This window comes from Tasmannia lanceolata, unplaced genomic scaffold (assembly GCF_043159265.1).
Source record: "Tasmannia lanceolata isolate RefF3 unplaced genomic scaffold, GAP_Taslan_0.1 ptg000012l, whole genome shotgun sequence".
NCBI lineage: Eukaryota > Viridiplantae > Streptophyta > Magnoliopsida > Canellales > Winteraceae > Tasmannia > Tasmannia lanceolata.
This window is the reverse complement of record NW_027518689.1, coordinates 15,621,297-15,693,385: the sequence shown is the minus strand read 5'-3', so window position 1 is coordinate 15,693,385 and position 72,089 is coordinate 15,621,297. Positions and strand designations below refer to the sequence as shown.

General features: G+C 39.1%; 2 long non-coding RNA genes and 1 pseudogene across 2 annotated transcripts; 1 reads left to right on the top strand and 2 right to left on the bottom strand.

Moving 5' to 3' along the window:
- The first annotated feature begins 5,083 nt into the window (after positions 1-5,083).
- Positions 5,084-11,662, top strand: LOC143887648 (uncharacterized). Its single transcript, XR_013254323.1, has 2 exons — positions 5,084-5,495; positions 8,342-11,662. It is a non-coding gene; the product is annotated as an uncharacterized LOC143887648 (long non-coding RNA).
- Positions 11,663-19,819: 8,157 nt separating this feature from the next.
- On the bottom strand, positions 19,820-26,606 carry LOC143887647 (uncharacterized). The gene is made up of 2 exons (XR_013254322.1): positions 25,988-26,606; positions 19,820-23,141 (listed from the first exon to the last, which is right to left on the bottom strand). It is a non-coding gene; the product is annotated as an uncharacterized LOC143887647 (long non-coding RNA).
- Positions 26,607-46,557: 19,951 nt separating this feature from the next.
- Positions 46,558-46,866, bottom strand: LOC143888573 (secreted RxLR effector protein 161 pseudogene; annotated as a pseudogene).
- Between the last annotated feature and the right edge of the window lie 25,223 nt (positions 46,867-72,089).

The following is a 72,089-nucleotide window of genomic DNA, read 5'->3' as shown; positions in this document are numbered from 1 at the left end:
GGCCGGCCAACCTTATCTTCTACGATTACTCTTCGCCTAGCCACCATCTTCTCCGGTGGGTTTGCCGGAATTCTTGCGAGAGACCTCCATTGCCGACTAAACTCATCTTCTTCTACCCCATCTCTGCAATCTTATCCCATCTCCACTATCCATATCTTCTTATCATCTCCACCACACCCTCACCTTTATTTCTAACATCAAAACCCATTCTCTCCGGCCCAACTCCATCCTCCGACCAACCTCCAACTGGAATCCGGCCACCCCTCTATTCATCCCAAATCCGACCTCCTCTAACCCAAATCCGAGCCACCATTGCCATCCACTACCGTCTCCCCTTCTAATTTCCTCCACAACCACTATCTCCTTCTCTGCCCTAACCCATCTTCAAGCTTACCATCCATACCCTATTAAATCAGACCCAACAATCTCCTCCAGTGGCTCCGGCAATAGCAGAGAGAAGGGAAGTGAGACTTGCAGAGAGAGAGAAGGAGAGGGAGTTGTCATCTCCCCGACCATTTCTCATCTCCGATAAGCCACCGGAATCCGAGCTCCACCATCATCTCCCATGCGCAGCCATTAAACATTTTTTTTTCTCCATCAATTTATTCAAAACCCATCTTCTCAAACCTACCATCTAAATCTACTAACCTCCACTCAAGCCCATCTCAGCCATCATTCCAGCCTCTTAAACCCATTTCCATTTCTTATTCTTCCTAAACCCACTTCTCATTTCCCCTAGACCCACATCGACCATCACCACCACTCCGGCTAGCCACCTCCACCTCCATCTACCACGATTTCCACCTAAGTCATATCCACCTCCATCTACCGAAACCCCATTTGCCTCTTCACTACCCACCTCTATTCGCCCATCTTCCCTCCGTCATCTCACCTACAGAGCCTATTTCTACCCATTTTTTCCTCATTTTCCAACACATCCTCCAATCACCTCATCATCTTCTCTGACCAGGTACTTTTGCTCTGGCAAATCCAAGCCTTGAAAAATCTCTGTAAAGGAGGAGTTGAATCAAAAGGATTTGAGAAGGGAAGACGGTAGTAAGAAGTAATTGGAAGATTGTGATGCAACCTAAAGAAGGTGCTCTTCCTCTTTCTTTTTAATTTTCCATTGATTGATGTCCTAAGTGCATTTCCAATCATCATGTTCATATGCGGATTTTCTTTTGAGGTTTCAGACCTTGATATCTTGGATGGGATTTACTATATTTTCCTTTGCTTATTGGCTTGCTATAGTGGATACTAGTTTTTAGTAGTCACTAGATCATCTGGGATAGAGAGTTACTTATAAATGTGTTGATTCTAGAATTTGCTTTCTCTTGAACAGAGAAATGACTATGCTAAGGGTGAATTTAAGAAAACTGTTATGTGAAATTCAACAGAGGTTCCATGTCTTAGATACTTGGTTATAAACTAAAGGAGGTCTTCCCTTTGTATCCATGCCATGAGACTCACCTTTTGTTCCCATGACTCTTAAGTTCACATGATCGTTTGACTACTTTGTTGCTAGGAGATCTACGATCTTTGGCATTTGTTTCCTGTGCTCTATAACATGAAATCAAGGATGTAAAATGAGGTCACTCACTATGTATCAATTAGGAGCTGTATGGATTTCTTGTTTTTTTTACAGATTAAATGCTTTAGTGAGAATAATCAAAGCATGGAAGGGAGTTAATATCATTGAATGATTTTATTTGACCAAATTGAATTTTGTTCTCTTCGTATGAGCCCTTGTTTGTAGTTGAACAATGTGAGATGTCGAATGGAATATGTTCTTGCAGCTGAAATCCCTTCAAGTCATAAAATTGAGCAGGATTCTCTTATTTTTCTAGAAATGTTTCTCAAGAATCATGGCAAGAAAATATTTCTTTTGTTTTGATTGTGAAGGGTATGTTGGGTTCTATTAAGGGCATTATGTTCATAACCATTTTCTTTTTCCATTTGTTTGGATAACATTTTAAGTTATGGAAAGTCATGTTCATATATATGTTCAGCTCATTCGTCTGCAATCCAATCCCATGTTTTGCGCTAAGTCCATCCCACAATTCAGCCATGTTCTGCATCATTTCATTCCATGTTTTGCATTAATTCAGTCCATAGCAACCCTCAGCATTGGAATCCATTCTACTGTTCATGTTTATAAATCCCATTGGTGGCTGCTATCTCGGACTTTATCTTTTGCTGAATTTACATCTCATCACATTTCCCATTGGAATATGATTCTTTTCCAGCATTCTATTTTAGCCATGGTCTAAGCACTCTGTGAGTTTAGCATTCATTACCCCTCTAGTTCATCATTCACACTTGCAATGTAGATCAGGTATATCTGAATAGTGCATAGACATGGCTGCAGTGATATAGATTTCGAAGAGAAAATTTGCATAGTTTATTCTCTGTGCCAAATTGCTTAGGCTCCATGTTCAGAATTTTGTACAAATTTAGAACCTTTAAAAGTATTTCATTCCTTGGGTTGTTGTGATCCATCACTTGATTAGTTCATTCCTTTCTTTTGATGATCCAAATGTTATATGAAAATCGATAGAGGACAGATATGTTGCTGCCCCAGTTTTGCACATGGATTCAGTCCATGTTTCACCCCTGTTTTGTACATAGATTCAGTCCATGTTGCTGCCCTGTTTAGCACATAGATTCAGTCCATGTTGCTGCCCTGTTTTGCACGTAGATTCAGTCATGTTGCTGCCCCTGTTTTGGCACAATTCTGTGAGTGGTTATGCTCCCTGTTTTCGACATAATTCAGCCCTTACTAGCACAATCAAGTCTCTGTTTTAGTCCCTGTTTCAGCCCAGCTTCTGCATAATATTAGTCTCTAGTTCAGTCCTTGTCTCAGCCATGTTATTGCGCAGGTTCAGCTCTGTTTTAGTACAGCTCAGAGTAGTTTAGTCCTTCATTTATAGATTCTATATTTTGGTGTTTGTTTGGTTCAGTCATGCTTAGTGCTATGATGGGGAGAAAAATCTGAATCTGTTCGTTTGTATGGTGTAAGGTTGATCTTAGAATGATTTGTATAAAATGTTTTCTCTTTAAAATGGCATGGCTTATGAAGTTGTACATAAACTGTTGGATTGTGGATATGTCGAAATAGGTGTAGAGCTGATGGTGAAAGATTATTTATAGGATCTAAGAGGCAATGAGGTAGGTTAGTATCATGGAATAGAGAGACTGGTTTAAGGGCTGAATCCAAGGGATTAGTTCAGATGGGTGAATGAGGGGTGCAAGAGATGGGGGATAGATTCTAAGATGGTCGTTTAAACATGCGTGGCGTTTGGAAAATATAGATTGGTTTCTAGAAAGAGTTTTGATAATAAGCGTGGGCTGTAAAACAGGGTGTGAGAGGGGTGATTATAAACAGTTTGGGAGATCTGTTTTAAAAAAGGGTTGAAAGGTAATGAAAGGTGGGCTAATGGAAAGGAAAATGGCAGGCTAATTAAGGGGAGGTTAAATTGCAATAGTGCTGAGTTTTGGCTATCGTAGTATCACCAGTTAGATTGGAATGTAAGAGTAGCTAGCAACCTTCTTAGAAAAATCCCCTCTATTTAAGGCGGCTCAATGAGCAAGTTGTGTTATAGTTTACATGAGGAGTATTATTATTTGTCTGACACTTCTTAGCTTCTAAAAGAAATTTTTGTATACGATTGTGTGTTACCTTTACTGTCAGTTTTAGTGTTGATGGTGATTTAATTGCTAGCGGGGATAGGAAGGTTATCTCTAATAAAGTTGAAGGGTATTTCCTTTGAAAATGGGCAGTAGGTGGCCAAAAGAAATGTCGTGATGAAATGCATGCTTGACAAAGTTATTTTGATTTTAGATGAATGCACAAGACTTGATTTAAAAGTAGCAACAGACTTAGTTTATGCTTATCTCTTTACTTTTTTCATGCTTTCAGATTGAATAGAATCGCATTAATTGGTCAATGTTCTATAATGTAGATAATTGGATAAAGTACTGAGTCTGTTGGTTTTTATCCGCATTGATGATTAGTATGAGGAGCTTTAACTATTGATGTGAAGCAACAGGATAGTTTCGCCTTGTTTCAGTTCAGAGAGGTAATGCGGATGACAATGTTTCTTCATGATGTCTGATAGTTAATAGTCATTACTGGGTTATGTGTAGTTGAAATACTTGTCAAGATAGGCGATGAAGGCACTAGCCCAAGCCCATCCTTAGGGGATTTGCTCAGTCCAAGTAGCGTACCCCTCCTTTGTATAGCAGACTTACCTAGTCTTCTATACGCTTTTTAGATATTAGAACCCTTCTCATTGCAAGGGCAATGAAAGAGTCATCTAGAGCCCACATCAGGAGACACACTCTGTCTCGATAGGCAGTTCTCTTTAGGAGACAAGCCTCATTTAGACCGTACCCTTAGGAAGGTTGTCTTAGTTTGGTAGAGAGTTTACTCACAGGAGGCATGCCTTGCCTCATTTATAGAGCCCCTATTCGGAAACAAGTCTTGTCTCATGCAGAGAGTTTCCCCTTCAGGAGGCTTACTCAGCCTCCTGTTAGAGTACCCCCTTCTTTTAGAGCGAGTCTTTGACTTATTTGCCCCCATTCTTGGTAGCGTTAATAGCCGGTCTTTGACTTATTTGCCCTCGCATTTTTGGTAGCGTTGTTAGAGAGTCTCTGACTCATTTGTACTCCCTCTCTAGTGTTATTAGCTAGGAGTTTTTCCATTAGAGACCAACCCAGTCTTATTGGAGCTTACCTACTTGGGATCTTAGATCTTTTTTATTGTTCTTGAGATACTTGTTTACTTGTTTGTGGATTGTTGCATCTTATTTTTGGGATACTAGTTTGTTGGTTTGGGGTTTCCCCTTTACCCTAAGGGTTTTACCCTAGGGTATTGCTGTAGACACCCACATTTTGCTTTACTTTAACCAACAATAACCTAATATATGTTTTAGGTCATTAATATCTTGATCTGACTTTACGGATCATCAATCGGGACAAAATAAGATAGGGTCACTTCATAGCCCGAACCCTGATTCCATTCCGAGACCCGATTTCCGTAAATCGTTAGATCAATGGCAGATCTTGACCTGGGTCTAACCATCCAAAACCACCTAACCTCTCCTCTCATCCTAACCATCCAAACCTCACCTAACCTCACCTAACCTCTCCTCTCATCCTAACCATCCAAACCTCACCTAACCTCACCTAACCTCACCTAACCACCTAACCTCACCTAACCTTACCTAACCTCACCTAACCTCACCTAACCTCCTATCCCATTCTCCTATAAATACCCTCTCATCCCACCATCCAACAAGGAGAAGAAAAAGAACCCCTCTCTTAGAAAATTCATCCCTCTCCCTCATCTCTTAAAGGGTTCGGCCATCCTTGCCGGATCGGGTGATTTTATACGTTGGGTGATATATATCAAAAGCAGTCATTATCAAGCAAGGAATCATCTTCAAGGAATTAACATCAAAGAAAAATCAAACACAAAGTGGGTTTCCAAAGAGGTAGGCATTTATTTCAATTCTATGTAGGGTCTGTTTTCATGCATATCTTTTACTTTAAAAGAAAAACCATGTTAGGAAGCATGTAGGGTCTGTTTTCCCCCTGGTTAGCCTCTGGTTAGACCCTGGTTGCACCCAGGTTCGCTGCTGGTTGCACCCAGGTTCGATGCTGGTTGCACCCTGGTTCCCTACTGGTTCGCACCCTGGTTCGATATTGGTTCGCACCCTGGTTCCCTGCTGGTTCGCACTCTGGTTAGACCCTGGTTGCACCCAGGTTCGCTGCTGGTTGCACCCAGGTTCCCTGCTGGTTGCACCCTGGTTCCCCTGCTGGTTCGCACCCTGGTTCCCTGCTGGTTCGCACCCTGGTTCCCTGCTGGTTCGCACCCTGGTGCACCCTGGTCCGCACCCTGGTTTGTACCCTGCTTCCTCCTAGTTAGACCATGGCTAGTCTCGGGTTTGCTCCTAACTTAGACCCGACTCACTTGACCCTAACCATTAACCCAATCCAACCAAGTCATATCCCAACACAATCCGAGTCGCATGTCTGAATCCATTTGGCCGAATCTCATAAGCCCGCCCACTTTGAATTCCGAAAATTCAAACCCTTGATGATTCCAATATGCTCAATTCTTTGATGCAAATTCCCAATTCCAAAATCCCATTGCTATATCAATGTTTTTGAATCTCAAGTCCAATGCTCAAATACAAACCCGATTCCTGATCCAAATACCAAACCTGTTTTCCAAAATCCAAGCAACCTCCCCGGCGGAACTACGTGTGGCTTGATCCCCATCGCGGGGTACGTAGGCAATTTGGCACTCCCAAGTTCAGTCGCACCTTTCTCTATCTTTCTCATTCCCTCACACTATTTCATCATCTCTTCCATTTTTTTTTTTCACTAACCTCGAGAATTTAAATCGATTTGTCTTGTGTCTTTCGGAACCGTTGGATCACGGTTTCCGTCGTAAGGACCCTTAGAGCCCAATTTAGGAACACCGGTGTCGTGTCGTATCCTAAGTTTTAGAGAGTCCTAGAGTTAGGAGTCCAGCCTCATCACGGACGTTTGCTATGTATAGCAACCGTGCCATAGGTCTAGTTACACTAGTCACCCAATCTTTCCCTAGGACAAGCCTAGTAAACTAGGATGTAGGCAAACCTGCATTAGTCTAAGGGACCATTTGCATTTAGATGAGAATCATATAGCATCTTAGATGAAATCCTAAGATAATAAAATCCTCAACTTGAATTAAATAACTTCTCCTAAAACTGTTGAAACAGTCAATCCCGTCTAGGTCGGTGTCCTAGTTGAGTTAGGCATAAGTAGCTTAGCTTAGGTGCACCGAACTACGTCGACTCTGATCCCAGTAAGGCTTGGGTACGTAGGCAGCTTGGATGTCTGATGGCATACCACCCGCGAGTCGGCACCACAAACAAATTGTGGTGTTTTGTATATTAATTTTCTCGTAAATACTTAATCAAATCACTTAGGACTTTCCATGAAATTAGAATTCTAGGAGAACTTTCACTTAGATTGAATCCAGACAAATTAATAAATCAAGATACACATTTAGGATTCTCATTGAAATTAGATCATAGGATGCATGTCACTTAGTTCGCACATTAACATAGAGTTGAATGAGCCATTTAAAATAAATTTAAAAGAGTTAGCTTTTGGAATCGAAGACCGATTATCGGGCAGGAATGGTGCATGTGGCGGATAACTCCCCATACCTTCCATTCTCGTAACCAGGTAGCGAGTCTAGATTTCTGGTTAATTACGGGTCCTAGATCTCACATCTAGGTGGCGACTCTGTCAGTCTCTTTCGTGTGGAATTCGGATTGCCTTAGTGATCCCAAGTTCACAGGAAAGATTAATTCAAATCAATAATAAAATGCACACGCCAATCGCGTGGACACGAGAGACCAAGAGAGAGAGAGCGGCGGCTCGCGCCCCACCCCCCTCTCGCGGGATCAGGGTACCACAGTCTGGCGACTCTGCTGGGGATCACCTAACTTCATTAAAACTTCAAAAGATAATTCATTTGAATTTAATTTTAAATGGCTCATAAAAACTCTATACTTGTTAGATTAGTTTGTCTTGTTTTATTTTCTCATCACATTTTACTCAAACTTAATTTAACAAAACCTGAAGGCATCATAGATTGCGCAAACATATTGCACACACTTACATCACTTGCATCTAAACTCTTGCATCTCACGTGCACACACGTCCTATTTTAGGAACCCGGAGTGTTATCTAGCATGGTTGACTGGGATTTCATCACCTGGTGCCTCTGTGCTAGAGAAGCATTCCACCCTTAGCCTAGTACCTTTATGGTACGTAAACGGATCTCTTGTTCACGTACTGATACGCCGGACACTGGTACAGTATATCGAACAGGGATTCGCGCTAAGGGAACTCTTGGCCTTACCCCTAGATTAACCCACACATGCATGTAGTATACGAACACATGTGCATCACGTGTGTGAGCCTAGTTTAGGATATCCTACCCATTGGTGTCTAGATTAGGCCGTGGTCCATCTTCCAATGGTCACGATCGGTCCTTATATACACGAACAAAGTCATGAGTCGAGATTCTCTCTCCACTCCGATAGATTAGGATTAAGGTTGATGCCTTCAGGTAACACTGATAAAATGTGGAAAAAAAAAATTCCCTTTGGGTTAGGATATAAATCCCATCATTTCCAAAGATCTCATAGGATTAGTCATTCATGATCTATCCGTTGAAAGCAATCTTATGCTATCTCATCTAATCTTTTGATCGTGCGCCTTTCGTTCTTCTGTCATACGATTCGATCGTATCTTCATGCCATCCCCTAACTGGCAGATGCAGAATCTCACAATCTTTCGATTATGCGTTCTCATGATCTGATCATGCCTGGTCCAGATAATCCAATCTTGCTTGTACCCCTGGTCTGTTCCTCCTCTAGGGGCTACCTTTTTCAAGATTATTTTGCTAAGTCCTTCAGAGTTCACTCTCAGAATCCTTGAGCTAGGGGCATTTCCCTATGCGAATCAGTCATCATTGTCCAAAATTGAAAGTATCAGCCATGATGATGTTCAGAACGAACCAGCCTTCGACGAGCCTTCAACGCCAAACAGTTGCAGCAGTTAAAGTTTTAGTCACTTACTATTTTATATTGAGTCAGTCATCATGGTCAGTATAATTGTTGAGTCCGGTCTTACAGTTAAAGGTCAATGCCTAGTCCAGGCAAGTTATCTTCTGTTTCCCTTTCTTATTTAGAGTTGTGAATCCTGAGCATGTTCAGGATAGGTCGTCTGATGTAATAGCTTTTCTTTAAATAAAATTTCAGTCAGTTCCAAAAAGTTCACTTGTGTCTGTTCTTAAGTGTGCTTCTGATCTTAAAATAAGACTCCCTCTTCAAATGAGGACAAAATTGACGAAACTCCACTTGAGTCACAGCAATTACTTGAACGAGAGGAGGAGCGCCAATCCCAACCTTTCAAAGATGAAATTGAAATGATAAACACTGGCACTGAAACTTTGATTCAGTGAATGCCGATTGAAAATACATTACCCTCTAAAGAGTGTGAAGAATTGATAAAATTATTTCAAGAATAAGAAGATTGTCTAGAAAAGCTACAACCGATACCAGGGGCAAGACATAGATGGAAAGCTCAAAGAAAATGAAGAAAGTGAGAAGATATATGCTATACAAGGGGCATAGAGTGGAAACAACTTTCATATTTCCAATCAATGACCTTGGTTCTCAAATTCATAACATAAAGCCAACAAATTCAAGATGAAAAGTTCAAGAGCAAACAATGAAAAGTGATCATCAGATATCGAGAGTACGAATCCATAGATGGAGGATGTCAAAGAACAAGTTTCACTCTATGAAAATCAAAAGCACGTATTAGAATCTTGGAAGAAGAAGATCCATTATCTCTTACCTGGAAATGCCGTCAAATTTTGTGAAAAAAAAGAAAAGAAAAAATAAATAAATAATCAGTACCAGAGGGACCCTAGTAACCTAGATCGATTCCCAATTTGAACATCGGAAGGCCTCCTTTGGCCGAATAAATCCCAAAATCAGAACCCAACGTCAAAAGAATACCGGTTTGCAAACCCTTCGAGCCTGAATCAAATTTTCTTGAAAACCCATCAAACTAGGGGCATCCGCCCCGAACTACGCGAGACCTGATCCCTACACTGGGGTACGTAGGCAGCTCGGTTAAACCGAGTTCGGTCGATTCAAAAAAAAAGAAAAAGAAAAATCAATCGTTCCAGAAAAAAAAAGAGGGACAAGTTCCAAAAGAAGAGAAGTTAATTGTTCCAGAAAGAAAAGAAAAAAGGAAAAAAATCAATTAACCTTCAAACAATTGATCTTCAAACTAGGGGCATTCGCCTTGACCTACACACGACCTGATTCCTACCTTGGGATATGTAGGCAACCTGTTCACAGGTTCGGTCGAAATCTTTGTTGAACCTTAAGCCATTCTTTGAAAAGCCCTATCCTACCTATAAAGTCCTTCTGGTGTTCAGAACTAATGAGCTAGGTCCCGAGACACAATAAAAAAAAATGATGAATAAGAAAACGAACGGAGTTTGAAGATCTGCTAGACTGAAAACCTGAAAGGGCGGTCTAGGCAAAATTTAAGATCATTCCCCTGCTAAGTTGAAAACCCGAAAGGGCGGCTTAGGCAAAAGCTAAGGGGATAGCCTGCTGGATCGAAAACCTAGAATGGTGGTTCAGGCAAAAGTTAAGGCTAGCGCGGTCCGCCAAGTTAAAAACCCCGAAGAGGTGACTTGGTCACGGTAAGAGAATCATTATAAGAAGGCTACAGCTGGTATCAAGACTGAAGATCAACTGAAGTTCAAGCAAATTCAAGTGATATCCTCAAAACTGGGGGCATTGAAGCTAAGCAATCTTAGGGGGCGTAATTAAATCCTTGAGGCATTACTGTTTTAAGGAAAAAGTCCAGTATTTACCAATTGAAAAACTATTCCTCGAAAGGATAGACTTACCAAACAAAATATTAACTAAGTCAGAAGCATCACTGTGTTTGTCAGTATAGTCAGTCAATCTTTGTTATTCTAAGTTCACTCCTTCAGGGCTGCTCAATCCTTTGAGTAGTGCCTTTCATCTAAGTTTTCTCTTTAGAAAGAGTCAATCGTCGTTCCTATGTCCAAATGATGTAACTGTCTTGGTGAAGGAGGCCCGGCCTAGGCAGCTCCCTGCAATTATACCTGAAAGGGTTCGAGAATCTAGTCAAACAGCTACATTTCAAAGAAGATCAACTCAGAAGAGTTCAGAAGTAGAAACATCAGAAAGCCCAGCTTCCGTAAAAAGATCATACCCCAGGAAGGCACCTTAAGCTTGGAAGAGCCCCAGATGCAATGGTGGTTGAGCCAATTTCTCAGAAAGATGAACCATTAAAATTCAGAATTTCCTTCCGGTTAGTTAAATACTATCCTGGTCAAGAAATGTTCATCTAAGCACCTGTCAAAAAACAGATCCCGCTTTTCCATGTTAGAGAGCCGTTGTTCTAAATTACCAATTTCAAGTATCTTGTTCAAGGTTTCAGTTATCAAAATCCCCAGAAGACAAGACCAACAGTCTCATTGAGAAAAATCTTGTTGAAGTTTCATAAAAGTGTTCCTAATCCATTCTTGTTAGTAATGGTTCTTCGTTCATAAGGTTGGTCGTCTCATCATTCGTCAAAGTCTTGGTTTCCAATATCTTTACTGGGCACGATCTATAATGTCCCCGATTTCATTGAGTTCAAAAAAAAAAAATAAAAAAAAAAATCCAAAATTCATCAAATCCAATCCCCGATTCAAACAAATCCAATCTTACGTCAAATTCAAGTTCATGAAAAATCTCATGTCCTCTTTGAGCCCTTTTGTGAAAGGTGCCTCATTTCTCGAGTCCATTTGTGAATGGTCTCGTCTTCTCCTTGAACCCGTTTGTGAACAGGTTTCTCATTCTCTGAGTCCATTTGTGAATGCTCTAATGTCCTCTTTGAGCCCGTTTGTGAACGGTGCCTCTGTTCTCGAGGCCATTTGTGAATGGTCTCATCTTCTCCTTGAGCCCGTTTGCGGACGGTACCTCATTTTCCAAAAATAAAAAAATTTATCAAATCCAAATCCTTAATTAAAAAAAAAAAATAAAAAAAAATACAATCCTACGTCAAATTCAAGTTCATAAAAAATCTCTAAATTCTTCGAGCCCGTTTGTGAACGGGGCCTCATTTCTCAAGTCCATTTGTGAATGGTCTCGTCTTCTCCTTGAACCCGTTTGTGAACGGTGTCTCATTCTCTGAGTCCATTTGTGAATGGTCTCATCTTCTCCTTGAGCCCGTTTGTGAACGGTGCCTCATTTTCTGAGTCCATTTGTGAATGGTCTCGTGTCCTCTTTGAGCCCGTTTGTGAACGGTGCCTCATTTCTCGAGTCCATTTGTGAATGGTCTTGTCTTCTCCTTGAGCCCGTTTGTGAACGGTGCCTCATTTCTCGAATCCATTTGTGAATGGTATCGTCCTCCTTGAGCCCGTTTGTGAATGGTGCCTCATTTCTCGAGTCCATTTGTGAATGGTCTTGTCTTCTCCTTGAGCCCGTTTGTGAACGGTGCCTCTTTTCTTCGAGTCCATACAACTATGGTCTCTTATCCTCTTTGAACATCATACATCTATGATGTCTCATTTCCTTGGAATCCGTACAAATACGGTATTTCATTCTCTTCGAGTCCATACAACTATGGTCTCTTATCCCCTTTGAACATCATACAACTATGATGTCTCATTTCCTTGGAATCCTTACAAATACGGTATTTCATTCTCTTCGAGTCCATACAACTATGATCTCTTATACCCTTTGAACATCATACAACTATGATGTCTCATTTCCTTGGAATCCGTACAAATACGGTATTTCATTCTCTTCGAGTCCATACAACTATGGTCTCTTATCCCCTTTGAACATCATACAACTATGATGTCTCATTTCCTTGGAATCCGTACAAATACGGTATTTCATTCTCTTCAAGTCCATACAACTATGGTCTCTTATCCTCTTTGAACATCATACAACTATGATGTCTCATTTCCTTGGAATCCGTACAAATACGGTATTTCATTCTCTTCGAGTCCATACAACTTTGATCTCTTATCCCCTTTGAACATCATACAACTATGATGTCTCATTTCCTTGGAATCCGTACAAATACGGTATTTCATTCTCTTCAAGTCCATACAACAATGATCTCTTATACCCTTTGAACATCATACAACTATGATGTCTCATTTCCTTGGAATCCGTATAAATACGGTATTTTATCTTGCCCAAGCCCATTCAAAAATGATGCTGCATTTTCATTAAGAATCTTTCAAAAGTCATCCATTATTCTCTCTGAGACCATTTGAAAATGACGTCTCATTTCCTCTGAAGCTGTTCAAAAGCGATATTCCTTTCCCTCCGAAAATCCATTTGAAAATGGTATCCCATTTCTCTCGTTGCCAGCGGCACCGCAGCGGGTTTGTTTTATTGCATTCCAATTCTAGGATTTCATCTAAGGTCTTGCATTATATTAGGTTGCATTGTGTTTAGGGGGTTCCTTTGTCGATTAAAGTTACGCAAAATGGTTCTGTCATTTTAACTTTGGTATTCGATGACTACGTCGTCTCTACCAAAGAGGGGCATCTGTAGACACCCACATTTTGCTTTACTTTAACCAACAATAACCTAATATATGTTTTAGGTCATTAATATCTTGATCTGACTTTACGGATCATCAATCGGGACAAAATAAGATAGGGTCACTTCATAGCCCGAACCCTGATTCCATTCCGAGACCCGATTTCCGTAAATCGTTAGATCAATGGCAGATCTTGACCTGGGTCTAACCATCCAAAACCACCTAACCTCTCCTCTCATCCTAACCATCCAAACCTCACCTAACCTCACCTAACCTCTCCTCTCATCCTAACCATCCAAACCTCACCTAACCTCACCTAACCTCACCTAACCACCTAACCTCACCTAACCTTACCTAACCTCACCTAACCTCACCTAACCTCCTATCCCATTCTCCTATAAATACCCTCTCATCCCACCATCCAACAAGGAGAAGAAAAAGAACCCCTCTCTTAGAAAATTCATCCCTCTCCCTCATCTCTTCAAGGGTTCGGCCATCCTTGCCGGATCGGGTGATTTTATACGTTGGGTGATATATATCAAAAGCAGTCATTATCAAGCAAGGAATCATCTTCAAGGAATTAACATCAAAGAAAAATCAAACACAAAGTGGGTTTCCAAAGAGGTAGGCATTTATTTCAATTCTATGTAGGGTCTGTTTTCATGCATATCTTTTACTTTAAAAGAAAAACCATGTTAGGAAGCATGTAGGGTCTGTTTTCCCCCTGGTTAGCCTCTGGTTAGACCCTGGTTGCACCCAGGTTCGCTGCTGGTTGCACCCAGGTTCGATGCTGGTTGCACCCTGGTTCCCTACTGGTTCGCACCCTGGTTCGATATTGGTTCGCACCCTGGTTCCCTGCTGGTTCGCACTCTGGTTAGACCCTGGTTGCACCCAGGTTCGCTGCTGGTTGCACCCAGGTTCCCTGCTGGTTGCACCCTGGTTCCCCTGCTGGTTCGCACCCTGGTTCCCTGCTGGTTCGCACCCTGGTTCCCTGCTGGTTCGCACCCTGGTGCACCCTGGTCCGCACCCTGGTTTGTACCCTGCTTCCTCCTAGTTAGACCATGGCTAGTCTCGGGTTTGCTCCTAACTTAGACCCGACTCACTTGACCCTAACCATTAACCCAATCCAACCAAGTCATATCCCAACACAATCCGAGTCGCATGTCTGAATCCATTTGGCCGAATCTCATAAGCCCGCCCACTTTGAATTCCGAAAATTCAAACCCTTGATGATTCCAATATGCTCAATTCTTTGATGCAAATTCCCAATTCCAAAATCCCATTGCTATATCAATGTTTTTGAATCTCAAGTCCAATGCTCAAATACAAACCCGATTCCTGATCCAAATACCAAACCTGTTTTCCAAAATCCAAGCAACCTCCCCGGTGGAACTACGTGTGGCTTGATCCCCATCACGGGGTACGTAGGCAATTTGGCACTCCCAAGTTCAGTCGCACCTTTCTCTATCTTTCCCATTCCCTCACACTATTCATCATCTCGATTCATCTCGTGTCTCTCGGAACCATTGGATTATGGTTTCCGTCGTAAGGACCCTTAGAGCCCAATTTAGGAACACCGGTGTCGTGTCGTGTCCTAAGTTTTAGGGAGTCTTAGGTTTTAGGGAGTCCTAGAGTTAGGAGTCCAGCCTCATCACGGACGTTTGCTATGTATAGCAACCGTGCCATAGGTCTAGTTACACTAGTCACCCAATCTTTCCCTAGGACAAGCCTAGTAAACTAGGATGTAGGCAAACCTGCATTAGTCTAAGGGACCATTTGCATTTAGATGAGAATCATATAGCATCTTAGATGAAATCCTAAGATAATAAAATCCTCAACTTGAATTAAATAACTTCTCCTAAAACTGTTGAAACAGTCAATCCCGTCTAGGTCGGTGTCCTAGTTGAGTTAGGCATAAGTAGCTTAGCTTAGGTGCACCGAACTACGTCGACTCTGATCCCAGTAAGGCTTGGGTACGTAGGCAGCTTGGATGTCTGATGGCATACCACCCGCGAGTCGGCACCACAAACAAATTGTGGTGTTTTGTATATTAATTTTCTCGTAAATACTTAATCAAATCACTTAGGACTTTCCATGAAATTAGAATTCTAGGAGAACTTTCACTTAGATTGAATCCAGACAAATTAATAAATCAAGATACACATTTAGGATTCTCATTGAAATTAGATCATAGGATGCATGTCACTTAGTTCGCACATTAACATAGAGTTGAATGAGCCATTTAAAATAAATTTAAAAGAGTTAGCTTTTGGAATCGAAGACCGATTATCGGGCAGGAATGGTGCATGTGGCGGATAACTCCCCATACCTTCCATTCTCGTAACCAGGTAGCGAGTCTAGATTTCTGGTTAATTACGGGTCCTAGATCTCACATCTAGGTGGCGACTCTGTCAGTCTCTTTCGTGTGGAATTCGGATTGCCTTAGTGATCCCAAGTTCACAGGAAAGATTAATTCAAATCAATAATAAAATGCACACGCCAATCGCGTGGACACGAGAGACCAAGAGAGAGAGAGCGGCGGCTCGCGCCCCACCCCCCTCTCGCGGGATCAGGGTAAGACTGTGGTACCCCTGATCCCGCGAGAGGGGGGTGGGGCGCGAGCCGCCGCTCTCTCTCTCTTGGTCTCTCGTGTCCACGCGATTGGCGTGTGCATTTTATTATTGATTTGAATTAATCTTTCCTGTGAACTTGGGATCACTAAGGCAATCCGAATTCCACACGAAAGAGACTGACAGAGTCGCCACCTAGATGTGAGATCTAGGACCCGTAATTAACCAGAAATCTAGACTCGCTACCTGGTTACGAGAATGGAAGGTATGGGGAGTTATCCGCCACATGCACCATTCCTGCCCGATAATCGGTCTTCGATTCCAAAAGCTAACTCTTTTAAATTTATTTTAAATGGCTCATTCAACTCTATGTTAATGTGCGAACTAAGTGACATGCATCCTATGATCTAATTTCAATGAGAATCCTAAATGTGTATCTTGATTTATTAATTTGTCTGGATTCAATCTAAGTGAAAGTTCTCCTAGAATTCTAATTTCATGGAAAGTCCTAAGTGATTTGATTAAGTATTTACGAGAAAATTAATATACAAAACACCACAATTTGTTTGTGGTGCCGACTCGCGGGTGGTATGCCATCAGACATCCAAGCTGCCTACGTACCCAAGCCTTACTGGGATCAGAGTCGACGTAGTTCGGTGCACCTAAGCTAAGCTACTTATGCCTAACTCAACTAGGACACCGACCTAGACGGGATTGACTGTTTCAACAGTTTTAGGAGAAGTTATTTAATTCAAGTTGAGGATTTTATTATCTTAGGATTTCATCTAAGATGCTATATGATTCTCATCTAAATGCAAATGGTCCCTTAGACTAATGCAGGTTTGCCTACATCCTAGTTTACTAGGCTTGTCCTAGGGAAAGATTGGGTGACTAGTGTAACTAGACCTATGGCACGGTTGCTATACATAGCAAACGTCCGTGATGAGGCTGGACTCCTAACTCTAGGACTCCCTAAAACCTAAGACTCCCTAAAACTTAGGACACGACACGACACCGGTGTTCCTAAATTGGGCTCTAAGGGTCCTTACGACGGAAACCATAATCCAATGGTTCCGAGAGACACGAGATGAATCGAGATGATGAATAGTGTGAGGGAATGGGAAAGATAGAGAAAGGTGCGACTGAACTTGGGAGTGCCAAATTGCCTACGTACCCCGTGATGGGGATCAAGCCACACGTAGTTCCACCGGGGAGGTTGCTTGGATTTTGGAAAACAGGTTTGGTATTTGGATCAGGAATCGGGTTTGTATTTGAGCATTGGACTTGAGATTCAAAAACATTGATATAGCAATGGGATTTTGGAATTGGGAATTTGCATCAAAGAATTGAGCATATTGGAATCATCAAGGGTTTGAATTTTCGGAATTCAAAGTGGGCGGGCTTATGAGATTCGGCCAAATGGATTCAGACATGCGACTCGGATTGTGTTGGGATATGACTTGGTTGGATTGGGTTAATGGTTAGGGTCAAGTGAGTCGGGTCTAAGTTAGGAGCAAACCCGAGACTAGCCATGGTCTAACTAGGAGGAAGCAGGGTACAAACCAGGGTGCGGACCAGGGTGCACCAGGGTGCGAACCAGCAGGGAACCAGGGTGCGAACCAGCAGGGGAACCAGGGTGCAACCAGCAGGGAACCTGGGTGCAACCAGCAGCGAACCTGGGTGCAACCAGGGTCTAACCAGAGTGCGAACCAGCAGGGAACCAGGGTGCGAACCAATATCGAACCAGGGTGCGAACCAGTAGGGAACCAGGGTGCAACCAGCATCGAACCTGGGTGCAACCAGCAGCGAACCTGGGTGCAACCAGGGTCTAACCAGAGGCTAACCAGGGGGAAAACAGACCCTACATGCTTCCTAACATGGTTTTTCTTTTAAAGTAAAAGATATGCATGAAAACAGACCCTACATAGAATTGAAATAAATGCCTACCTCTTTGGAAACCCACTTTGTGTTTGATTTTTCTTTGATGTTAATTCCTTGAAGATGATTCCTTGCTTGATAATGACTGCTTTTGATATATATCACCCAACGTATAAAATCACCCGATCCGGCAAGGATGGCCGAACCCTTGAAGAGATGAGGGAGAGGGATGAATTTTCTAAGAGAGGGGTTCTTTTTCTTCTCCTTGTTGGATGGTGGGATGAGAGGGTATTTATAGGAGAATGGGATAGGAGGTTAGGTGAGGTTAGGTGAGGTTAGGTAAGGTTAGGTGAGGTTAGGTGGTTAGGTGAGGTTAGGTGAGGTTAGGTGAGGTTTGGATGGTTAGGATGAGAGGAGAGGTTAGGTGAGGTTAGGTGAGGTTTGGATGGTTAGGATGAGAGGAGAGGTTAGGTGGTTTTGGATGGTTAGACCCAGGTCAAGATCTGCCATTGATCTAACGATTTACGGAAATCGGGTCTCGGAATGGAATCAGGGTTCGGGCTATGAAGTGACCCTATCTTATTTTGTCCCGATTGATGATCCGTAAAGTCAGATCAAGATATTAATGACCTAAAACATATATTAGGTTATTGTTGGTTAAAGTAAAGCAAAATGTGGGTGTCTACAGATGCCCCTCTTTGGTAGAGACGACGTAGTCATCGAATACCAAAGTTAAAATGACAGAACCATTTTGCGTAACTTTAATCGACAAAGGAACCCCCTAAACACAATGCAACCTAATATAATGCAAGACCTTAGATGAAATCCTAGAATTGGAATGCAATAAAACAAACCCGCTGCGGTGCCGCTGGCAACGAGAGAAATGGGATACCATTTTCAAATGGATTTTCGGAGGGAAAGGAATATCGCTTTTGAACAGCTTCAGAGGAAATGAGACGTCATTTTCAAATGGTCTCAGAGAGAATAATGGATGACTTTTGAAAGATTCTTAATGAAAATGCAGCATCATTTTTGAATGGGCTTGGGCAAGATAAAATACCGTATTTATACGGATTCCAAGGAAATGAGACATCATAGTTGTATGATGTTCAAAGGGTATAAGAGATCATTGTTGTATGGACTTGAAGAGAATGAAATACCGTATTTGTACGGATTCCAAGGAAATGAGACATCATAGTTGTATGATGTTCAAAGGGGATAAGAGATCAAAGTTGTATGGACTCGAAGAGAATGAAATACCGTATTTGTACGGATTCCAAGGAAATGAGACATCATAGTTGTATGATGTTCAAAGAGGATAAGAGACCATAGTTGTATGGACTTGAAGAGAATGAAATACCGTATTTGTACGGATTCCAAGGAAATGAGACATCATAGTTGTATGATGTTCAAAGGGGATAAGAGACCATAGTTGTATGGACTCGAAGAGAATGAAATACCGTATTTGTACGGATTCCAAGGAAATGAGACATCATAGTTGTATGATGTTCAAAGGGTATAAGAGACCATAGTTGTATGGACTCGAAGAGAATGAAATACCGTATTTGTAAGGATTCCAAGGAAATGAGACATCATAGTTGTATGATGTTCAAAGGGGATAAGAGACCATAGTTGTATGGACTCGAAGAGAATGAAATACCGTATTTGTACGGATTCCAAGGAAATGAGACATCATAGATGTATGATGTTCAAAGAGGATAAGAGACCATAGTTGTATGGACTCGAAGAAAAGAGGCACCGTTCACAAACGGGCTCAAGGAGAAGACAAGACCATTCACAAATGGACTCGAGAAATGAGGCACCATTCACAAACGGGCTCAAGGAGGACGATACCATTCACAAATGGATTCGAGAAATGAGGCACCGTTCACAAACGGGCTCAAGGAGAAGACAAGACCATTCACAAATGGACTCGAGAAATGAGGCACCGTTCACAAACGGGCTCAAAGAGGACACGAGACCATTCACAAATGGACTCAGAAAATGAGGCACCGTTCACAAACGGGCTCAAGGAGAAGATGAGACCATTCACAAATGGACTCAGAGAATGAGACACCGTTCACAAACGGGTTCAAGGAGAAGACGAGACCATTCACAAATGGACTTGAGAAATGAGGCCCCGTTCACAAACGGGCTCGAAGAATTTAGAGATTTTTTATGAACTTGAATTTGACGTAGGATTGTATTTTTTTTTATTTTTTTTTTTTAATTAAGGATTTGGATTTGATAAATTTTTTTATTTTTGGAAAATGAGGTACCGTCCGCAAACGGGCTCAAGGAGAAGATGAGACCATTCACAAATGGCCTCGAGAACAGAGGCACCGTTCACAAACGGGCTCAAAGAGGACATTAGAGCATTCACAAATGGACTCAGAGAATGAGAAACCTGTTCACAAACGGGTTCAAGGAGAAGACGAGACCATTCACAAATGGACTCGAGAAATGAGGCACCTTTCACAAAAGGGCTCAAAGAGGACATGAGATTTTTCATGAACTTGAATTTGACGTAAGATTGGATTTGTTTGAATCGGGGATTGGATTTGATGAATTTTGGATTTTTTTTTTTTATTTTTTTTTTTTGAACTCAATGAAATCGGGGACATTATAGATCGTGCCCAGTAAAGATATTGGAAACCAAGACTTTGACGAATGATGAGACGACCAACCTTATGAACGAAGAACCATTACTAACAAGAATGGATTAGGAACACTTTTATGAAACTTCAACAAGATTTTTCTCAATGAGACTGTTGGTCTTGTCTTCTGGGGATTTTGATAACTGAAACCTTGAACAAGATACTTGAAATTGGTAATTTAGAACAACGGCTCTCTAACATGGAAAAGCGGGATCTGTTTTTTGACAGGTGCTTAGATGAACATTTCTTGACCAGGATAGTATTTAACTAACCGGAAGGAAATTCTGAATTTTAATGGTTCATCTTTCTGAGAAATTGGCTCAACCACCATTGCATCTGGGGCTCTTCCAAGCTTAAGGTGCCTTCCTGGGGTATGATCTTTTTACGGAAGCTGGGCTTTCTGATGTTTCTACTTCTGAACTCTTCTGAGTTGATCTTCTTTGAAATGTAGCTGTTTGACTAGATTCTCGAACCCTTTCAGGTATAATTGCAGGGAGCTGCCTAGGCCGGGCCTCCTTCACCAAGACAGTTACATCATTTGGACATAGGAACGACGATTGACTCTTTCTAAAGAGAAAACTTAGATGAAAGGCACTACTCAAAGGATTGAGCAGCCCTGAAGGAGTGAACTTAGAATAACAAAGATTGACTGACTATACTGACAAACACAGTGATGCTTCTGACTTAGTTAATATTTTGTTTGGTAAGTCTATCCTTTCGAGGAATAGTTTTTCAATTGGTAAATACTGGACTTTTTCCTTAAAACAGTAATGCCTCAAGGATTTAATTACGCCCCCTAAGATTGCTTAGCTTCAATGCCCCCAGTTTTGAGGATATCACTTGAATTTGCTTGAACTTCAGTTGATCTTCAGTCTTGATACCAGCTGTAGCCTTCTTATAATGATTCTCTTACCGTGACCAAGTCACCTCTTCGGGGTTTTTAACTTGGCGGACCGCGCTAGCCTTAACTTTTGCCTGAACCACCATTCTAGGTTTTCGATCCAGCAGGCTATCCCCTTAGCTTTTGCCTAAGCCGCCCTTTCGGGTTTTCAACTTAGCAGGGGAATGATCTTAAATTTTGCCTAGACCGCCCTTTCAGGTTTTCAGTCTAGCAGATCTTCAAACTCCGTTCGTTTTCTTATTCATCATTTTTTTTTATTGTGTCTCGGGACCTAGCTCATTAGTTCTGAACACCAGAAGGACTTTATAGGTAGGATAGGGCTTTTCAAAGAATGGCTTAAGGTTCAACAAAGATTTCGACCGAACCTGTGAACAGGTTGCCTACATATCCCAAGGTAGGAATCAGGTCGTGTGTAGGTCAAGGCGAATGCCCCTAGTTTGAAGATCAATTGTTTGAAGGTTAATTGATTTTTTTCCTTTTTTCTTTTCTTTCTGGAACAATTAACTTCTCTTCTTTTGGAACTTGTCCCTCTTTTTTTTTCTGGAACGATTGATTTTTCTTTTTCTTTTTTTTTGAATCGACCGAACTCGGTTTAACCGAGCTGCCTACGTACCCCAGTGTAGGGATCAGGTCTCGCGTAGTTCGGGGCGGATGCCCCTAGTTTGATGGGTTTTCAAGAAAATTTGATTCAGGCTCGAAGGGTTTGCAAACCGGTATTCTTTTGACGTTGGGTTCTGATTTTGGGATTTATTCGGCCAAAGGAGGCCTTCCGATGTTCAAATTGGGAATCGATCTAGGTTACTAGGGTCCCTCTGGTACTGATTATTTATTTATTTTTTCTTTTCTTTTTTTTCACAAAATTTGACGGCATTTCCAGGTAAGAGATAATGGATCTTCTTCTTCCAAGATTCTAATACGTGCTTTTGATTTTCATAGAGTGAAACTTGTTCTTTGACATCCTCCATCTATGGATTCGTACTCTCGATATCTGATGATCACTTTTCATTGTTTGCTCTTGAACTTTTCATCTTGAATTTGTTGGCTTTATGTTATGAATTTGAGAACCAAGGTCATTGATTGGAAATATGAAAGTTGTTTCCACTCTATGCCCCTTGTATAGCATATATCTTCTCACTTTCTTCATTTTCTTTGAGCTTTCCATCTATGTCTTGCCCCTGGTATCGGTTGTAGCTTTTCTAGACAATCTTCTTATTCTTGAAATAATTTTATCAATTCTTCACACTCTTTAGAGGGTAATGTATTTTCAATCGGCATTCACTGAATCAAAGTTTCAGTGCCAGTGTTTATCATTTCAATTTCATCTTTGAAAGGTTGGGATTGGCGCTCCTCCTCTCGTTCAAGTAATTGCTGTGACTCAAGTGGAGTTTCGTCAATTTTGTCCTCATTTGAAGAGGGAGTCTTATTTTAAGATCAGAAGCACACTTAAGAACAGACACAAGTGAACTTTTTGGAACTGACTGAAATTTTATTTAAAGAAAAGCTATTACATCAGACGACCTATCCTGAACATGCTCAGGATTCACAACTCTAAATAAGAAAGGGAAACAGAAGATAACTTGCCTGGACTAGGCATTGACCTTTAACTGTAAGACCGGACTCAACAATTATACTGACCATGATGACTGACTCAATATAAAATAGTAAGTGACTAAAACTTTAACTGCTGCAACTGTTTGGCGTTGAAGGCTCGTCGAAGGCTGGTTCGTTCTGAACATCATCATGGCTGATACTTTCAATTTTGGACAATGATGACTGATTCGCATAGGGAAATGCCCCTAGCTCAAGGATTCTGAGAGTGAACTCTGAAGGACTTAGCAAAATAATCTTGAAAAAGGTAGCCCCTAGAGGAGGAACAGACCAGGGGTACAAGCAAGATTGGATTATCTGGACCAGGCATGATCAGATCATGAGAACGCATAATCGAAAGATTGTGAGATTCTGCATCTGCCAGTTAGGGGATGGCATGAAGATACGATCGAATCGTATGACAGAAGAACGAAAGGCGCACGATCAAAAGATTAGATGAGATAGCATAAGATTGCTTTCAACGGATAGATCATGAATGACTAATCCTATGAGATCTTTGGAAATGATGGGATTTATATCCTAACCCAAAGGGAATTTTTTTTTTTCACATTTTATCAGTGTTACCTGAAGGCATCAACCTTAATCCTAATCTATCGGAGTGGAGAGAGAATCTCGACTCATGACTTTGTTCGTGTATATAAGGACCGATCGTGACCATTGGAAGATGGACCACGGCCTAATCTAGACACCAATGGGTAGGATATCCTAAACTAGGCTCACACACGTGATGCACATGTGTTCGTATACTACATGCATGTGTGGGTTAATCTAGGGGTAAGGCCAAGAGTTCCCTTAGCGCGAATCCCTGTTCGATATACTGTACCAGTGTCCGGCGTATCAGTACGTGAACAAGAGATCCGTTTACGTACCATAAAGGTACTAGGCTAAGGGTGGAATGCTTCTCTAGCACAGAGGCACCAGGTGATGAAATCCCAGTCAACCATGCTAGATAACACTCCGGGTTCCTAAAATAGGACGTGTGTGCACGTGAGATGCAAGAGTTTAGATGCAAGTGATGTAAGTGTGTGCAATATGTTTGCGCAATCTATGATGCCTTCAGGTTTTGTTAAATTAAGTTTGAGTAAAATGTGATGAGAAAATAAAACAAGACAAACTAATCTAACAAGTATAGAGTTTTTATGAGCCATTTAAAATTAAATTCAAATGAATTATCTTTTGAAGTTTTAATGAAGTTAGGTGATCCCCAGCAGAGTCGCCAGACTGTGGTACCCTGATCCCGCGAGAGGGGGGTGGGGCGCGAGCCGCCGCTCTCTCTCTCTTGGTCTCTCGTGTCCACGCGATTGGCGTGTGCATTTTATTATTGATTTGAATTAATCTTTCCTGTGAACTTGGGATCACTAAGGCAATCCGAATTCCACACGAAAGAGACTGACAGAGTCGCCACCTAGATGTGAGATCTAGGACCCGTAATTAACCAGAAATCTAGACTCGCTACCTGGTTACGAGAATGGAAGGTATGGGGAGTTATCCGCCACATGCACCATTCCTGCCCGATAATCGGTCTTCGATTCCAAAAGCTAACTCTTTTAAATTTATTTTAAATGGCTCATTCAACTCTATGTTAATGTGCGAACTAAGTGACATGCATCCTATGATCTAATTTCAATGAGAATCCTAAATGTGTATCTTGATTTATTAATTTGTCTGGATTCAATCTAAGTGAAAGTTCTCCTAGAATTCTAATTTCATGGAAAGTCCTAAGTGATTTGATTAAGTATTTACGAGAAAATTAATATACAAAACACCACAATTTGTTTGTGGTGCCGACTCGCGGGTGGTATGCCATCAGACATCCAAGCTGCCTACGTACCCAAGCCTTACTGGGATCAGAGTCGACGTAGTTCGGTGCACCTAAGCTAAGCTACTTATGCCTAACTCAACTAGGACACCGACCTAGACGGGATTGACTGTTTCAACAGTTTTAGGAGAAGTTATTTAATTCAAGTTGAGGATTTTATTATCTTAGGATTTCATCTAAGATGCTATATGATTCTCATCTAAATGCAAATGGTCCCTTAGACTAATGCAGGTTTGCCTACATCCTAGTTTACTAGGCTTGTCCTAGGGAAAGATTGGGTGACTAGTGTAACTAGACCTATGGCACGGTTGCTATACATAGCAAACGTCCGTGATGAGGCTGGACTCCTAACTCTAGGACTCTCTAAAACTTAGGATACGACACGACACCGGTGTTCCTAAATTGGGCTCTAAGGGTCCTTACGACGGAAACCGTGATCCAACGGTTCCGAAAGACACAAGACAAATCGATTTAAATTCTCGAGGTTAGTGAAAAAAAAAAATGGAAGAGATGATGAAATAGTGTGAGGGAATGAGAAAGATAGAGAAAGGTGCGACTGAACTTGGGAGTGCCAAATTGCCTACGTACCCCGCGATGGGGATCAAGCCACACGTAGTTCCGCCGGGGAGGTTGCTTGGATTTTGGAAAACAGGTTTGGTATTTGGATCAGGAATCGGGTTTGTATTTGAGCATTGGACTTGAGATTCAAAAACATTGATATAGCAATGGGATTTTGGAATTGGGAATTTGCATCAAAGAATTGAGCATATTGGAATCATCAAGGGTTTGAATTTTCGGAATTCAAAGTGGGCGGGCTTATGAGATTCGGCCAAATGGATTCAGACATGCGACTCGGATTGTGTTGGGATATGACTTGGTTGGATTGGGTTAATGGTTAGGGTCAAGTGAGTCGGGTCTAAGTTAGGAGCAAACCCGAGACTAGCCATGGTCTAACTAGGAGGAAGCAGGGTACAAACCAGGGTGCGGACCAGGGTGCACCAGGGTGCGAACCAGCAGGGAACCAGGGTGCGAACCAGCAGGGAACCAGGGTGCGAACCAGCAGGGGAACCAGGGTGCAACCAGCAGGGAACCTGGGTGCAACCAGCAGCGAACCTGGGTGCAACCAGGGTCTAACCAGAGTGCGAACCAGCAGGGAACCAGGGTGCGAACCAATATCGAACCAGGGTGCGAACCAGTAGGGAACCAGGGTGCAACCAGCATCGAACCTGGGTGCAACCAGCAGCGAACCTGGGTGCAACCAGGGTCTAACCAGAGGCTAACCAGGGGGAAAACAGACCCTACATGCTTCCTAACATGGTTTTTCTTTTAAAGTAAAAGATATGCATGAAAACAGACCCTACATAGAATTGAAATAAATGCCTACCTCTTTGGAAACCCACTTTGTGTTTGATTTTTCTTTGATGTTAATTCCTTGAAGATGATTCCTTGCTTGATAATGACTGCTTTTGATATATATCACCCAACGTATAAAATCACCCGATCCGGCAAGGATGGCCGAACCCTTTAAGAGATGAGGGAGAGGGATGAATTTTCTAAGAGAGGGGTTCTTTTTCTTCTCCTTGTTGGATGGTGGGATGAGAGGGTATTTATAGGAGAATGGGATAGGAGGTTAGGTGAGGTTAGGTGAGGTTAGGTAAGGTTAGGTGAGGTTAGGTGGTTAGGTGAGGTTAGGTGAGGTTAGGTGAGGTTTGGATGGTTAGGATGAGAGGAGAGGTTAGGTGAGGTTAGGTGAGGTTTGGATGGTTAGGATGAGAGGAGAGGTTAGGTGGTTTTGGATGGTTAGACCCAGGTCAAGATCTGCCATTGATCTAACGATTTACGGAAATCGGGTCTCGGAATGGAATCAGGGTTCGGGCTATGAAGTGACCCTATCTTATTTTGTCCCGATTGATGATCCGTAAAGTCAGATCAAGATATTAATGACCTAAAACATATATTAGGTTATTGTTGGTTAAAGTAAAGCAAAATGTGGGTGTCTACAATTGCCTTGTGTGTTCCCTTTAGCCTTTGACCAAATGGGTGAAAACATTTGAATTTTTAAAAAATCCATAAACATTTAAAATCTTAAAATCACAAGAACATTGAAACCATTTAAAATCACAAAAAAAAAACATTTGAATATTTTAAGATTCAAAAATATCAAAAATTCAAAAGTCAAAAACATTTGAAAAACATCAAAAACCTTAGAAAAATCTAAAGTGTTGAGTTTTAGGAGCGTATTAGGAAAGTTCGTTCCAAACTACGTTGGCTTGATCCTTTCCCACAAGGTACGTAGTGCAGCTTAGGATCTTTATCTCAAGTGCAGCCAAACTTTGTAAATAAACTTTGTAAACCTTTCAAAAATTGTTCAAACAACTTTAAAACCTTGTTTTTTAAAAAGATCTTCCTCTAGAGTTAGGAGTTTGTCCTAGGTGGAGAGTTTTAGAGGTAGGAGTTTGTCTTTGTATGTTGTGTGTTTTGTTTGTGTTTGTGTTAGAGTTAGGAGTTTGTTACGCCTCCGTCCGGTCAGTTGGTGATTCACATTGCCGACTGATGGCTAGAATATGATGCGTTAGTTTGCCTATTGTTTCCCTTAGAATATACAACCTAGTTACACATAGGTTGTAGGAACTACCTGCATTAACTTAGGGCTAACCTGCATTTAGTTAGGGCATATAGGGTGTCCTAAAATCCACAATCCATTAGAATTTAAATAATCGCACAAGAAGCTTTAATAACTAGTCAGGTCTTTTAGGTCGAGTCTAGGATAAATGTCTAGATGTCATAGGCATCATAGCCTATAATAAGCACGAAGAACTACGTGACTCTGATTCCTGTGGAGGTGGGGATACGTTGGCTTCTTTGGATGAACATCAGATCATCTAAAGACTCGGGTTTAGGCAATAGAGTCTTAAGATTTGTTGTTAGTACTTTAGGGTTTGTGTTTGTATTTTGATGATAATTTTTGCATAGGATCTTGTGGGACCCGATCCCACGAGAGGGGTGGGGCGCGAGCCGCCACACTCTCTCTTGGTCTCTCGTACCCACGCGATTGGCGTGTGCTCTTTTTTTATTGATTTTTATTCGTCTTTTATGTGAACTTGGGATCACTAAGGCAATCCGAATTTCACACAAAAGATAGTGACAGAGTCGCCACCTAGATGTGAGATCTAGGACTCGTAATTAACCAGAAATCTTGACTCGCTACCTGATTACAAGAATGGAAGGTATGGGGATTTATCCACCACATGCACCATTCCTGTTCGATAATCGGTCTTCGATTCCAAAAGCTAACTCTTTTAAATTTATTTTAAATGGCTCATTCAACTCTCTGTTAATGTGCTAACTACGGGACATGCATCCTATGATCTAATTTCAATGTGAATCCTAAATGTGTATCTTGATTTCTTAATTTGTCTGGATTCAATCGAAGTGAAAGTTCTCCTAAAATTCTAATTTCATGGAAAATCCTAAGTGATTTGATTAAGCATTTACAAGAAAATTAATATACAAAACACCACAATTTGTTGTAGTGCCGACTCGCGGTTGGTATGCCATCAGACATCCAAGCTGCCTACGTACCCAAGCCTCACTGGGATCAGAGTCGACGTAGCTCGGTGCACCTAAGCTAAGCTACTATGCCTAACTCAACTAAGACACCGACCTAGACGGGATTAACTGTTTCAACAATTTTAGGAGGAGTTATTTAATTCAAGTTGAGGATTTTATTATCTTAGGATTTCATCTAAGATGCTATATGATTCTTATCTAAATGCAAGTTGTTCCTTAGGCTAATGCAGGTTAACCTACATCCTAGTTTACTAGGCTTGTCCTAGGGAAAGATTGGGTGACTAGTATAACTAGACCTATGGCACGGTTGCTATCTATAGCAAACGTACGTGATGAGGCTGGACTCCTAACTCTAGGACTCCCTAAAACCTAAGACTCCCTAAAACCTAGGACACGACCTGACACCAGTGTTCCTAAATTGGGCTCTAATGGTTCTTATGATGGAAACAGTAATCCAACGGTTCCGAGAGACACGAGATGAATCGGTTCAAGTTCTTGAAGTTAATGAATTTCAGATTTCAAGGATTTTCAATTTCTGGACAATTAAGGAATACCAATGGTTCTAAGGTTCACCAATTTTCGGTCCAGAATGGCATCCACGGAAGGGAATCGTGCGCTCTTTCTTTGTGCAATTTCATACTTAGGTTATAGCATCTTATTGCCTGAAATATCTCAGGATTTCCATGGACAATAACCTCGGAGCCAACAACATGCTATAGCTTAAATATTCAAATTGTCAAAGATCGAGTGCAATTGGGATACGATTATGGGTGCACTGGCCATTTTTCCAGGGAAATCTAAAGATCCTAAAATTTCTGTTTCGATGGATTAAGGAATTAATATGTGACAGAATTTTAAGCTTCTTTAGAAGCTTTGTGATGATTTTTAATTAATTTCGGATTTTCAATGAATTTTATCAGTTTTATACCATAAGAGTGATTTTACAAGTGAAATTGTTGCAAATGAATTCAAAATGAGTTGAAATTTCTACAGCAGCAAGATGAGAATATATGTAGCTTACTGGATGAGTTTTGCAGATTTTTACATTAAGCTCATATTTAATTTTGATTTAACAATTAAGTGACCAGATTGCAAAAATAAGACAGAAACTACTAGAAATAGAAATCTAAATTCATTGAAATTTCTACAGAAATAATATATGAGTAAAAATAGATGTTGTGAAAATTTAATGAATTTTAGAGACTATTTACTACCAATTTCGGATTTTCCAATTTTCAGACCAGATTATGAATTAACACTACATCCCATATGAAACAAGATCTAAATCATTTGAAAACTTTACAGAAACTAGAAATATGGAATATAAGACTACTGTAAAAATTTTGGGAATTTTATCTATGATCGGATGTATGTAGAAATTCTCCCAAAATCTGATAAGTTTCAAAGAAAGCATAAAATAACATACCAAAAAAATCCAAAAATTGTCAAAAATTCATGGTAGGATGTATTAGTACCATATTATTTTTTCACAAAATTTCATTAATTTTGGAATTCATCTAGTATATATTTTATGTTTCTTCGTCGAAAAGATATTTTTGAAGAGTTTTCTATTTTTAAAACACGATTTTCGAGAAAATTGCGACTCCGGAAAACATCCTCCAACCTTATTCTGATGTGATGAACACAAGAAAATTTTAAAATTCTAAAAAATAGATCATCCTGAGATGGCTATTTTTTCGAATTTCGTAATTACTCAGCCATTATTTTAAATAAAATACCACTCTTCACTCAAATTCTAAAAAACCGTTGATCCAATGTCCGATCCGATCCGATAGTTCTTTTACTCCATTTAAGTAGAACATTGTATTAAATTTCGGGACGAAACGGAATTGAAATACTCATGCAGATCATGACTTTGAGCACACACATATAATATTCAATTAAATTCAATTAAATGTTTAAAAATCATGCAAAAATATAAAAAAATACCAAATCATCCGGGAAAAATCTGAGAATATTGTACTAACCTATGATCGAGTTCCTCGCCGCATCCAAATGTCGAAAACTCTGAAAAATCCCACCGACGCTCGATCCAATGCCTTTTCTTTTTCTTTCTTTCTTGGTTTTTTGCTGTTTTTTTTTTTTTTTTTGCTTCCCTTCCCCACTCTTCCCCGGATAGTTGATATCGATCCTCTCTTCTTTTTTTTGCACTCTTGCCGATTGTTGCAGACTGGTTGGTATAGCCTTGAATGGATGGCAGAATTGAAATAGATGAAGGCGACGTGCTTTACCAAAGATGAACAAGAGGGGTGAACTGATGGGTTATGGGCTATGGCAAAACAAGGTTAGTTGGGGCTGAAATGTGGACGGGGTAAATGTACTTCTGGAGATGGAATATGGTAGTTATGAATGTGGTCTATTCATATGGTGTTATGAGATAATGACTATGGCGAGATGCGATGAAATGAAGATGATGGCCAAGAATAGTGGGTTCGGTTAATGGGATGTAGGTCATGGGCTAAAGCTATGGCTAGGGAAGGAGAACGGGTGGTCGGTTATGGAGTGGAGAGAGAGAGAGAGAGAGAGAGAGAGAGAATGTGGGAAAAACTGTTTTTCTCACGTTTTTTCCTTCTTTTTTTTTTTAAAAAAAAAAATCTAAATGGGAAGAGGGATAGAGAGGGATGTAGAGAGAGTGGGAGAGTGAGGGAGTGAGACAGGGAGAGTGAGATGGATATGGAGAGAGTGAGAGAGTGAGAGGAAACCGACGACTCTTTTTTTTTTTTTTTTTAAAGAACATGCTTGCTGTTGGAGATGGGAGTGTGAGAGATAGAGGAGGAGATGGAGATGTGTAGAGAGAAAGAGAGGAAACAGAGAGAAAGAGAGCACCAGCTCTGCAGAATGAGAGGGCTGTTTTTTTTGAGAGATCAATGGTTGATCTCCCTAGAGAGGGATTTTGCTCTGTCCTCTTTAGAATCCCACCGCTTGCTTTCCTTCTTTTTTCTTTTTTTTTTTTTTATAGAAACTCCTCTTTAATGGGATGGCAATTGCTCTAATTATAGAGAGAGTTGCCAAAACTATCTGCAGACTCCCAATAATGGCTGAGTATATTGCCATTAAAAATCCCCTTTTTTTTTTTTAGAATCCGAGAGTTTCCACCATGAGCTGTCTTATAAAAATAACAGAGACTTCCAAAATGAAAGAATACGTTGGGTAGGAGGAGAGAGAGGGTCGGTTGGGACTTTTTCCCATCAAATAGATGGTTAGGATCATCCAACGGTGCCGGTTATACAGTTTTTGGCAAATATGGGTGGGGTCCCACCTTGTTTAATGATTAAAAGATGGAGACGCAAACTAGATGGTTCGGATCATTCTATGATATAAGTTGCTCCATCCTGTATTTTTCTTTTAAAAGTACTTGTATGCCCACTTCGTTGGGTGATCAAAACCGTCCACTTGCCGGGATAGGTTGTGCTTAGAAAATCATTTCCATGTACGATCTAAACCGCCCAATTGGTAGGTTACAGTGTGAATTGGCTATGCCCCGCCAATTATTTTCATAGGATGATCCAAACCGTCTAGTTCATTGGCCACAACCTGAATGGGTGGTGTCTTGAAACCATTTTTATAGGGTACCGTCCATTTGGAGGGTCACAATGTAATTTGGCCGCGCCTCCTAAATTGCTTCCACGGGATGATCTCAGCCGCTTAATTGATTAACCACAATTTGAATTGGTCATGCCCCGTGAACTCTCTCAATAGGATAATCTAAACTGTCCATTTGATGGGGCCACTTGACAATCTTGACCATTGACTGTCGGACTAGAATAGGACTGCACCCCCTCGAACTATTCCCAAAGACTGATCTGAACCGTTCACTTTGACAGGCCATGGCATGGATAACTTGTATCCTCCAAATATCACCCCCATGGGATGATCCAAACCATTAATTTATAAAGCTGTGCCTAAAAAATCATTTCTGAGGATTATCCGAATAGTTCAACTTGATGGTCACAACAAACATTGGTTGCTAAAACGACATCTCTGAGATCTTGACAGCTCCCTTGATGGACATCTTTATGCATTAGATCGGAGTAGGCTCAACACTCATTTTTCATTAAAACCATATGTGGGCCTCCTGTTGATCCAAATTTAAACCAATGCTCAATGTGGGCCCACCAAACGGTTCCAAATTTCAATAAATGTTCAATGCAGGCCCACTGAATGGTTCCAAATTCTCCCCTGGCTTGGATTCTTCTGCATAACCATTCTCAACACTTAGCGAAAAGAAAAATACGGAACATTGCGAAAATGATCGAAAAGATTGAGAAAGCATAAGGGACGGACACGGGAATGGGGAAACACTGAAAAAAAAGACTGATAACACGAACACTAACTTCTTTGTTGATTACAGCAGAGCAAAATGGGGGTGTCTACAGATCTAGATAGTGGGCGTTCATTTCTTCGATTACTTACATGTTTAGCTGTAATATTTACCTGTTTGTTTACCTTGAATGTATGTTTAGTTGTATCTCATTTATCTTGTTTATTGTATTTGATATATCTTATGCAGACCTTATACCTATAGTTGTAGCATGCATGTGTCTGTCTACCAAAACTTAGACACCCATTAGGCATGTCATTCATAACCTAGCAATGCTTAGGTAACACTTCTTTCATTTATTTTGTGTGCTTATTATTTCATCCCCAGATCATGCATGATTAGATAGACGTCTTCTCGGAGATATTTTGTTCCCATTTTACATGATTTTTGCCCAAAACTCTTCAAGGTTAATAAATAAATGGCATAAGAGACCAAGTGTTCGCCCTCGGGCGAGTTGGGGGCGCTCTTCGGACCTTCTTCATTCGTCACCAGGCACGAACCTTTTGTATCTCTGGTTATCCATTGCAACAGAGCATTTTTTTTTGGTTCCATGGTGTATCCATGGATGGCGACTCTGAGTTATTTTCAGGTACGTCTTGGTTTCGAACCCTGGTTCTGAATCAAGAAGTATCTCGTTCATTTTGTATCGCCACTCGTGTTATGCTATGAGCGTGACACTTATTTTGAGAGTTCCTTGGTAGAGCTCGCCTCCACATGTGGAGATCTTTGAGGATTGCAAGGGATCTCGTATCCTCAGCACTCGTCCTCTCAGATCGGGGTCAACAGTCTTGCCTGCAATGATTATATTAATGCTGGGATTTTATTTCTTTCAAGGCTTTTATATACGAGTTTGGGTTGATTAGGAATAGTAAACCTGACTTCTTTCCTGTAACAGTCTATGGTTGCATGGTTTAAAGTTAACCAATCCATTCCCAATAAAACATCGAATTCTAAAATAGGTAAGGAGATAAGATCTACCGATAATTTTCTACCATAAATATCAACAGAGAATGCTAGATAAACTCCTGACGTAACTAGAGAATTTCCACCATGTGTTTTAACAGAAAGTTCAAGATCTAACTTCTGAAGTGGTATGTTCAAATGCTTGGCAAACTTGGGTGAAACGAAAGAATGCGTAGAGCCAGAATCAAATAATGTATGTGCATTCTTTGAACTTATAGACAAAGTACCTGTCACTACATCATTCGTTGCCTCTACTTCAGCAGTTGTGATAGCAAAAGTACAGGCATGTCCCCTTGGCTGTTGTTGTTGTTGTTGTCGACCTCCTCCTACTGCTCTAGGCTTGGTGCACTGATTTGAATAGTGCCCCATCTCATTACAATTGAAACACTTGATGTCTGGGTGAGCATTCAGGGTCTGCTTGAGGGTTGGCTAACTGTTCCGAGTCAAAGTTGGATTTTGTTCCCATTTTGGGACCGTCTTGCAGTCGTTTGCCACGTGTCCCTCCATTCGGCATTGGAAGCATTTGTGAAATAGTCAAGAGGGGGGGTGAATTGAATTTAACTCAATATTAGGCCTTTTGAAAATTACCTATGAACCCTAATTGGAATTTTTCTTCACTTAATTAGATATTTGGTTAGTGCAAATATAATTGAAAAACAAAGTGAAAATGCCAAGCCAAACAATAATGGAAATGCAAGAGTGAGAAATGACACACCGATATATAGTGGTTCGGCCAACGGCCTACTCCACTCTACTCAAGGTCGCACTTGAGGGATTCCACTATTGGAGACCTCCACGATGCCCGGCTCCGAGGCGGTTACAATTCCAAGGGATATTAAACAAGGATGCCCTTACACCTTTACAAAGACTCTCCTTCTCCGCCGAGTTCTAAGCGGTTGCTCTCTAGGGAATTAAAAACGGAATACCCTAGCCACCTATACAAGATATGAAGGATTGATAGCTTGGCTTCTTCTTGAAAGCTTGATGCCCTTTGTAGTTCCTTGATTGCTCTTCAACAAGGATTTGCAAGTGATAGCTCTAAAATATCCAAACTCAATAGGTTCACAAGTGAAAGGCAAGTTTGGGAAAAACCAAAAATCTTAAGCTTGAAAGGGTTGCAAGTTTGCTTGAGTGCTTAAGAGGGTTTTTCAAAAATCAAGAGAGAGGAAATAATCCTCTAGATATTGTATAAATAGTCTCTCCTCAAAATATGACCGTTTGGGGGTGTAGATAACAAAAATCAAATTTTAAATCAAAACCCAACGGCTCTTTTTTGAGCTGTCGCAAGGTTCTCGGAGTTCCGAGAACCATTCTCGGAGTTCCGAGAAATATTCTCGGAGTTCCGAGACAACGGCCAGAAAATGGAATTTTTCTACTGGACCATTTCTCGGAGTTCCGAGAAAATTTCTCGGAGTTCCGAGCTCGGAGCTCCGAGAAAAAATCTCGGAGTTCCGAGAAGCCTAAAAATCCACATATTTTGAGATTTTATTTCTTGTTTGATTTTTGGCTTTTGGAACTCATCTCCTATGATTATTTTGGAATGTTTATGAGGGTCCCAACATGTTGGTCCACCACATAAGCATTCACTAATCCATTTTAAGTTCTTAAGTGTTCTTTGAAAAACATTTTGAAAACACTTTGCCTTGACTTGGAAATCTAAAGAGAAAGGATGTACAATGATACCTATGTAGCTTTTAACTTCTCTTTAGTCTTGGTCTTCAATTGATCTTCCATCTTGTGTATGCTTGCTTGAGAGATGAGGTGAGCTTCACTTAGCTCCTTTGACTCTTGTATGGGATATCTCCAAGCATGACCATGTTGTGTGTTGGTTTCTTCAATGATCAATCCTATCTCAAACACAACACCTCAAAGCAAATTGATTAGTATTCAAAAACACAATCAATTATGTTTAGAATCATCAAAACAAGATAGGAGAGTAGACCCTTGGGCTTACAATTTGCGTGTCCCCACGTAGCAGACACCTCCATGTCTCTTTCCACATTTGAGCAGTGTTGCTGGTTTCCTGCTTCCTTGACATCAGGTCACTTTGTTCCAAATCCTCCTGGTTGGCTTTTATTCTTTCTCTTTACACCGGTCAACTTGTTTTTTGACTGCTGAAAGTCCAAATGTTCAATTTCCACTTTCAAAGCATATCTCACCACAACTTCGTAGCTTTGAAAATCTAAAGCTGCTAATGCCCGCCTAACACTAGGCTTTAATCCGTATTGGAATTTGTCCACCTTACTTTGAACGTCAGTCACTAGGTGGGTTGCATATTGAGCCAGTCTTGTGAATTTTACTTCATATTGGGAGACTGTCTTTCCCTCTTCTTTCTTTAATGAAATAAATTCTCTCACCGGCTGAGCTTTTAGTGGTTGTGGGAAGTATTTTTCGAGGAAGATTCTTTTGAATTCAATCCAACACATTGCGTTCATTTCTTCTTCGATTTTTGTATTTCGGATTAAATTCCATCATTGATCCGCATCACTGTCCAATCTATATGTCGCCAATCTTACATGTTGTTGGATGGTGCAGTCGATCATCGAAAAGATCTTTTCAATAGAGTGAATCCATCTTTCAGCTTCCAAGGGGTTTGTAGTTCCCGAGAAGGCAGCAAGATGTTGCCTCATAAATTGTTCTAGTCTAGCTCCTTCGTTTTGAAGTGCTGCAGATGGGGCTCTTTGTTGGTTCATGTTTGCTATCATTGCTTGGGCTAGCTGTGCCAATGCATTGGCAATGGCGTCATTTCCTGCGTTATTGTTTCTAGCATTGGCTGTAGGTTGTTTGTTTCTTGCTTGTCTTTCTATGCATGGCCTGCCTCATCCCCTCCTTGCCTCAGCCTCGATTGTAAAAATTTATTCCTGATTCTCGGCCATCTTCAGATCATAGTATCACGTTAGTAATCTAAATTATAACTCATATTTAAAAGCATTTATTTTAATTTCACATAAATATCACATAAGTCCTATAATAACCAACGACTAGCGGTATAGTTAACATATTCTAACTTAAACATTTTGATAGGGCAAATCCTAATCCTATCTTTTTGGATCCTAATCTCCAAAATCAGCTAAACTTCGCTCTGATACAAAATGTAACGACCCAGATTTTTAGAAATACCAAACTCGGTGCGTAGAAGAATATGAAATACTAAAGTAAATCATCTTTCTCAAAAACTTTCATTATTCCCAAGATCTCAAATATAACAACTATGTTTAAAGGGTTTTCAGAAATTAGGTCTAACTTATTACATCTTAATTCAAGACATATTTAAAAATTATTGGTCCTTTGGAACAGTTCTGGATTCAACTCTAGCGTTCCTCATCTTTCATCTTTACTTCACCTAGGGGTTGGAACAATAAGACAATGAAAAAGAGTAAGCTCATATAGCCCAGTAGGGTATATACAACAACTGATGTAGAATTCTCAAGCTCACAATAACGTGATATTTTGCAAATAAGACATCTCACATTATAAACATGGAAAGAAAGAATAAGTACAACATACTTTCCAAACATATAGAGAAAAGTTACAGAACATGATAAGAAATATATATATGGACTTCATTAAGCATAGATGTTGTTATTCATAGCCATATCTCAACCCATTCATAGCCATACCTCGACTCATAATCCTCTAGATTTACACTCTCTAGAGTCGTCATTACCCACGAGCACATGGAGGACTATTACGCGTCCGCCCATCATCATATCATAACTCAGTACATATTCAGAATTAGGACATCACAAGATAAACATATCTCAAGGAAACAAGTTTCGAAGATACAATTAGAATTTTAGCTTTATCAGTAGAATCATTTATATGAAAAGAATGGGGTCTGAAAGAAAGGATCCCCCTTGAATTCTCATCAGTTGTGGATCTCAGAAGGATAGCAACACTGATGGCAATTGCGTATAAAGATAATCAAAGAATAGAAAATACTTACATCAAGATAGCAAAAGAGAATCAAAGGAAATAAAATATTACATCAAGTTTAGCAAAAAGAGAATCAAAATATAGGGAACCCTTAAATTAAATATAGCAAAAAGAGAGTCAGAAGATAAGGAACCCTTACATCAAATATAGCAAAAAGAGAATCAGAAGAAAGGAAACCCTTATATCAAATATAGCGAAAAGAGAATTAGAAGATAGGGAATCCTTACATCAAATATAGCAAAAGGATAATCAAAACATAGGGAACCCTTACTTAAAAATTCTCTGGTCACAGGTTGGAGTGGATTGAAGTTGTAAATAACCTGTAAAAATTTAATATATTCTAATTTTAATATATTCTAATCCTAAAACAGTGTCCTTGTTGTCCATATAGTGTCTTTTCTGTCCAATTTATGTTTCATGGCAGTGTCCTTTCTGTCCAATTTATTTTATGGTTACTATGCTCAGCAGTTCACCATTCTTTGATTTAGTTTATTTCTTGGCTACTATGCTCAGAAGTTCGCCTTTCCTTAATTAAAGTTTATTTCACGGCTACTATGCTAGTATTCCACCGTTCAAATATTTTTAAGATTTGCATCGTGAGGCATATTATTAATCCACATGGCTAAGTCAATTTTATAAATAAAACCTCCACTGTGAATAAAAACTTCTGATGTGAGTTTCTAAAATATAATGATAAAACTTACATAATCTATAGCGTGTTATCACATCTTGTGCATGCTTTATCCCAATATTTTGAAAACAAAATCTAACATAGATGGTAGAACCGACCCATATTAGTAATACTGAAATACAAGTGTGACAACCCAAGAGGGGGGGGTGAATTGGTCAATTAAAATTTTTGGGCTTAATTAAATGGATTATTAAAGTTAATTTACTAATTAAGCAGTTATTAATCTAACCCTTGTTCAAATATTTAAGATAATAAAATTTAGGGTTTAGATATTACTTTAAGCCTATTTGCCCTAACCTTTGTTTTAAGGGAAAATCATTAAAAAAATGCAAAGTTTTGTCTAAATTGTGAATTAAGGGTAGTGATTTGAAAATTATAAAAAAGGTGTTGTGAGGTGAGAGAAGATGGCTTTTAGGACAAATATACCCCTTCTAATGATTCCAGAGTATGAAATGTGGTTCCCTAATGGTTCCGGGGTATAAAATGTGGTTCCCTAATGGTTCCCGAGGTATAAAATGTGGTTCCGTAGTGGTTCCGGGGTAGAAAATGTGGTTCCCTAGTAGTTCCGGGGTATAAAATGTGGTTCCCTAGTGGTTCCAGGGTAGAAAATGTGGTTCCCTAGTGGTTTCGGGGTATAAAATGTGGTTCTCTAGTGGTTCCAGAGTATAAAATGTGGTTCCCTAGTGGTTTCGGGGTATAAAATGTGGTTCCCTAGTGGTTCTGAGGTATAAAATGTGGTTCTCTAGTGGTTCCGGGGTATAAAATGTGGTTCCGTAGTGGTTCCAGAGTATAGAATGTGGTTCCGTAGTGGTTCTGAGGTATAAAATGTGGTTCCCTAGTGGTTCCGGGGTATAAAATGTGGTTCCCTAGTGGTTCCGGGGTAGAAAATGTGGTTCCCTAGTGGTCCTGGAGTAGAAAATGTGGTTCCCTAGTGGTTCCGGAGTTGAAAATGTGGTTCCTTAGTGGTTTCGAGGTATAAAATGTGTTTCCCTAGTGGTTCCTGGGTAGAAAATGTGGTTCCCTAATGGTTCTGAGGCATAAAATGTGGTTCGGTAGTGGTTCGAGGATATAAAATGTGGTTCCCTAGTAGTTCCGAGGTATAATATGTGGTTCCATAGTGGTTCTGAGGTATAAAATGTGGTTCCGTAATGGTTTTGGGGTATAAAATGTGGTTCCGTAGTGGTTCCGAGGTATAAAATGTGGTTCCCTAGTGGTTCCGGCGTATAAAATGTGGTTCTCTAGTGGTTCCGGGGTAGAAAATGTGGTTCCCTAGTGGTTCTAGGGTATAAAATGTGGTTCCCTAGTGGTTCCGAGGTATAAAATTTGGTTCCCTAGTGGTTCCGGGGTAGAAAATATGGTTCCAATGCCGGGCCCGTACGGGCCGGGTCAACCCGCGTGTCCCCCGGATTTTTGCCGTATTTTTTAAGATGTTTTTAGGAGATGTTATCCGCACTACCGTATTTTGATGATGACACTCCTCACTTTATTAAAAGTACGGCATGGCCCGCATCATAGGATGATCCAAACCGTCCATTAGATGGGCCACAGCCTAAATAGGTTGTGCCCCCAAAAGCATTTCCGTAGGTTTATCCTGACCCTCTAATCAGAATGTTAGAGGGTTGGTCCTAACCCTCTATAGATCGGAGGGTTAGGATCAACCTATGGAAATGATTTTTGGGACACAACCAATTTAGGTTGTGGCCTATCTAATTGACGCTTTGGATCATCCTATGGGGGGCCATACCGTACTTTTAATTAAATGAGGAGTGCCCTCATCAAAATACAGTAGTGTGGATAACATTTTCCTTCTTTTGTATGGGAATTTGCTAGCCACCTTTGCCGAGGCAACTTCTCGGCTTGTGGCCCATCCTTTGATGCAAAGATTGGCAGAAGTAATATGGGTGCAAAGGTGGCTAGCAAAAGCATAATTGCAAAAAATAGTAATCATTACTTTCAAAAAATAGTAATCATTACGGATTTGTGGCTAAGTGCTAAGTTTTAAATGAAAAAGTACGAAAAAATGGAAGCAAAGTATTAAAATTACGAAAAAAAAACTAAAATGATGCACTAACATATGACAATTACCGAACTACAAAGTTTGACTGTCTTCCATCGGAAGTCCGAACGTTTGTTCGGAAGTCCGAAGTTTTGTTCGGACTTCCGACGGAAGCCAGTAGAATAGGGATAATTCCAAAGATTTTTATTTTCAAATTGAGTAAAAATTCGAAGGATAATAGGGATATACATTGTGATCTTAGTGTCATGCAGGCAACCATAAATTGAAGCTTGATTTTGATGTTTTAGAATAAAAAAATGCAAAGAAAATGGATTTATCTTGAAAATGGGAAAAACAACAAAATTCAGTTTTAAGCTCAAAATTCATTTTCTTTGCATTTTGTAACACTGCTTCGATAAGTTTATCATGAATAAACCCTCATGATTACCAAACCCTATTGTAAATGGCAACCTTCAAAACCCTTCTATGAAGTTTTCCACGTTAGAAAAGTCTTGAGGAAGAAGAAGGTGGTAGGTGAGAAGGTAATAAGTGCATAGGGATAGGTGCAAAAAGGTGGAGAGAAAAAAGAGGTAGGAGGGGTATATTTGTCCTCAAAGCCATCTTCTCTCACCTGACAACACATTTTTTATAAATTTCAAATCAATACCCTTTGTTCACAATTTCGCATAAACTTTGCATTTTTTTAATGATTTTCCCTTGTTTTAATAAAACATAAATACAAGAAAGGGGTAGAGATTACCAATCACCAAAATGTGCAAAGAGAAGGAGGAGAGAAAGCATCGACAAGGGACAAGATTTGTAGTGGTTCAGTCTATCACAAGACCTACTTCACTCTTCCAAGTTTACCTCCTTGGGGCACTCCACTGAAACAATTAGATTCTTCAAAGGGCGAATCTCAAAGCCGTACATCCGACTCCTCCAACTCCAAGGGGAACAAACCCTTTTTGCACGAAGCCTTGACGAGGGCACACTCCCTCTTACAACGTCTTCACCTTTCTTAACAGGCCGAAGAATAGACCCTCACAATGTATTCACCTTTGTTACCGGGCCAAAGAGAAGACCCTCAAATATAATGAAGAAAATAAAAGAAAAACACTCTTGCCTCTTAGATAGGCGGATTACAAATTTGATAACTCGCAAACACTCCAAGGAAGATAAAATGTAAAGCCTATGGAGTTCCTCTTGATAGAATGTAAAAATCAAGTTCAAAGAGGTTTAAATTTTGATAAGAAAGTTTTTGCTCAGGGAAAGTGGGATTTGATCTTTGTAAAATGTTCAAAATCTTGTAGAAATAGGTTTTAATTATATATATATAGTGTATTTGAAAATATGACATTTTTGGGGTAAAAATGTAAATAACTGGCTTGAAAAAGTCAAGCAGAAAATGCTCCAACGGCTAGTCTGCTCGACCGCCGCAGTCGACCGAGCCATCACGGTCGTCCGCCCCTATCGAGCGCCCTTTTATATTTTCAAATTTCTTACTGTCACGGTCGACCGACCTCATGGTGGTCGCCCGGCGAGGGCTACCTAAAAGTTCAGGGGCTTTTGGGCCATGGTCTTTGGGCTTAAGTCCTAGGTTTTAAAAACACATTTTTTGGTGTGTTGATGGTTTTCAAAGATGTAAAATGTTAAGTATGAAAACCATTTGAAAACCTTTTGAAAGTGCATTTAAACATAAAATCAAGAGGACTCTAAATACATTCTAAAATTGAATACCATTGAGTCTTCTTGGAATGTGTCGGCTTTTTTGCACTTCCTTGGACTTCTTCTGCTTGGGTGAACATCTTGACCATGTCTTGGCTCTTGTGACTTATCCTCCATGCATGTTGAGGTACATGAGGTGTCACCATGGTATGTTCAACTCCAAGCTCCTTCTTGACACTTGTTGGGAACTTGTGGAATCTTCATAAAGAGCTTCTTGATTTGAACATCTTCAAATGTGGATGTCTTCATTGTAGGTGCAAGCTCTTGGTTCATTTGCTCCTTGATCCACAAGCCATGTGTTGAGAAGAGTTGTGTAATTGAGATTATGACATGAAAATCCTGTATACAACACAACACCTCAAAGCAACACATTAGTCCATAAATGCTAATCAATTTGAGTTTGCTAGCATCAAAACAAGAGGTAAAGTGAATGATTAGACCCATGGGAACCCTTGGGCTTACAAATACCCATGATAAATAACTTTAAAACTATCTATTAAGATGCATATTACAGACTTACTTTGGTTTACCTATAATAACCCGCTCGTGTGGGACCCGCTTGTGTGGGGCCTGCTGGTGAATAGTACTTGGTGGGTCCTACTGCGAATAGTAAATATAAATAGTGATGTAAATAGTGTCAATGCATAGTAATTTTGAATAGTGACTATTGGTAATATTCAATATATGTAAGTATATCTACTCATTTTTTTTGTTGACATCTGGGGTGGTGGCTTAGTGGTAGGAAGCCGTTCAATCCACGCTCTGCGTCGGGTTCGAATCGCGTAAGCCCCATTATGCCAGATATCCTCATGCCCTGATTAACTCGGAGGAAATGAATAATGGCCTATGATTACCCACCTATGAGGCCATTTTTTATTTTTATTTTTATTTTTTTTACCAATAAATATTATTCGTGAATAGTAAATGGTGATGTCAATTGTGAATAGTTTTTATGAATAATAAATTTTTTTTACCGGTTATTACAATTCTTACAGTTGGATGAATGAAGTTCTTATTTATAATTGTATGGGCACCATATTTACAACTTCATTGTTTTCAGGTTCGTGAATGTATTCCATGTAAGTTGATGAATAGTGAAGGCAATGCTGTGGCAAAAGGATTCCTCAAAAGTGAAGATCCAAACCAAATTGGGTGTGAAGTAACGATTAATAGAGGCATATCTCGACAAGCTAAGTTGCTAAGACTGAGTGGAAAATTGCAAGTCATCGCGGATGCCCTAGGATGTAACGTTGCTTGGCCTCGTGCATTTGTAAGTATACAATTAGTTTTAAACGGAGTCAAATTCTTCAAATGAATTTAGCCTATATGCATGTGTACACTTATCATTAATTTTTACTTACTTTATGTTTGCAGGTTAAATTGTTAAATCGCAAATGATGATGGGGATTGAGGAGATGATGAAGAAGAGAAGATGAAGATGTTATGTAAAATGATTAAATTATGAATGTTTAGCAATGTAGAGTTGATGGGAACAATTTCAAGACATTTGTTATTGGCGAGTTGTGATTTTAAAGATAAATAAAATATTTAGTGAATTTAGATATTTATTAATGTTGTGGATGGATGTAGTAATTGTCAAAATTTTGATATTATATAAATTGTGTGGAATGTACAGGTACAATAGGTCTTTTCCCTACGAATTATTTTGAACTTTGTAGGCAAAGGGCTATTCCTACGGATGTTTTTTTGACAATTTCTAGGGAGAAGGACATTTTCCCTATGGAATATATTGAACTCATGTAGGGAAAAGGCTATCCCAACGGAATTGTGGAAAAAATTGTAGGGAAAACCATATTTTCTTAATGGTTTGTCTTTAACTTTCGTAGGAAAAACACTATCCCTACGGATTTGTTTTTGAAATTCATTAGGTAAAAGCACATATTCCCTACAGATTATTTTGAAATTCCGTAGGTAGAGGTGGCTTAACCCTACAATATCTTTTTGAAATTCCATAGGGAAAGGTAGCTTATCACTACGAATTTTGTTAAAATCTAGTAAGGAAAGGTGGCCTATCCCTACGGAAACATCTGTAGGGAAAAGTACCCTTTCCCTATTGTTTTATAAACTTCCGTAGCGAAAAGTCTATGCATGTCCCTACGGTTACTTCCGTAGGGAAAGGTGGACTAATCCCTACCGAACTTAATATCCGTAGGGAAAAGCTTTTCCCTACCCCCACTTAGCCTACGGAATAAATTCCATATGGAAAACCCTTTTGCCTACGGAATTTGGCCATTTTCCATACGGATTTTTCCATAGGGAAAACCTAGCTTTGTTGTAGTGCTCGTATGTATCTTTATGATTTATTGACATTGAGCATCCTATTGACAATGTATATTTTTGTTTATGTTAACCTCATATATGACTTTCGATGAACGTATGCATCACATATATTTTCAAATCCATTGCTTTACCTTATTGGAAACACTTCTTGTTTAGGCTTAGGTTATGTGAATTGTGATCCTGCCAATGGGGATTAATACGTTTGCAACTGTGACCCACCCCGCCAATGGGGCAGTAATGCATTGAGAAATATGTGAATTGTGATCCCACCAATGGGGATATACGTTGGCCCTATCAACAGGTATATGTGTAGTAACGAGTTCCTACATCGTTGACTGTCGGTTAAAAATCGTGTGTCTTGTAAACCACAGTGATCTGTGGTATTATGTGATTAGGTTGATGGCCCTGAAATGTTATTGTTTAGTATGTGATTCTCTTTTGATACCTTTCATCTTTGTTACATTGTGATATGTGAATCCTTCGAATATTCCAACTATGATTAGTGACATATTTTGATCTCAGTTACTTGTGTTTTGATCATTCTTGTGAAGGCCTCTATGCTATCCTATGGAATATGTGAATATGCTTCTCATTTAAGTTTCAGTTCCAGTTTTGTATGAACTTGCATATGATCTTTATTGAATCTTATAAAATATTTGGCAATACGAAATTCTTGATTATTCCTGTTTTGATATATTCAATACTTTATATTGGCATCATTTTACATGTATCGAACTTCACCTTGAACTTTTTTTTATTGTAAACCGAAAGAGATGATCTTCAGCATGTGTGACCATGTCCCTCACTTCATGGTGCGGCTTTGTTCTTACCTCACCTTCTATTCGCATCGCATGCTTAGATCCAACTAGAGTAATGTTTAATTAGTTTCTGAGTTTTAGCTCACCCGTGGATTATATAAGATTTGGAGCGGGAGAGTAGTTTCGTTTTAGATGGTGAAAACACTAGTACATTCAATTTACACTTGAGTGAGTATAAAATGTTAGACAGCAATGATAGATTTTGATGTTTTAGTTTTTCATTAAGTACTTTGATATATGCTTGGATTTATTTTGGACTTGTGATTATATTGCTTGTGATATTGAATGCCTTGCACACTTGCGAGGTTCGCCTTGTAGGTGTGTGGCACTGTCTTGTGCTCGGCCTCGATCTCAGGTCGTGGGCAAGACAGATAAAGTGGTTTTGTTGGACAAAATATCTTTCACCCATAAAAAACTGATATTGAAAACATGTTTGGAATTCAACTTAGTAGTAGAAAACCCACTTGGAGCGAGAGAAGGAGAATAAGGAAAAAATTGGGAAGAGGGAGGAGTTGCAAATGAATTCCCCTCTTTAAATTAGTTGGTGGGAGACCCCTCGTTCTTTTTATAATTAAGAGAGAGAGAGTGAGAGATTACGAACTAAACCATAAATCATAGGGATTTATGTAGTGAGGGTTTAGCCCATCATTATATCCATCCTACTCAGATGTTTTTCATACCGCCATTCGGCAGTTATTAAAAAGAAACATGCAGAAACCGAACGATGCTTGTTAGAGTACGCAGCGGCCACAAGATCGATAACAAAAGCAGAAAGTAAAAGAAAAAACAAAGCCACAGACAAGAACACAGAGATTTTACATGGTTTGGCAATTTGCCTACTCCATGGGGCAGCAACAGAGACTTCTTCTTCACTAATCAGAGAGAAAATTACAAAGTACACACTCACCCTCTCCACTAGAAAACAACCCAAGAACAACCTTTTACAACAGAAGAACCCACCCCTTTGAAGAGAAAATTGTTCTCTCTCTCACACACGGATTTCTCACTATTTTGCTTTCACAAGAGTATATGTCAAATAGCCTATTTTAGAGTTATTGTATACGTGGGTTTTCAAACCTAGAAAAACTAGGCTTCACATATTACGTGTGGCCCACTCTCACGGTTTGAGAAACCGTAATAGAGATAGAGATATGGGGGAGTCGGTGGAGAGTTGGTTTCCAATAGGAAACCACCTCCTAAAATATTGTCGTACTCAACATTCTCCCACTTGAAGACTAGTTTTCTTCTACAGTGCGAAAAACGCTCCCACTAATTTGCTACCCAACGTCACCATTCATCAAGTGACAACAAGCCCGAGAGAAGTCCTGCACCACACAAACTTCTCTCCAACAACGGGCTTCGTCGATATATCAGCAACATTGTCATTGGTGTGAATCTTTTGCATTGAGACCTTTCCATCTTCCACAACGTCACGAACATAGTGATATTGAACATCAATGTGCTTGGTACGAGCGTGATAAACATGATTTCTTGCCAAATGCAACGCGCTCTGACTGTCACAATGAACTATCACCTTCTTTAACTTGACCTCAATATCTTCAAGTAACACCCTTAGCCATATAGCTTCTTTACATGCATTCGTAGCTACCATCTATTCTGCTTCTGTCGTCAACAAAGCAACTATAGACTGCAACCTCGACATCCAACCAACCGCGCCATTGGCTAAAGAAAACATGTAACCCTTGGTCGACCTTCTTCTGTCAATGTCCCCTGCATAGTCAGCATCCCCATAACCAACCAAATCCAAACTTTGGCCACTAGAGCAAATAGAAGCCTCAGAAGTACCCTTCAAGTAGCGAAGGATCCTTTTCACAGCAGCCCAATGATCTCTTCCCAGATTTTCCATATACTTATTAACTGCTCCTACTGCTTGCGCAATGTCTGGTCTGGTGCAAACCATGGCAAACATAAGACTCCCTACTGCAGACGCATATGGTACTCGAGACATTTCTTCCTTTTTCGTTCGGTGCCAGGACACTGCTTGGAAGATAAATTGCAACCAACAGGAATTGGAGTACTCACTGGTTTGGCATTCTGCATATTGAAGCGGCACAGAACCCTTTCAACATAACTCTTTTGAGTTATCCAGAGTTTCTTGTTCTTTCTGTCTCTAAGGACTGTCATACCAAGTATCTGATTTACTGCCCCCAAGTCCTTCATATCAAACTCTCTGGCCAACTGAGCTTTCAACGTTGTAACATTAGCTTTACTAGTTCCTGCAACTAACATGCCATCGACATAAAGTAACAAGATAATGAAACCACCATTATCCAACATACGAACATAAGCACAATGGTCAGCTTCACATCTAACAAATCCCAAGCTCAAAATAAAGGAGTCAAATCGCTTATACCAACACCTCGACGCCTGTTTTAAACCGTGAAGCGATTTGGTCAGCCGGCAAACCAAATTCTTCTTACATTCTTCAATAAAGCCTTTAGGTTGAGTCATATAAATTTCTTCATTAAGATTTCCATGCAAAAATGCAGTTTTAACATCTAACTGCTCTAATTCCAAATCAACCATTGTCGCCATACTCAAAACAATACGAATAGTAGTGAAACGAACAACTGGAGAAAAGATTTCGTTGAAGTCAATACCTACTTTCTGAGCATACCCTTTCGCCACTAATCTGGCTTTGTATCTCTCGATGTTTCCATAAGCATCTTTCTTTAACTTGTACACCCATCTGCAACCTATAACCCTCCTCCCCTTTGGAAATTTAACTAACTCCCAAGTCTGGTTTTTATGTAGAGCCTCAATTTCCTCTTCCATAGATACTCACCACTGATCTGCATTTACTGACTCACAAGCTTCTTTAAAAGAAGAAGGTTCATGTTTATCTGTAATGCAAGCATAAGCGGTAACATAATCATGTAGCCATGTAGGAGCTTTGCGTTCTCTTGCAGGACAACCTTGGTCACCTTAAGTTTCAACTTCTGGTACATCAACATCAACATGCTTCTTATCACTATCCTCCTCATCATCTTCCTCAATGTTGGGTACATTTGGAAGATTGAGAAGATTTTCTGAAGACTCCATATCAAACATCTATATTGTACCCGAGTCTGGCTGCAACTTTTCTTTCTGCAATGAATCTTCTCTGAAGACAACATCTCGGCTAACAATAATCTTGTGGGCAGTAGGATCCCACAACTTGTACCCCTTTGTTCCTGATGCATAGCCAAGAAAAATACACTTTCTGGACCTTACGTCCAGTTTAGTTCTCTTCTTTTTAGGAATCCACACATAAGCATCACAATCAAAAGTACATATGAAAGAGTAATTAACAGGTGTTTCATACCATACCTCTTCTGGAATTTTGCAGTCACGTGCAGTGGTTGGGGAACGGTTCACCAAATAACAGGCTGTGCAAACAGCCTCTGCCCAAAAACATTGCTCTCGCCCAGCTGAACTCAACATACTCCTAGCACGATCCATGAGTGTACGGTTCATGCGCTCTGCCACCCCATTTTGTTGTGGAGTACCTGGAACTATAAACTGTCTGTCTATGCCGTGCTCACCACAAAAGTCCTTCAATTCATTATACTCAGTCCCATTATCGGTTCTCAGACACTTAATTTTCTTCCCATTTTGGTTCTCAACCAAAGCCTTGAACTTTTTGAAACAAGAGGAAGTGTCACTCTTCCTTTTGAGCATATACACCCACACCTTTCTGGAGAAATTGCCAATAAACGAAACAAAATAATTTGCACCTCCAATGGATGCCACGGGAGACTCTCACGTATCAGAATGAATCGAATCTAATACATCTTTAGATTTATGTGTAGAAGTGGGAAAACTAGCTCTATGGTGCTTACCAAACAAACAATCCTCACAAAAATTTAAACTTGTAGATTTTAAACCAGGAAGTAAATTATGATCAATGAGTACCTTAAGTCCACGCTCACTCATGTGACCCAAACGTAGGTGCCATGCCATAACAGACTCAGTCATGGCATTTGCAACAATAGCATCACTAACCACGGTATCCCCAATCAAACGATACAAGCTTCCCTGTAGTTCTCCCTTTGCAACAATGAGTGCCCCCTCCACAATCTTCAATCGACCATTTTCTACAGAAAATATGTAAATGAAAGCAAATTTTTTCGCAGCCCCAGTATGTGTCTCACATCAGAAAAAGTACGTATCGTGCCATCAAACATAGTAGTCCTGACATCTTCAACTCCCACTATTTTACATGTGTTATTATCACCCATGTAAATAGTTCCTCCATTACACGACCGGTAGGTATAAATCCACTTCCTGCATGGTGTCATATGGAATGAAGCGCCAGAATCCAAAATCCACTCAGCATAACTAATATCTGGAGGAAGAACAGACAACACTTCACCATCTTCTGAAGCACTTTCCTCGGCTAAATTTCCATGGGAATTCTTTGAACTAGAGTCATGATCATGCAAATCAGATTTGGGCTTATCTTGATTCCCTTTGCGAGACTTACAATCCTTTTGCAAATGACCCTTCTTTTGACAATTCCAACACCGTAAATTTTTTCGCCTTTTCGATTTGGATCTTGAATTATGTTTTGTTTCACCACCTCGCTCCATGGATCTTCCTCTTACCATCATTGCATCACCAGAAGAGTCCCCTCCAGATTTTCTGCGACTCTCTTCGGATAGCAATGCAGACACTACAATCTCCATCGTGAGGTCTTTCATATTACCAAAATTCATAATCAAGCTATCCCATGAACTTGGCAAAGTACATAACAAGAGACTAGCTCTCTTTTCCTCATCAATTTTAACATCAACAGCTGTCAATCTACTAATGAGGGTGTTAAATTCATTAAGGTGTTCTTGCAATGATGACCCATCTTTCATCATTAGGTTGTACAATTTTCTACGAAGGAAAATCCTATTTGACATAGATTTCCCTTTGTACAGATTCTTCAATTTGTCCCATAAACTTTTGCAGTGGTTTCAACGGACACATTGAACAATACTGAATCATCAAGTGCAAGAAGTAAATCGGCCATTGCTAATTAATTTATTTTTCTTTTGAAAAACAGCATCAGTCATCTCAGTAGGCTTTTTTTCATTACCTTCAATCACGACCACACAATCCTCTTTGACCAAAACCACATTCATCTTCAATTTCCACAATGCGTAATTCGATCCGTTGAATATCGGCACTTCAAACCTCATCGAACTTGAACTAGCCATCTCAACCCATGCAATCACGATCAACAATCAATCTTGTGTGAAGATCTAGCAACCGGTATAGCTCTGATACCAATTGTTAGAGTACACAGCGGCCACAAGATCGATAACAAAAGCATAAAGTAAAAGAAGAAATAAAGCCACAAACAAGAACATAGAGATTTTATATGATTCGGCAATTTGCCTACTCCACGGGGCAGTAACGGAGACTTCTTCTTCACTAATCAAAGAGAAAATTACAGAGTACACACTAACCTTCTCAAATAGAAAACAACCCAAGAACAACCCTTTTACAAGAGAAGAACCCACCCCTTTGAAGAGAAAATTGTTCTCTCTCTCACACAGATTTCTCACTATTTTGCTCTCACAAAAGTATATGGCAAATAGCCTATTTTAGAGTTATTGTATACGTGGGTTTTCAAACCTAGAAAAACTAGGCTTCACATATTACGTGTGGCCCACTCTCACGGTTTGAGAAACCCTAATAGAGATATAGAGATATGGGGGAGTCGGTGGAGAGTTGGTTTCCAATAAGGAAACCACCTCCTAAAATATTGCCGTACTCAACAATGCTAACCATTGCTTTGGCACATTGATTTTCCAATTGATGACTACAAGTAAAAAAAAAATCGCAATACTATAAGCTTTGGGCTGCTACCAATCAAACCTAATGCTATCACACCCAAGTATATTGTATCATTAATCTTAATGAAGGTTTATGTAAGGGGGGGTTTAACCGGTGCCGGTTTTAAGGACTCAGATTTCCATTTACATTTCTGCCTCTGAAGTCAACTGCTCCCCATAGATTTAAAAACAAAGGTTGAAAAATGAAAAAGGGAAAGATCCACTTCCTTGGTTTGGTATTCTATTTCAACTTCGATTTTACCTCCGTGAGATCTTATGAGGTTGAACCAACGTGGCATTCTCCTAACATGGATCACTACGGATTGAAATATGGCAGGCGCTTTGACCTCAAATCTGAAGGCACTAACTAAGTGGAACATCAAAAGTTGTAAAGCAGAGGAGTGTCATTATCAGAAACAAAGGAGACATCTTCTAAAATGTTCAACTCTTGTTTTTCGGGATAATGCCCAAAATAAGTGTATTATTTCCTAAAAAGATAGGAAATCATGGCTCGTATCTTGTGGGCTATGACATGTATGTTGTCATTGAATGATTCCAACCGTGTATTTGTAGCAATGGCTTTTAAGCTGTTTTTTGTTTAATGAATGTTTATTGTTGTCGATTAGCGAGTGATGACCTAATGGCTAAGATCGTCGGATCACTTCCCATTTTTTGTGGTCTAGCCCAAACAAACAATTTCGTTCCTGTTTGGAATGCAGGAATTCGGTGGAAAAGTTGTGAAAACTTTTCTAGAATTTCTTACTTTTTCATTGATTGGTGACAAATGAAAAAAGAAAGTTGATTGAACCACAACATTTCAAGTTTTAATTTTTGGGAATTTAAATTCATGATGATATCCTCTAAATAAGCAATAACAATATCATTTACCAGTAAATTGTGGGAATTATTTCCCACGAGAACTATTATTCCTGCAATAGTTTATAACCTGGAAAAAATATCATTTGCCAGTAAATTGTGGGAATTATTTCCCACGAGAACTATTATTCCTGCAATAGTTTATAACCTGGAAAACCGGACTCTAAAGACTCGCTTAGGAAGTGGGTCGAGTCAAGTGAACTCGAGAGTCATTTGGTGTCTCAACAAAACCCGAGTGAAATTTTTTCTATTGTACACATATGATGTGGTTACATAGTGATGGGGTAGAAAAACAGCAGCCTATTAGCTGTCGACACGTGGCCCAAGGATGGCCCACCGCAGGCCCCGCGTCAGCAGGGGTAGTTTGGTAATTACAGCAGAGTAGGTGAGCTCGAGCCTATCGCTGGCCGACACCTGTCTTGGAGTAATAACTCCTCAACTACCCCTGTTTTCCCTCTATAAAAGGGCTTCCAAAGCTCATAAACAGGGTAATAACTTCTTACCCACCACTACTAAAAACTAGCTCTGCACTCTTGCTCATACTGACTTAAGTGTCGAAGGGCCTGTTCGGAATAACACTCCGGGTTGGTCATTCTGACCTCGTTTGCTCTTTACGCAGGGCTCAGCTACTCAGCTCCCTCACCTCGGTTTCTCAAGTCCTCCAGCTCGGCTCTTACGTCACTGTCATATCTGTTACCGATTTTAGGCCTAACACATAGGTACATTTCTTATTGCTCACCATTGTAAGAATTTTACTTTTCAATGATTTAGAACTTTTGACATAAACATATTGTCTTGTTGACCACAGGAATGAAATCTCTTGGATAAGCTGTTTTTCGATTGACTCTCAAGTTTAGATTAGTTATGTCTTCAAATTATCTTCACGGTTTTTCACTAATTCTATTGCCATCGATACTGCATCTTTTGCTTGGTTTTTTGGCAGTGTCAACTCTATCCATTATCATGTTCTAGGCAACTTGGCTGAGTGCTTGGCAGCGTTTTGAGCTGAGTTGTTGAGTTTTAATATACTACGTTGTCTCTGTGAAACAAACAATTACTCCAAAATCTTTAACTGTTAGAGTTGGTGTTTTTTAACCATTTATACTTCAACACTATCCCTCTTATTTTGGAGTTGGTGTTTTCTAACCATTTATACTTCAACACTATCCCTCACGTGTGGCCCCTCTTATTTTGGGGTTGGCCGTACACATAACACTTGTGGTCTCTCTTTTGGGTTAGCTGTACATGTGGATTTTAATATCAAGTAGCTATTGGGATTTAAAACCACGAAATTCCCTGAGGCAACAGCTCTGATACAAAGTGAAACAACCGTTTACTCCAAAAGCTTAAGCTATTGGAGATGGAGTTATTGAATCATTTATATACTTCAACAGTTTCCATATAAACTCGGATTTTTACAATATATAGTGGGACAACAATTTGCAAAATCCTTCATTTCTAAAACATAATGATTGTCTTTGAAATTTTCTTTTCTTCAACCATGTCCGTTGAAAGATGGAAACATAACATTCACATGATCATGATATCAGGTGTTTTCCACATCTTTCACTTAAGATTCAAGGGTAAAGAAAGCTAATATATTTAATAAAAAAACATGCAAAGGTCAACGAAGGTGGGCTTTGTTCAGAAAAAAAAAAAGGGGGGGAGAGAGAAATACACGTGGATCTCCACCAAGTCCAAGAAAACGCCCGCCACCTTCCCAAGAAAGATGGACAAAATTCCCCGCTGAGTAGCAAAAGGGGCCGAAAAATTCTTCTTCATGCTTTTGAAGTTCTTACCCGCCATCATCAATGACCAGAGAAACGGAAAAGATTTGACATTAGACACCAACATTATATTGTATCACGCGATGACGTTTCTCCACATAGATTTTTATCTCTGGTTTAGGGAAATAGCACCAGCTATCCCTTTCGTTGATAATGGCACTCCACTCACTTGCATTGTAAATACCTAAAAATACCCTTCACTTAAATTTTCGTCCCCCTCTTTAAAAGATGAGCATTTTTCTCTATTCATGTTAACTCAGATTAGGGCTTCCTAATAAAGCCTATAAATACATCTTATGAGAGATTAAGAAACCTTAAACTATCTTTGCAGCCCTAAGAAGAGATTTTCGTGGAGAAAAAGAGGAATAACGCGATTCAAGAAAAGATATCGCAAACCAAGGTAAGATTATTAATCTTTAATGGTTAAACGAATGAAAAGAACCCTAAACTGGGTTTGATGTGAAAAGATGTGTGATTAGAATCTTGGTTTTAGTCTATGACAAACTCCATGGTAGATCTTGGATTCCTTGGGATTCGTTTCGTTTTGAACCCCCCAAAAAACTAAAGATCAATTTGTTTGTATCCATAGAAACCTTGTTATTTGAGGATTTTTGAAAATGTGGAATTGGATTAGATGGATTCATCTCATTGATACAAGTCCAACGGATCCAATCACGCGCGAATCGGATGTCAAACGAAGGAGTTATGGTCGTTTTAGTGAAAAAACGGTGAAAAAACGCGTTTTGGAGAAATCTGGGTTCGCTGTGAGCCGGACGTCCGTGATTACCACGTTTGGCGACAGTAGAACGTCGAACGTCCGCAATTCTCGGACAACTGTAATCCAGGACGTCCGTCATTTTCGGACGGCCAGCACGACAAGTTTTTCGAAACTTCGGAAATTCTTAACTTATTCGTTTCTTGTCCGTTTTCGACATTACTGTACTCTACGGGTATGCCGAAAACGCCATCTTTCTGTTAAAAATAGTCTCAATAAGTTTTGAAAACTTTACAATCATGATATCACCAAAATACTAATAACAGCCACAGAATGGGTTACTTTTTAAGGGCCCTTATTTGTTACTTATGTCTTGTTCAGGATATTGAATCGTAATCCGAATTAAGAAAGGAATCGAACATCTTTGAGGTACGTAATAACGTACTACTTTGGGTATTATAAACCCTTCTCCTTTGAATCAGTATTGACTTTGGAAACCTGTATTGATGCCTTTGAACCTCAGGATTTGCTTTAAGTCTAGCATGCCGTTTTATTTCATCCACTGCTACTTTAGAACCTTTGAAATAACTGTATGAATATCTGTCTGGACTTTGGACCTTTGGAACCATTGTTTTGAATTTTGAATCTTTAGATCTATTTGAATATTTAGAAGTATCCGAACCTCTGAAATAACTGTTCTGAACTCTGAACCTTTGGAATAACTGTTCTGACCTCTGAACCTCTGAAATAACTGTTCTAACCTCTAAACCTCTGGAATAACTGTTCTGAACTCTGAAGCTTTGGAATAACTGTTCTGACCACTGAACTCCTGAAATAACTGTTCTGACCTCTGAACCTCTGAAATAACTGTTCTAAACTCTGAACCTTTGGAATAATTGTACTGACCTCTGAACTTCTGAAATAACTATTCTGAACTCTGAACCTTTTGAATAACTATTCTGAACCCTGAATCTTTGAAATAACCATTATGAATATATGTTCTGAATTTTGAACCTTCGAAACTACTGTTCAGAACTTTGAATCATTGGAACCATTTGAATAATTAAATTTATCTGAACATGAACCGTCGATACCTTTTAAACACTTCTGTGGAGGCTTGGATGATTTCTGGACCCTACCATATGGGGGTAAAACATTTGGCAACTCTGGACCCACCGTGGGGTTTTTCACTAGAACTTCTAGCCCGTCAGTGGGATAAAATGCTGGCCATGTCGACTTGTATCTGAATTTGAAGAACTAGTTCTGATACGATGGACTATCGGTGGATAAGCAATAACATGTCTTCTGACACCGTGGATTGTCGGTGGATAAACAATAACATGTCTTCTGGCCATGCCGATGATTTTGAAGTGTATTTGAACTCTGAACACCATATGGCTTTGACCATATCATTTGAATTCTGAAAACCTTTGACTTTGATCAGAACTTAGACATTGAATATTGCTCTTTAATTTAGAACCATATTTGACATGCACGCATATTTACCTTGTGCCTATTATTCAACTGTGAACTCAGTCTTCTGCTTTCACTCTAATATCCGAACCATATTAAACCTTGGGATGCTTAGACTGTACTTAGAGTAGTATTTTATTATGTACTGAGCTTTTCAGCTGACCGTGGTTATAAAATATTTTCAGGTTTTGACCCTCGTGAGGTTAACGAGGAACAGGACGCTTAGTTTTGGAATTTGGATTTTGATTCAGAGATTAGCTTATTTTTTTTCAGTTCATTAGGAAGTGAGTATTTTGAATAAGATGTAAAAACCATATTATTTATTTCCACTTTGACTCTTTGGGGAGAGATGATATTTGATTTGACTATGATGGGTCCGCATTAATTGAACTTTGATATTTCAGTTATGAATTGGCAGGTTATTTTGTTATTTCTTTGTAGCCTTGTACATTTGTGGGATTCGTCTTGCAAGTGTACGGCACTGCCACGTCCTACGCCCAGGGTGGGGTTTGAAGCGTGACAGAAAGTGGTATCAGAGCTTAGGCTTTAGGTCCTAGGTAGAATCATTTGAACAAAGGACTTTGACTGTGAGAGTTGGGGATTTAGATAAGGAGCAATTAGGAAGCGCTTGATAAGTTTGTGTGTATCGAGGACGCCTGACAACACATAAATCAGTTGTGCGATCATGGATCAGCTATAAATTCTAATGTACCTGGGGACGCTTGGGAAGCATGCGAGTTTGTGATTGGGTAAAAATTATGAGAAATATGTGATGGATAGATATTGGCTCCAAAAAGGGAATGCTTTGTATTACTATATGAATACACGATATGTATAACCGAATCAGTAAGATGTGTCCTGTCAGAATTGGAAATAGAGAACTGTTAGTAGATCTTATCTTGCTTGAGATGTCTTATTTCGATGTGATTTTGGGTATGGACTGGTTGTCTACCCATTATGCTTTATTAGATTGCTATAAGAGGGTAGTAAATTTTGAAATACCGGGAGAATAGAAGTTTTGTTTTGAAGGGAGCAGAGCTCACTCAACTCCTATAGTTTTGTCTGTTATGCAAGCTTGTTGACTTCTTAGACAAGGTTGTGAAGTTTTCTTGGCCTCAGTAGTCGAGATCGATGATAATGATATAAAAATTGAGAATATCCCCGTAGTTAGGGAGTTTCCTGATGTATTTCCTGAAGACCTTCCAGATCTGCCTCCGAATAGAGAAGTTGAATTTTCTATTAACCTAGCTCCTGGAACGGTGCCTATCTCTAAGGCCATGTATCGTATGGCACCCTTAGAAATGAAAGAATTGAAGAATCAGTTGGAAGAACTCTTAGAGAAGGGTTTTGTGGGACCCAGTGTTTCACCTTGGGGAGCACCAGTGTTATTCGTTAAGAAGAAAGATGGAAGTATGAGATTATGTATAGATTACAGGGAATTGAACAAGGTTACCATAAAGAATAAATATCTGCTTCCGTGATAGATGATTTGTTCGATCAATTGCAAGGGGCATGTGTGTTCTCCAAGATCGATCTTCGATCGGGATATCATCAATTGAGAATCAAATCAGAAGACATTCTGAAAACGGCCTTCCGTATTCGGTATGGCCATTATGAGTTTCTTGTTATGCCATTTGGTTTAACCAATGCCCCGACAGCTTTTATGGATCTAATGAAGAGGATATTCAAACCATTATTAGACCAGTTCGTGGTTGTGTTCATTGATGACATTCTGATATATTCTATAAGTCAATCTGACCGCAAGCATCATTTAAGAGTTGTCTTAGAAACCTTAAGAAAAGAGAAGCTTTATGAAAAACTGAAGATGTAAATTCTGGCTTGACTCAATCTCTTTTTTAGGTCATGTGGTCTCCAAAGACGGTGTCTCAGTAGACCCAAAGAAGATTGAGGCGGTAACATTATGGAATAGGCTGAATAATGTTACTGAAATTCGTAGTTTTCTGGGATTGGCAGGATACTACCGCCGTTTCGTTCAGGACTTTTCACGTTTGGCTGCCCCTTCGACCCGTTTGACACGGAAAGGGACAAAATTTGTTTGGTCTAAAGATTGTGAAAAGAGCTTTCAGGAATTGAAAAAGATGCTAGTTTCTGCTCCCATCCTAACTTTGCCTATTGGCGGAATGGGAATTGTGATTTACAGTGATGCCTTGAAGAAAGGCTTAGGATGTGTGTTGATACAGAATGGCAAAGTGATTGCGTATGCTTCATGTTAGTTGAAACCTTATGAAGAGAATTATCGGACTCATGTTTTGGAATTGGCAGCCGTTGTGTTTGCCTTAAAAATCTGGAGGCATTATCTGTATGGAGAACCGTGTGAAATCTTTACTGATCATAAGAGTCTAAAGTATATCTTTACTCAGAAAGAATTAAGCATGAGATAGAGGCGTTGGCTAGAACTGTTGAAAGACTACGACTTAACCATAAACTATCACCCTGGAAAGGCTGATGCTCTAAGTCCGAAGTCGTCCGTGAATTTGGCAACTTTGGTCACTTTTTAGAATTATATTTTAGAAGACCTCCGAAGATCAAAAATAGAAATTTGTGGTCCAAACTTTAGGGTACGGATGGCAACACTCCAAGTACGGCCCACATTGCAAGAAAGAATCAAAATAACTCAAGAATCTGACCAGAACTTTGTAAAATCAGAAATAAGTTAGAAAATGGATCTGAATCTGAATTCCGAACTCACAATGACGGTACCTTGATGTTTGGTAACCGCAATTGTGTTTCGAATGACTCTGTTTTGAAAAATGAAATTTTGAAGGAAGCGCACAGTTCGCATTACTCTATACACCCTGGAGGTACAAAAATGTATAAGGACTTGAAAGCAAATTTCTGGTGGAATATTATGAAAAGAGATTTAGCTCAGTATGTATCTCAATGCCTGACTTGTCAGGTGATTAAGGCAGAACATTAGAGACCACCCGGAACATTGCAACCACTTCCCATCCCAGAATGGAAGTGGGAGGAGATTACAATGGATTTTGTGTCAGCTCTACCTCATACTCCCTCATGCAATGATTCCGCATGGGTAATTGTGGACATATTGACAAAGACAACTCATTTCATACCTATTAGAACTGGCTTGACACCTGAAAGGTAGGCCCGGTTATATGTGGATCAGAGAGTGAAGTATCATAGAGTGCCTAAAACCATTGTATCAGATAGAGACACTCGTTTTGTATCTAAGTTTTGGAATAGCTTACATTCAGCAATGGGATCTTCCCTTAAATTTAGTACATCTTTCCATCCTCAGATAGATGGGCAATCTGAAAGAACTATTCAGATTTTAGAAGATATGCTCAGGGCTAGTGTTATGAATTTGAAAGGATCTTGGGAAGACCATCTTCCCTTGATTGAATTCTCCTACAATAATAGTTATCAGACTAGTATTAAGATGGCACCTTTTGAGGCTCTTTATGGAAGGAAGTGTAGATCACCCATATGCTGGGATAATGTGGGTAAAAGAAAACTCTTAGGCCCGGATTTGGTTCAGCAAGCAGTGGACAAAATCCATTTGATTAGAGAGCATCTTCGCACGGCGCAGAGCCGGCAAAAGAGTTATGCTGATGTCAGACGAAGAGAAATGGAATTTCAGATCGGAGATAAGGTACTTTTGAAAGTATCACCCACCATGGGAGTGATGCGGTTTGGAGTTAGAGGAAAACTCAGCCCAAGATTTGTGGGACCACATGAAATATTAGAAAAGATTGGAAAAGTAGTCGATCGATTGGCTTTACCTCCATCATTGTGTGGAGTGAACAATGTGTTTCACGTGTCTATGTTACGAAAGTACATATCGGATCAGAATCATGTGATTGAATTAGAACCTCTGAATCTGAAAGAAGATTTGTTATTTGCAGAACAGCCTGTTCATATTGTGGATCGTAAGGACCAAATTCTCAGGCGAAAGACTATTCCATATGTGAAAGTTCAATGGCGGAATCACTCAGAACGTGAAACCACCTGGGAGCTGGAAGAGAAAATGAAATCGAAATATCTGTTTCTGTTTGAGAACTCAAGTACGTGATAAGTAAATTTCGAGGACGAAATTTTTGTAAGGAGGGTAGAATGTAAATACCCAAAAATATCCCTCACTCAAATTTTCGTCGCCCTCTTTAACAGAGGGGAATTTTTGTCTATTCATGTTAAGTCAGATTAGGGCTTCCTAATAAAGCCTATAAATACATCTTATGAGAGATTAAGAAATCCTAAACCATTTTTGCATCCCTAAGAAGAGATCTTCATGGAGAAAAAGAGGAAGAGCGCGATTCAAGAAAAGAGATCGCAAACCAAGGTAAGATTATTAATCTTTAATGGTTAAACGAACGAAAAGAACCCTAAACTGGGGTTTGATGTGAAAAGATGTGTGATTAAAGCCTTGGTTTTAGTCTATGGTAAACTCCATGGTAGATCTTCGATTCCCTGGGATTCGTTTCGTGTTGAACCCCCCAAAGAACTCAAGATCAATTTGTTTGTATCCATAGAAACCTTGTTATTTGAGGATTTTCGAGTGTAGAATTAGATTATATGGATTCCTCTCGTTGATATGAGTCCAACGGATCCAACCACGTGCGAATCAGATGTCAAACGAAGGAGTTATGGCCGTTTTAGTGAAAAAACGGTGAAAATCGCATTTTAGAGAAATCTGGGTTCGCGCGTGGGGCGGGCGTCAGGAAAAAGGCGGACGTCCGTAATCCCGGACGTCCATAATTTTCAGATGGCTGGCGCGACAAGTTTTCCAAAACTTCAAAAATTCATAACTTATTCGTTTCTTGTCCGTTTTCGACGTTTTTGTACTCTACGGGTATGCCAAAAACATCATCTTTCTGTTAAAATAGTTCCAATAAGTTTTGGAAACTTTACAATGATGATATCACCAAAATACTAAAAATAGCCATAGAATGGGTTACTTTTTAAGGGCCCTTAATTGTTACTTAAGCCTTGTTCAGGATATTGAATCGTAATCCGAATTAAGAAAGGAATCGAACATCTTTGAGGTATATAATAACGTACTACTTTGGGTATTATAAACCCTTATCATTTGAATCAGTATTGACTTTGGAAACCTGTATTGATGCCTTTGAACCTCAGGATTTGCTTTAAGTCTAGCATGCAATTTTGTTTCACCCACTACTACTTTAGAACCTTTGAAACAACTGTATGAATATCTGTCTGGACTTTAGACCTTTGGAACTATCATTTTGAATTTTGAATCTTTAGAACTATTCGAATATTTAGAAGTATCTGAACCTCTAAAATAACTGCTCTGAACTCTGAACCTTTGGAATAACTGTTATGACCTCTGAATCTCTGAAATAACTGTTCTGACCTCTGAACCTCTGGAATAACTGTTCTGAACTCTGAACCTTTGGAATAACGGTTCTGACCTTTAAACCTCTGAAATAACTGTTCTGACTTCTAAACCTCTGAAATAACTGTTCTGAACTCTGAACCTTTGGAATAACTGTTCTGACCTCTGAACTTCTGAAATAACTGTTCTGAACTCTGAAGTTTTGGAATAACTGTTCTGAACCCTGAATCTTTGAAATAACCATTATGAATATATGTTCTGAATTTTGAACCTTTGAAACTACTGTTCAGAACTTTGAATCATTAGAACCATTTGAATAATTAAATTTATCTGAACATGAACCTTTGATACCTTCTGAACACTTATTTGGAGGCTTGGATGATTTCTGGACCCTGCCATAAGGGGGTAAAATATTTGGCAACTCTGGACCCAACGTAGGGGTAGTACACTGGAACTTTTGGCCCGTCAGTGGGATAAAACGCTGGCCCTGTCGACTTGTATCTAATTTGAAGAACCAGTTCTGACACCGTGGACTGTCAGTGGATAAGCAATAACATGTCTTCTGACACCGTGGACTGTCGGTGGATAAACAATAACATGTCTTCTGGCCATGCCGATGATTCTGAAGTGTATTTGAACTCTGAACACCATATGGATTTGACCATAGCATTTGAATTCTGAAAACCTTTGACTTTGATCTGAACTTAGACATTGAATTGCTTATTACACTTTAATTCAGAACCATTTTTGACATGCACACATATTTACGTTGTGCCTATTATTCAGCTGTGAACTCAGGCTTCTGCTTTGACTCTAATATCTGAACCATATTAAACCTTGGCATGCTTAGACTGTACTTAGAGTAGTATTTTATTATGTACTGAGCTTTTCAGGTGACTGTGGTTATAAAATATTTTCAGGTTTTGACCCTGTGAGGTTAACGAGGAACATGACGCTTAGTTTTGGAATTTGGATTTTGATTCAGAGATTAGCTTATTTGTTTTCAGTTCATTAGGAAGTGAGTACTTTGAATAAGATGTAAAGACCATATTATTTATTTCCGCTTTGACTCTTTGGAGAGAGATGAGATTTGATTTGACTATGATGGGTCTGCATTAATTGAACTTTGATATTTCATTTATGAATTGGCAGGTTAATTTGTTATTGCTTTGTAGCCTTGTACATTTGTGGGATTCGTCTTGCAGGTGTACGGCGCTGCCACGTCCTACGCCCAGGGTGGGTTTGGGGCGTGACATGCATTATTCAATTAGGTTAAGATACTATTGGTAGCTTTTTAGAGTGGTTATAAATCAGGAAAGTGCAAGATAATGAGAGGAGTGCCGTCATTCAAACAAGTACTTTTCTTTTTCTTTTTTTTTGGGTAATAATTGTTTGCACTCAAATTCTCTGAATTTATTTTACATCGTATAATAATGGGGAACTGTTAAGTTTTATCGATTCTATTTGCAAAGAATGGTAAACAGGAAAAAAAGAAATCAAAAGAAAAAATACATCCCAAAGTGGATAATAGAGGCAGTTTACATGCCAAGCATTGGTGTAAAGTTTAACACATGAATATTTTAGATTTTAAATTTTCATTCTGGTCTCAGATTACTGCTATTGAAAAATGGATGTGCCCATTGTATCTATAAAGAACACCCCCTTTTAGTGATCTTATCAGTAATGACCACAAGTTTTAAAAGTCATAAGTGATCATGTTTAAAACGGATCGAGGCACATTTATCATCATCCAATTTTGAATTTTGAGTGAAATATTAATGGCAACTTAAATTCTTAAAAGAAAAAGACTACCAAAACAAATTAAATAAAGTTAAATAAAACATTTCATAGACACAGAAGCTTCCAAAAATATAAGTTATATAAAATGAGGCAGTGTTAGGGAATATGTTATATGAGGTTTTATATGGTGAGAGCACTTACGTTAAGTCCAGTATTTTTCATAAAGTACAGTGGGACCCACTTAACGGGATGATCTAAACCGTTCATTTGTTGTGCCTCAATTTAAATAGGTTGTACCCCATAGATCATCTCCATAGGATGATTCTAACCCATAGATCTATAGTGGTTTCTATAATGTATAGTTCCCCTATAGATCGGAGGGTTGGGATCATCCTATGGAGATGATCTGGGGTATAGGCTATATACATTATGGTCAAACAAAAGAATGGGTTAGATCATCCTGTAAAGTACGCCCTATTGTACTTTATAAAAATCTGGACCTGCACGCTCGGTCACCGTATAAATTCTCTATGTTATAATATTATTACAAATATAGCTAGTTGGAAATGTGAAAAACAAAATGGAAATACAATTCGGGAATAGTTCAAAACCAAACCATTTTTATGAAATCTAACCGAGAAATGCCATTCTAACATGGAAAAATCTTTTGGGACGAGAATAGTTTTGGTTAAGGAATGTCGATATCGTATGGAAGGTCTCTTTGTAACATATATGCCGATTTGTTAAGAAAAGCCATTACAGGGAGGGATTGAGCTTCTAGCTCGATAGTGCTAAATAGTCACTGCTTTCCTCTTCAACCATGAGGTCGACGTTCAGTCCTAGCTTACCTAGCAAAAAAACATAAAACAAATGTTGGATATTTTTAAAATATTTTATTTTGTAAGTTTTAGGATCTTGCAATTTTGAGAAGGGCAAGATAGGCTTTTGGAATTCCAAACCCTAAGGATCTTGAAATTTTGTGAAGGGCAGATAGCCTTTTGATATTCTTTATTATAATTTTTTTTACTACTGAGAGAGGATGTCGCATACACGTGTGCTAATAAAAAGGCACCAATAAAAATGATGTGTGACCAATATTGAATGACATAGAAAGCCATGTGTTGTTCGGATCCGTTGATCAGAAGATTAGAATTGAATATCTTTGACATATTAGGACGACAACTAGTCACTTATTTATTATGTGATTTATTTCAAGAAATAAATACTCACAATTTGCATAAATAACTAATTTGTGAATACATGTGGGCTTATCTATAATCATGGGAACGTGAACTCATCTAGAATCATGGGAACATGAATTCATTGAATGAATATCTCTGATATCTATGTGGTATATTTGATATGCTATACTTGGTATGCTCTATGAATTTAAGATTAATAGATATAATATATAGTAAACAATATAATTTGTGGATTATATTGTGTGGCATTAAATCCATACTCTTTACATGAATTGCGTGGGAGTACTATTTAACACAGAGATATATCAAGACATCATATTTAGTAATTGCTCATAAATGTGGGGGTAGATGAAATTATTTCATAGTGGTGATTTACGAGCACTTGAACATAAATAGTGAATATGATGAAAATCTCTATATATTGCCTCAGACTTTAAAATATTTGATAGTATAATTTGATTATTATAAGTGACAATCAAATATGTTATATATTGATAGATATTGTGTTTCATGCATTATGATTGAGTTATCATTAGTTGGTATTCATAATGTGAATATATGATTGACATAATCATAAAGTGGACATTTTTTATATTTGAAAATACATGGTTATAGTGTATCATGATATAGTAGCATGCTATATAGAGAAATTATTTCTTCAAAATTATATCAAGTATATCTACTTTGAGAAGATAGTATGCATAACTAAGAATATATTTTGAGCATTTTGAAATTGAGTAAATTCAAGATTGCAAATATGATTCGGATTGAAGTAAATCCAAGATTGCAAGTTAGATTTGGATTTAAAAATCTAAGCAAAAAGATGAGATTTGGATTCAAAATCCAGAGTGAAAGACATGATTTGGATTCAAAGAAATCCAAGAGAATAAATGTGCTAATATTCCATAAGATTGGAGTAGTGACACTGAGAGTCTCTATAGGTAAATTGTTTTATCCATGAGATCCGGGTAAGTTGCAATATATTGCTACTAAACAAGTAAAGTTTCAACATGGATAAAAATAATTCTTGAGAAGGGTTTAATCTTCTCATTAAAATACATATCCATATTCGAAAAACTAGTAAGGAAAGGGGAGTGGCTATATACCCTCTTACTAAAGTGTTATTCGATGAAGGAATAATCAAGTGATCGATATGAGAAACTTCGAGGGAAATGGGATTATTACCAGTAAGTAAGGCATCCGAATGAAAGCCTACTCTCTAATGGTGATAGTTTTCAAATACAGAATGGTATGCAATCACTCTTCACATTAAGAGTTCAAGGGAGATCACTAAGTGATGTCTTGTTAGAAGTTTAGTGAGAGGTTATACTTTTTGGTGCATTAAATTTCATAAGAGTATTTGAGATGACTCTAATCAAAATTTCATTTCTAAGGTAAATGCAATGTTTACTTTCGCAACGTACGGTGAGGCTGAACTTTTAAAGTTCTTAACAGACTTATAGATCTAGTGGGGGTAAATAAGTTGTTGCGAAAGTACCCTTGATAAGTCTGCATATTCAAGTGAGGAAGTCAGGGTCGCTTCCTATGAACTAGATTGGTATAGTTCTAAAGCACTTGCGAAACGAGGTGAGCGCATGACCTAAGTAAATAGAACGCACGACCACCACGTGAACCAGTGCCTATATTTCGTTGTAACTGACCTATTACACTCCTATTGAGAAGATTAAGGTAATCATCCTCTTATCATATGGAGTGGTAGCTTCAGTTCTGCTCGATATATTATTTTACATATTTTTTATATTTTAAAAATAGTGGAGGATTGTTGGATATTTTTAAAATATTTTATTTTGTAAAATAAAAAATGAGATTTTACAAAGGGACACTTCTTTTTATGTGAAAAGGTATTTCCAATCAAAAGACACTTATGTTATGGAAAGGTGTTGTTTTAAATAAAGGGTTCATTTGAAAGGGTGCTTTTGTTTCTTTTTAGCTTCTATAAAACAAGACTTGGGATTTCATTTTTAAGTAGTCTGTCTCCTCTTTATTCTTTCTATTTTCTTGTTATTTAAGGGCATACTGGTTGCTTTGAACTTGGGGTGCAGCCCTTGTTCTTAGTGTAGGCATTGTATCCTCATGACTTATTTCCTTGATAGCCACCTGCATAAGTGGAGAAATTAAAGTCTTTAAGAGAAAGCTTTTTGTTTGCCTTACCTACTTCTCTTTCTGTCTTATTCTCTTTTTGTGTTCTAAACAATTTTGTTCATCCACCATACCAATTTGTCCCAACAACAAAAACAAAGAAAGAGTCATTATCGGACTTGGACATGGATCCACTAAGTTGGTCTGTGATGCCCTATCAAATCGTCTTACTAGGTCGGTCAAGATCATTTTCGTTAATAATGAGGAGAACGTCTTACTAATTGATTTTTTGAAGTTATTAAATTGTTAATGAGCTTTCTAAGATATTATAAGAATAGGAGGTATAATATTTATATTTCCCTTATCTGCAGAGTCCTTTTAAACCCAATCACTGTACCTAATGGTCAAATTAGTCAAAATCCCTCTCAATCTATGAAAAGTTGAATATCCCTTCTTTGTATTAAAAAAAACATCTATAAATGCAACGTCACTATAAACAATGACATACGAACTTAGACTTTGGTTGTATAGCACTGATCGATCCTGATCCTTGAATAAGAAAGAAGGGTTAGAAGGAATTTCTTAGGCACGACATGCTTACTATGAAGTGATGATACGGTTGGTTCACCTATTCCCTGTTTGTTTTAGATCATGACAACCGATCGTGAAGTCCCCAACCAATTATTGGACTGAAAATTGCACTGAATTTTAGTCCAATAATCGGTTGGAAACTCCACAATCGGCTGTCATAATCTCAAACAAGCAGGTCTCTAGTGTGGGACCACTCTTGATACCCTTACAAGCCAAAGGTGGGCCCAATAACCACACCAACCATGTCCAAAGTTAGGCAGCTCAAGATATCATTTCCCCTTTTGAGTTATTTTGTTCTTTAAAGCGGATAAGAAGAATATAACGATTCTTTATTTGAAAGACTAATATGCCCCTAGGGGCTTGGGTTGCTTATCTTAGTTTTTAAACACAAGTTAACTTAATAAAGGGCTAGAGTCAGTACTTTGCTACATGGTATGAGAATAGGTGCACTCTTTTCAAAATTTTATATTGTTTTAACATTTTAATAGTTATAAAGCAGTGAAAAAGTCCTAGTTGATTCTTGTCTTTTAGATGTCTTTTGGACACAATGGTTTTTGTCATTTCGATAATATAAAATTGTATTTATAGCCCTTGTTTTTTATGAATATGCCCCTATCTAATTTATTTAGTATTTAAAATATTCTTTTTGTCAAATCAATAGCTATCATGTTTTGATATTGGTACTCCACTCATAGTTATAAGATTTTCTCATTGGGAAATGTTATCACCACTACTTTATTTTGATGAGGGCACTCTCACTTTATTAAAAGTACGGTATGGCCCGCACCATAGGATGATCCAAACGGTCCATTAGATGTGCCACAGTCCAAATAAGATGTGCCCCAAAAATTATTTCCAGAGTTTTATTCTAACCCTCCGATCTATAGAGGATTAGGATCAACCCTCTAACATTCAGATTTGGAGGGTTAGGATAACCTTACTGAAATTATTTTTTGGGGCACAACCTATTTAGGCCGTGGCCCATCTAATGGACGGTTTGGATCATCCTATGATGCGGGCCATACCGTACTTTTAATAAAGGGAGGATTGCCCTCATCAACATAGTGCTGATAACATTTCCCTTCTCATTTTGTTGCAATATGAGGTAAAAGAAAGAGAACTTTGCCAAAATTGAAACAAGCGTGGATAGATATCAACTAGCTCTCTTATTCTCCTTGTATAAAAGCTCAAATTGATTGATGGATGGAGTTCTCTAACTGATTGACTAGAAAGCTAACAACAGTTAACCTCATACGGTCCATTCACGGGGATTTCTCGAATTTTGTGTCATTTGGAAACATATGAGAAAGACAAGAAGACAAAGTCACTGTCTGGATCAATGTTTCCAATCAACTCTTTCGGTGACGACCGAACCCGAAACGTTCCCAAACTGAAATTTCTGAAATTTACCAAATTTTGGAAATTTCAGAAATTTCAAATAATATATTAATTTTTTATTCCTTTATATAATTTCAGCCCAAAAAACGACATTTTGTCCGCCCTTACTGAATTTTGGCCGAAATTTTAGGATTTCAGGTAAAATTTTAGTTTTGGTTACCCTCAAAACTGAAATTTAAAACCTTGGGTGTAATAAAGGTTGGTCCCGATTCATGGCCAAATCGGGATCTCCTTTGTTACGACTCCTTTTTTACGATATCTGGAAGCCAGCATATTGAGGATATTTTGAATATGGGAAATGATATCATCACAACCACATTTTGATACTTTCACAAACCATCTTGTCTCGTAGCATTTAAAGATCTGTCAAAAGGTTGTTACCTTTCCCAAAAGGCTCTGAGGAGCCAATTAAAGAAGGAAAGACAGGCGAGGTTGTGCAAATATCAAAATATGGTTGTGCTGATAATATATCCCTTGAATATTTCCTATGATTTTATATTTAGGGGGATGATATTTTTGAAGGAAGATTATCCCCTTCGGGCAAGATTGGTATGCGCAGCGGAAATAAAAACACATAGAACTTTAATTTTTCTTTTCGATCTTGCTTTTGCCCATGATCCCAGAGTCTAGATTAGTTAATTATGTTAATTAAACATGTAAGTCCAATGGTTCTCACTTTGCCATTCCTATCTTATTTTGATGATTCGAATACACAAGTGATTTAAGATCACTAATGTGTTTGAATGTCTAAGTTGTAGATCATAATGGCGTTAAGATAAGATTGCTTGGATTGAGGCTAAAAACATTGGACCACATTCGGAAGGCCAAAGACATCGAAGATCCAAGACGATTGAAAACTTGAAAAATTGCATTGAAGTTCGAAGTTATGTTAGAATGTATAAGATCCAATCCTAGTTTAGGATTTTGATAGGCATAAATTGAGTTAATCTCACACTCCCTAAATGCTTAAGTGATTGTCCTTGTGGTGTTCCAACATGTTGGAACCCTCATAACAATCCCAACTTTGTGTAGAGTTGGAAGCCCAAAAAACAGAATTGAAAATCTGCTGCTGATAGGCTTCTCGGAACTCCGAGAGAATTCTCAGAGCTCCGAGCTCGGAACTCCGAGATTTGGTCCAATAGAAATTTTCCAACTTCTGTTTGAATTCCCGGAACTCCGAGAGAAATTCTCAGAACTCCGAGAATTTCTTGGAACTCCGAGACCACTATAACGGGAAGAAATAGAGCCGTTGGTAACTTTGCCAGATTTACGACAATGCCACCAAACGGTCATATTTGGGTTTTTCTATATATATGGGTATTCCCACCTTCCCAATCATCAATCCTAACACTCTAAAACTCTACTTGAATATCCCAAGAGTGAATCCAAGCTTGTTTATGCCTCTCATCCTCTAAGATTAGGATTTGGATCATTAGGCTCAATTTGTACATCTTCTACAAATCTTGTAAACCCTTGTGAGGGAGTTTTTATTCTTTCTTTCTTATTCAAGAAACTTGTATTGGGCGAGTGTTCGGAGAAGCAGAGCCCACTCTCCGTGGTGAAGATTGCCACCAAGGTTAAAGGCGATCGGAATTGTAATCGGCATTGATCTTCGCTGAAGTTAAGAAGATCACATAGTGAAGCCATCAACGGGCTTGGTTGGTGGAGTGGAGTAGGCCTCGCGTTGGAGGACCGAATCACTTTAAATCTCGGGTGCAGTCTCTATTAATCTCTTGCTTTACATTTGCATTGCACCTTTAGATTTAACTTGTGTGCTTGAATTTAATTCTTGATCTCTTAATCTTCGAAATTGGGTTTAAGTTATTAAAAAGGCTAAAACTTGTTAGCAACCTAATTTTTTACCTCCTCATTAGTTGCCAATTCAGGACCACCCTTGGAATTTCACTTGGTATCAGAACCTTGGCTCTTAAAAGATTTTCTTTTCTTAAAATCTTTGGTAATTTTTTTTTAAAATTTCAAACAAGGGAAAGATCATAAGATCTTTGGCAACTTTCTATTTGTGAAATGGCAAATATAAATGGAACCGGACTTCCGGAAGGCCATTCCCCAGCTAGACCTCCTTTCTTTAATGGGTCCAACTATGGACATTGGAAGACAAGGATGCGCATCTATCTTCTTTCGATAGATGTGGAACTCTGGCATATTGTTGAAAATGGATACATTTTGCCTTCCAAGCCATTTGAAGAATGGAATGTTGAAGATAAGAGGCATGCAAATTTAAATTACAAAGCTATAAACTCTTTGTTTTGCGCCTTATATACGGAGGAGTTTAATAGAGTAGCTCTTTTTTATTCCGCCAAGCTTATTTGGGATACACTTGCCGTTACCCATGAGGGAACATCAAAAGTCAAAGATTCCAAAATAAACTTGTTAAAGAGGAAATATGAAATGTTTAGAATGGATTAAAATGAAAGTATTTCCGAAATGTATACCCGATTTTCTGAAATTTCTAATGAATTAGCAAATCTTGGTAAATCTTATCCTACTGATGAGCTTGTGAGTAAGTTGCTTAGGTCACTTCCGCCTTATTGGGACCCAAAAGTCACAGCCATCTAAGAATAAAAGAATCTCAAGATGCTAACTATGGAGGAGCTTGTAGGATCTCTTATCACTCATGAGATGCTCCACACCAGCCGTCATGAAGAGAAGAAGCCGAAAGAGAAAGAAAGATAAAGTCGATCTCTAGCTCTTAAGGCCTCCAAGACGGACTCATCATCAAGTGATGCGGATAGCGATGAGGAAGAAGCGTTAAGGAAATTTAAAAGCTTATGGAGAAAGAAGCATAAAAAGGATAAAAAGAAGAAAAAAGTGAAGTTGAGGAAATTATAAGATGCTATAATTGCAAGAAGATAGGACACAAAAGACCGGATTGTCCACTTCTCAAGTCATCTTCCTCAAAGTACAAGGGAAAGAAGGATTGGAAGAAGAACAAGGCTCTTGTAGCCGGTTGGGATGCTACTAGCACCTCATGTAAGAGCTCAAGTGAAGGAGAAGATAATAAAGATGACCTTTGCCTCTTGGCACTCTCCCATGAAGAAGAGGTAAATTCTAACCCCTCTTGTAGTTCATCAAGTAGTGATAGTTAAAAAATATCTTATGATGAATTATGCTTAACCTTGCATTCTCAAATTTCAAAAAATAAAGTTCAAAAGAAATGATTTCTAAATTAGAAAATGAACTGGATGTTTTGATAAATGAATCTTCTTCTTCCATATCTCAAACTAAAGTAAAAATTGAAAATTTTAAACTTGAGATTGAAACCCTTAAGGGTATTTTGGATGAGAAAACTTGCCAATTAGCACAATTTTAAAATGTGGCAAGCTCCTCCAAATCTTAGGAAAATGAATTTAATAATTCTTTAAATCAATTAACACATCTTCATAATGAAAATGAAAGGTTAAGATTATGTCTCTATGGATTCCTAAATGGTGACAAAATTATTAACATAATCTTAAAGAAAGCTAGTCTTAAACGTAATCATGCAATTTATGATAGGACTAGTCTATCTAACCCTCATGTTAGATGCCATTATTGTGGAACTAATGGTCATTACCAATTCCAATGTGCATCTAAGATTAGGGATTGTGGTGGAACCAAGAAATCTTGGGTTCCCAAAGCCCCCATATGATTCGCTTCATATGTGCTTAGATTAGGGACTTGAACTTAAAATTGAATATCTGTGGGACATGATCCCGCGAGAGGGGCGGGGCGCGAGCCGCCGCGCACTCTCTCTTGGTCTCTCGTACCCACGCGATTGGCGTGTGCATTTTATTTGTTGATTTGAATTCGTCTTTCCTGTAAACTTGGGATCACTAAGGCAATCCGAATTTCACACGAAAGAGACTGACAGAGTCGCCACCTAGATGTGGGATCTAGGACCCGTAATTAACCAGAAATCTAGACTCGCTACCTGGTTACGAGAATGGAAGGTATGGGGAGTTATCCGCCACATGCACCATTCCTGCCCGATAATCGGTCTTCGATTCCAAAAGCTAACTCTTTTAAATTTATTTTAAATGGCTCATTCAACTCTATGTTAATGTGCGAACTAAGTGACATGCATCCTATGATCTAATTT